This window comes from Anomaloglossus baeobatrachus, unplaced genomic scaffold (genome assembly GCF_048569485.1).
Source record: "Anomaloglossus baeobatrachus isolate aAnoBae1 unplaced genomic scaffold, aAnoBae1.hap1 Scaffold_67, whole genome shotgun sequence".
Taxonomy (NCBI): Eukaryota; Metazoa; Chordata; class Amphibia; order Anura; family Aromobatidae; genus Anomaloglossus; species Anomaloglossus baeobatrachus.
The window spans coordinates 236,923-309,011 of NW_027445041.1; the positions used below are offsets into that span (position 1 = coordinate 236,923).

The 72,089-nt window shown below is 42.5% G+C and overlaps 2 pseudogenes; both read right to left on the reverse strand.

Moving 5' to 3' along the window:
• Positions 1–37,997: 37,997 nt before the first annotated feature.
• On the reverse strand, positions 37,998–38,204 carry LOC142286627 (U2 spliceosomal RNA; annotated as a pseudogene).
• Positions 38,205–71,908: 33,704 nt separating this feature from the next.
• The window catches only part of LOC142286616 (U2 spliceosomal RNA), a 206-nt pseudogene continuing 25 nt past the window's right edge, over positions 71,909–72,089 (reverse strand).

The following is a 72,089-nucleotide window of genomic DNA, read 5'->3' on the forward strand; positions in this document are numbered from 1 at the left end:
TTTTAATATTGCATTTGGCACATGGTGACGATTATCTCGAGAGTGCAAAGTAGCCAAATGAAACTTTTACTGGATTTCCACTTACTTTATCAAATCTCATCTCCACCACACAGGACAAGTTTGCATCTGTTATAGTTTTGGAGAAAATTGTGGTCATTTCATTTTTGCGCGAATGTGTTCAGATTCCTTTTTTATTGCATTTGGCACATGGTGACGATTATCTCGAGAGTGCAAAGTAGCCAAATGAAACTTTTACTGGATTTCCACTTACTTTATCAAATCTCATCTCCACCACACAGGACAAGTTTGCATCTGTTATAGTTTTGGAGAAAATTGTGGTCATTTCATTTTTGCGCGAATGTGTTCAGATTCCTTTTTTATTGCATTTGGCACATGGTGACGATTATCTCGAGAGTGCAAAGTAGCCAAATGAAACTTTTACTGGATTTCCACTTACTTTATCAAATCTCATCTCCACCACACAGGACAAGTTTGCATCTGTTATAGTTTTGGAGAAAATTGTGGTCATTTCATTTTTGCGCGAATGTGTTCAGATTCCTGTTTTAATATTGCATTTGGCACATGGTGACGATTATCTCGAGAGTGCAAAGTAGCCAAATGAAACTTTTACTGGATTTCCACTTACTTTATCAAATCTCATCTCCACCACACAGGACAAGTTTGCATCTGTTATAGTTTTGGAGAAAATTGTGGTCATTTCATTTTTGCGCGAATGTGTTCAGATTCCTTTTTTATTGCATTTGGCACATGGTGACGATTATCTCGAGAGTGCAAAGTAGCCAAATGAAACTTTTACTGGATTTCCACTTACTTTATCAAATCTCATCTCCACCACACAGGACAAGTTTGCATCTGTTATAGTTTTGGAGAAAATTGTGGTCATTTCATTTTTGCGCGAATGTGTTCAGATTACTGTTTTAATATTGCATTTGGCACATGGTGACGATTATCTCGAGAGTGCAAAGTAGCCAAATGAAACTTTTACTGGATTTCCACTTACTTTATCAAATCTCATCTCCACCACACAGGACAAGTTTGCATCTGTTATAGTTTTGGAGAAAATTGTGGTCATTTCATTTTTGCGCGAATGTGTTCAGATTCCTTTTTTATTGCATTTGGCACATGGTGACGATTATCTCGAGAGTGCAAAGTAGCCAAATGAAACTTTTACTGGATTTCCACTTACTTTATCAAATCTCATCTCCACCACACAGGACAAGTTTGCATCTGTTATAGTTTTGGAGAAAATTGTGGTCATTTCATTTTTGCGCGAATGTGTTCAGATTACTGTTTTAATATTGCATTTGGCACATGGTGACGATTATCTCGAGAGTGCAAAGTAGCCAAATGAAACTTTTACTGGATTTCCACTTACTTTATCAAATCTCATCTCCACCACACAGGACAAGTTTGCATCTGTTATAGTTTTGGAGAAAATTGTGGTCATTTCATTTTTGCGCGAATGTGTTCAGATTCCTGTTTTAATATTGCATTTGGCACATGGTGACGATTATCTCGAGAGTGCAAAGTAGCCAAATGAAACTTTTACTGGATTTCCACTTACTTTATCAAATCTCATCTCCACCACACAGGACAAGTTTGCATCTGTTATAGTTTTGGAGAAAATTGTGGTCATTTCATTTTTGCGCGAATGTGTTCAGATTCCTTTTTTATTGCATTTGGCACATGGTGACGATTATCTCGAGAGTGCAAAGTAGCCAAATGAAACTTTTACTGGATTTCCACTTACTTTATCAAATCTCATCTCCACCACACAGGACAAGTTTGCATCTGTTATAGTTTTGGAGAAAATTGTGGTCATTTCATTTTTGCGCGAATGTGTTCAGATTCCTTTTTTATTGCATTTGGCACATGGTGACGATTATCTCGAGAGTGCAAAGTAGCCAAATGAAACTTTTACTGGATTTCCACTTACTTTATCAAATCTCATCTCCACCACACAGGACAAGTTTGCATCTGTTATAGTTTTGGAGAAAATTGTGGTCATTTCATTTTTGCGCGAATGTGTTCAGATTACTGTTTTAATATTGCATTTGGCACATGGTGACGATTATCTCGAGAGTGCAAAGTAGCCAAATGAAACTTTTACTGGATTTCCACTTACTTTATCAAATCTCATCTCCACCACACAGGACAAGTTTGCATCTGTTATAGTTTTGGAGAAAATTGTGGTCATTTCATTTTTGCGCGAATGTGTTCAGATTCCTTTTTTATTGCATTTGGCACATGGTGACGATTATCTCGAGAGTGCAAAGTAGCCAAATGAAACTTTTACTGGATTTCCACTTACTTTATCAAATCTCATCTCCACCACACAGGACAAGTTTGCATCTGTTATAGTTTTGGAGAAAATTGTGGTCATTTCATTTTTGCGCGAATGTGTTCAGATTACTGTTTTAATATTGCATTTGGCACATGGTGACGATTATCTCGAGAGTGCAAAGTAGCCAAATGAAACTTTTACTGGATTTCCACTTACTTTATCAAATCTCATCTCCACCACACAGGACAAGTTTGCATCTGTTATAGTTTTGGAGAAAATTGTGGTCATTTCATTTTTGCGCGAATGTGTTCAGATTCCTGTTTTAATATTGCATTTGGCACATGGTGACGATTATCTCGAGAGTGCAAAGTAGCCAAATGAAACTTTTACTGGATTTCCACTTACTTTATCAAATCTCATCTCCACCACACAGGACAAGTTTGCATCTGTTATAGTTTTGGAGAAAATTGTGGTCATTTCATTTTTGCGCGAATGTGTTCAGATTCCTTTTTTATTGCATTTGGCACATGGTGACGATTATCTCGAGAGTGCAAAGTAGCCAAATGAAACTTTTACTGGATTTCCACTTACTTTATCAAATCTCATCTCCACCACACAGGACAAGTTTGCATCTGTTATAGTTTTGGAGAAAATTGTGGTCATTTCATTTTTGCGCGAATGTGTTCAGATTACTGTTTTAATATTGCATTTGGCACATGGTGACGATTATCTCGAGAGTGCAAAGTAGCCAAATGAAACTTTTACTGGATTTCCACTTACTTTATCAAATCTCATCTCCACCACACAGGACAAGTTTGCATCTGTTATAGTTTTGGAGAAAATTGTGGTCATTTCATTTTTGCGCGAATGTGTTCAGATTCCTTTTTTATTGCATTTGGCACATGGTGACGATTATCTCGAGAGTGCAAAGTAGCCAAATGAAACTTTTACTGGATTTCCACTTACTTTATCAAATCTCATCTCCACCACACAGGACAAGTTTGCATCTGTTATAGTTTTGGAGAAAATTGTGGTCATTTCATTTTTGCGCGAATGTGTTCAGATTCCTGTTTTAATATTGCATTTGGCACATGGTGACGATTATCTCGAGAGTGCAAAGTAGCTAAATGAAACTTTTACTGGATTTCCACTTACTTTATCAAATCTCATCTCCACCACACAGGACAAGTTTGCATCTGTTATAGTTTTGGAGAAAATTGTGGTCATTTCATTTTTGCGCGAATGTGTTCAGATTCATTTTTTATTGCATTTGGCACATGGTGACGATTATCTCGAGAGTGCAAAGTAGCCAAATGAAACTTTTACTGGATTTCCACTTACTTTATCAAATCTCATCTCCACCACACAGGACAAGTTTGCATCTGTTATAGTTTTGGAGAAAATTGTGGTCATTTCATTTTTGCGCGAATGTGTTCAGATTACTGTTTTAATATTGCATTTGGCACATGGTGACGATTATCTCGAGAGTGCAAAGTAGCCAAATGAAACTTTTACTGGATTTCCACTTACTTTATCAAATCTCATCTCCACCACACAGGACAAGTTTGCATCTGTTATAGTTTTGGAGAAAATTGTGGTCATTTCATTTTTGCGCGAATGTGTTCAGATTCCTGTTTTAATATTGCATTTGGCACATGGTGACGATTATCTCGAGAGTGCAAAGTAGCCAAATGAAACTTTTACTGGATTTCCACTTACTTTATCAAATCTCATCTCCACCACACAGGACAAGTTTGCATCTGTTATAGTTTTGGAGAAAATTGTGGTCATTTCATTTTTGCGCGAATGTGTTCAGATTCCTTTTTTATTGCATTTGGCACATGGTGACGATTATCTCGAGAGTGCAAAGTAGCCAAATGAAACTTTTACTGGATTTCCTACTTTATCAAATCTCATCTCCACCACACAGGACAAGTTTGCATCTGTTATAGTTTTGGAGAAAATTGTGGTCATTTCATTTTTGCGCGAATGTGTTCAGATTACTGTTTTAATATTGCATTTGGCACATGGTGACGATTATCTCGAGAGTGCAAAGTAGCCAAATGAAACTTTTACTGGATTTCCACTTACTTTATCAAATCTCATCTCCACCACACAGGACAAGTTTGCATCTGTTATAGTTTTGGAGAAAATTGTGGTCATTTCATTTTTGCGCGAATGTGTTCAGATTCCTTTTTTATTGCATTTGGCACATGGTGACGATTATCTCGAGAGTGCAAAGTAGCCAAATGAAACTTTTACTGGATTTCCACTTACTTTATCAAATCTCATCTCCACCACACAGGACAAGTTTGCATCTGTTATAGTTTTGGAGAAAATTGTGGTCATTTCATTTTTGCGCGAATGTGTTCAGATTCCTGTTTTAATATTGCATTTGGCACATGGTGACGATTATCTCGAGAGTGCAAAGTAGCTAAATGAAACTTTTACTGGATTTCCACTTACTTTATCAAATCTCATCTCCACCACACAGGACAAGTTTGCATCTGTTATAGTTTTGGAGAAAATTGTGGTCATTTCATTTTTGCGCGAATGTGTTCAGATTCATTTTTTATTGCATTTGGCACATGGTGACGATTATCTCGAGAGTGCAAAGTAGCCAAATGAAACTTTTACTGGATTTCCACTTACTTTATCAAATCTCATCTCCACCACACAGGACAAGTTTGCATCTGTTATAGTTTTGGAAAAAAATTGTGGTCATTTCATTTTTGCGCGAATGTGTTCAGATTACTGTTTTAATATTGCATTTGGCACATGGTGACGATTATCTCGAGAGTGCAAAGTAGCCAAATGAAACTTTTACTGGATTTCCACTTACTTTATCAAATCTCATCTCCACCACACAGGACAAGTTTGCATCTGTTATAGTTTTGGAGAAAATTGTGGTCATTTCATTTTTGCGCGAATGTGTTCAGATTCCTTTTTTATTGCATTTGGCACATGGTGACGATTATCTCGAGAGTGCAAAGTAGCCAAATGAAACTTTTACTGGATTTCCACTTACTTTATCAAATCTCATCTCCACCACACAGGACAAGTTTGCATCTGTTATAGTTTTGGAGAAAATTGTGGTCATTTCATTTTTGCGCGAATGTGTTCAGATTCCTTTTTTATTGCATTTGGCACATGGTGACGATTATCTCGAGAGTGCAAAGTAGCCAAATGAAACTTTTACTGGATTTCCACTTACTTTATCAAATCTCATCTCCACCACACAGGACAAGTTTGCATCTGTTATAGTTTTGGAGAAAATTGTGGTCATTTCATTTTTGCGCGAATGTGTTCAGATTCCTGTTTTAATATTGCATTTGGCACATGGTGACGATTATCTCGAGAGTGCAAAGTAGCCAAATGAAACTTTTACTGGATTTCCACTTACTTTATCAAATCTCATCTCCACCACACAGGACAAGTTTGCATCTGTTATAGTTTTGGAGAAAATTGTGGTCATTTCATTTTTGCGCGAATGTGTTCAGATTCCTTTTTTATTGCATTTGGCACATGGTGACGATTATCTCGAGAGTGCAAAGTAGCCAAATGAAACTTTTACTGGATTTCCACTTACTTTATCAAATCTCATCTCCACCACACAGGACAAGTTTGCATCTGTTATAGTTTTGGAGAAAATTGTGGTCATTTCATTTTTGCGCGAATGTGTTCAGATTACTGTTTTAATATTGCATTTGGCACATGGTGACGATTATCTCGAGAGTGCAAAGTAGCCAAATGAAACTTTTACTGGATTTCCACTTACTTTATCAAATCTCATCTCCACCACACAGGACAAGTTTGCATCTGTTATAGTTTTGGAGAAAATTGTGGTCATTTCATTTTTGCGCGAATGTGTTCAGATTCCTTTTTTATTGCATTTGGCACATGGTGACGATTATCTCGAGAGTGCAAAGTAGCCAAATGAAACTTTTACTGGATTTCCACTTACTTTATCAAATCTCATCTCCACCACACAGGACAAGTTTGCATCTGTTATAGTTTTGGAGAAAATTGTGGTCATTTCATTTTGCGCGAATGTGTTCAGATTCCTTTTTTATTGCATTTGGCACATGGTGACGATTATCTCGAGAGTGCAAAGTAGCCAAATGAAACTTTTACTGGATTTCCACTTACTTTATCAAATCTCATCTCCACCACACAGGACAAGTTTGCATCTGTTATAGTTTTGGAGAAAATTGTGGTCATTTCATTTTTGCGCGAATGTGTTCAGATTCCTGTTTTAATATTGCATTTGGCACATGGTGAGGATTATCTCGAGAGTGCAAAGTAGCCAAATGAAACTTTTACTGGATTTCCACTTACTTTATCAAATCTCATCTCCACCACACAGGACAAGTTTGCATCTGTTATAGTTTTGGAGAAAATTGTGGTCATTTCATTTTTGCGCGAATGTGTTCAGATTCCTTTTTTATTGCATTTGGCACATGGTGACGATTATCTCGAGAGTGCAAAGTAGCCAAATGAAACTTTTACTGGATTTCCACTTACTTTATCAAATCTCATCTCCACCACACAGGACAAGTTTGCATCTGTTATAGTTTTGGAGAAAATTGTGGTCATTTCATTTTTGCGCGAATGTGTTCAGATTACTGTTTTAATATTGCATTTGGCACATGGTGACGATTATCTCGAGAGTGCAAAGTAGCCAAATGAAACTTTTACTGGATTTCCACTTACTTTATCAAATCTCATCTCCACCACACAGGACAAGTTTGCATCTGTTATAGTTTTGGAGAAAATTGTGGTCATTTCATTTTTGCGCGAATGTGTTCAGATTCCTTTTTTATTGCATTTGGCACATGGTGACGATTATCTCGAGAGTGCAAAGTAGCCAAATGAAACTTTTACTGGATTTCCACTTACTTTATCAAATCTCATCTCCACCACACAGGACAAGTTTGCATCTGTTATAGTTTTGGAGAAAATTGTGGTCATTTCATTTTTGCGCGAATGTGTTCAGATTCCTGTTTTAATATTGCATTTGGCACATGGTGACGATTATCTCGAGAGTGCAAAGTAGCCAAATGAAACTTTTACTGGATTTCCACTTACTTTATCAAATCTCATCTCCACCACACAGGACAAGTTTGCATCTGTTATAGTTTTGGAGAAAATTGTGGTCATTTCATTTTTGCGCGAATGTGTTCAGATTCCTTTTTTATTGCATTTGGCACATGGTGACGATTATCTCGAGAGTGCAAAGTAGCCAAATGAAACTTTTACTGGATTTCCACTTACTTTATCAAATCTCATCTCCACCACACAGGACAAGTTTGCATCTGTTATAGTTTTGGAGAAAATTGTGGTCATTTCATTTTTGCGCGAATGTGTTCAGATTACTGTTTTAATATTGCATTTGGCACATGGTGACGATTATCTCGAGAGTGCAAAGTAGCCAAATGAAACTTTTACTGGATTTCCACTTACTTTATCAAATCTCATCTCCACCACACAGGACAAGTTTGCATCTGTTATAGTTTTGGAGAAAATTGTGGTCATTTCATTTTTGCGCGAATGTGTTCAGATTCCTTTTTTATTGCATTTGGCACATGGTGACGATTATCTCGAGAGTGCAAAGTAGCCAAATGAAACTTTTACTGGATTTCCACTTACTTTATCAAATCTCATCTCCACCACACAGGACAAGTTTGCATCTGTTATAGTTTTGGAGAAAATTGTGGTCATTTCATTTTTGCGCGAATGTGTTCAGATTCCTTTTTTATTGCATTTGGCACATGGTGACGATTATCTCGAGAGTGCAAAGTAGCCAAATGAATCTTTTACTGGATTTCCACTTACTTTATCAAATCTCATCTCCACCACACAGGACAAGTTTGCATCTGTTATAGTTTTGGAGAAAATTGTGGTCATTTCATTTTTGCGCGAATGTGTTCAGATTCCTGTTTTAATATTGCATTTGGCACATGGTGACGATTATCTCGAGAGTGCAAAGTAGCCAAATGAAACTTTTACTGGATTTCCACTTACTTTATCAAATCTCATCTCCACCACACAGGACAAGTTTGCATCTGTTATAGTTTTGGAGAAAATTGTGGTCATTTCATTTTTGCGCGAATGTGTTCAGATTCCTTTTTTATTGCATTTGGCACATGGTGACGATTATCTCGAGAGTGCAAAGTAGCCAAATGAAACTTTTACTGGATTTTTACTTACTTTATCAAATCTCATCTCCACCACACAGGACAAGTTTGCATCTGTTATAGTTTTGGAGAAAATTGTGGTCATTTCATTTTTGCGCGAATGTGTTCAGATTACTGTTTTAATATTGCATTTGGCACATGGTGACGATTATCTCGAGAGTGCAAAGTAGCCAAATGAAACTTTTACTGGATTTCCACTTACTTTATCAAATCTCATCTCCACCACACAGGACAAGTTTGCATCTGTTATAGTTTTGGAGAAAATTGTGGTCATTTCATTTTTGCGCGAATGTGTTCAGATTCCTTTTTTATTGCATTTGGCACATGGTGACGATTATCTCGAGAGTGCAAAGTAGCCAAATGAAACTTTTACTGGATTTCCACTTACTTTATCAAATCTCATCTCCACCACACAGGACAAGTTTGCATCTGTTATAGTTTTGGAGAAAATTGTGGTCATTTCATTTTTGCGCGAATGTGTTCAGATTACTGTTTTAATATTGCATTTGGCACATGGTGACGATTATCTCGAGAGTGCAAAGTAGCCAAATGAAACTTTTACTGGATTTCCACTTACTTTATCAAATCTCATCTCCACCACACAGGACAAGTTTGCATCTGTTATAGTTTTGGAGAAAATTGTGGTCATTTCATTTTTGCGCGAATGTGTTCAGATTCCTTTTTTATTGCATTTGGCACATGGTGACGATTATCTCGAGAGTGCAAAGTAGCCAAATGAAACTTTTACTGGATTTCCACTTACTTTATCAAATCTCATCTCCACCGCACAGGACAAGTTTGCATCTGTTATAGTTTTGGAGAAAATTGTGGTCATTTCATTTTTGCGCGAATGTTTTCAGATTACTGTTTTAGTATTGCATTTGGCACATGGTGACGATTATCTCGAGAGTGCAAAGTAGCCAAATGAAACTTTTACTGGATTTCCACTTACTTTATCAAATCTCATCTCCACCACACAGGACAAGTTTGCATCTGTTATAGTTTTGGAGAAAATTGTGGTCATTTCATTTTTGCGCGAATGTGTTCAGATTACTGTTTTAATATTGCATTTGGCACATGGTGACGATTATCTCGAGAGTGCAAAGTAGCCAAATGAAACTTTTACTGGATTTCCACTTACTTTATCAAATCTCATCTCCACCACACAGGACAAGTTTGCATCTGTTATAGTTTTGGAGAAAATTGTGGTCATTTCATTTTTGCGCGAATGTGTTCAGATTCCTGTTTTAATATTGCATTTGGCACATGGTGACGATTATCTCGAGAGTGCAAAGTAGCCAAATGAAACTTTTACTGGATTTCCACTTACTTTATCAAATCTCATCTCCACGACACAGGACAAGTTTGCATCTGTTATAGTTTTGGAGAAAATTGTGGTCATTTCATTTTTGCGCGAATGTGTTCAGATTCCTTTTTTATTGCATTTGGCACATGGTGACGATTATCTCGAGAGTGCAAAGTAGCCAAATGAAACTTTTACTGGATTTCCACTTACTTTATCAAATCTCATCTCCACCACACAGGACAAGTTTGCATCTGTTATAGTTTTGGAGAAAATTGTGGTCATTTCATTTTTGCGCGAATGTGTTCAGATTACTGTTTTAATATTGCATTTGGCACATGGTGACGATTATCTCGAGAGTGCAAAGTAGCCAAATGAAACTTTTACTGGATTTCCACTTACTTTATCAAATCTCATCTCCACCACACAGGACAAGTTTGCATCTGTTATAGTTTTGGAGAAAATTGTCATTTCATTTTTGCGCGAATGTGTTCAGATTCCTTTTTTATTGCATTTGGCACATGGTGACGATTATCTCGAGAGTGCAAAGTAGCCAAATGAAACTTTTACTGGATTTCCACTTACTTTATCAAATCTCATCTCCACCACACAGGACAAGTTTGCATCTGTTATAGTTTTGGAGAAAATTGTGGTCATTTCATTTTTGCGCGAATGTGTTCAGATTCCTTTTTTATTGCATTTGGCACATGGTGACGATTATCTCGAGAGTGCAAAGTAGCCAAATGAAACTTTTACTGGATTTCCACTTACTTTATCAAATCTCATCTCCACCACACAGGACAAGTTTGCATCTGTTATAGTTTTGGAGAAAATTGTGGTCATTTCATTTTTGCGCGAATGTGTTCAGATTACTGTTTTAATATTGCATTTGGCACATGGTGACGATTATCTCGAGAGTGCAAAGTAGCCAAATGAAACTTTTACTGGATTTCCACTTACTTTATCAAATCTCATCTCCACCACACAGGACAAGTTTGCATCTGTTATAGTTTTGGAGAAAATTGTGGTCATTTCATTTTTGCGCGAATGTGTTCAGATTCCTTTTTTATTGCATTTGGCACATGGTGACGATTATCTCGAGAGTGCAAAGTAGCCAAATGAAACTTTTACTGGATTTCCACTTACTTTATCAAATCTCATCTCCACCACACAGGACAAGTTTGCATCTGTTATAGTTTTGGAGAAAATTGTGGTCATTTCATTTTTGCGCGAATGTGTTCAGATTCCTGTTTTAATATTGCATTTGGCACATGGTGACGATTATCTCGAGAGTGCAAAGTAGCCAAATGAAACTTTTACTGGATTTCCACTTACTTTATCAAATCTCATCTCCACCACACAGGACAAGTTTGCATCTGTTATAGTTTTGGAGAAAATTGTGGTCATTTCATTTTTGCGCGAATGTGTTCAGATTCCTTTTTTATTGCATTTGGCACATGGTGACGATTATCTCGAGAGTGCAAAGTAGCCAAATGAAACTTTTACTGGATTTCCACTTACTTTATCAAATCTCATCTCCACCACACAGGACAAGTTTGCATCTGTTATAGTTTTGGAGAAAATTGTGGTCATTTCATTTTTGCGCGAATGTGTTCAGATTCCTTTTTTATTGCATTTGGCACATGGTGACGATTATCTCGAGAGTGCAAAGTAGCCAAATGAAACTTTTACTGGATTTCCACTTACTTTATCAAATCTCATCTCCACCACACAGGACAAGTTTGCATCTGTTATAGTTTTGGAGAAAATTGTGGTCATTTCATTTTTGCGCGAATGTGTTCAGATTACTGTTTTAATATTGCATTTGGCACATGGTGACGATTATCTCGAGAGTGCAAAGTAGCCAAATGAAACTTTTACTGGATTCCCACTTACTTTATCAAATCTCATCTCCACCACACAGGACAAGTTTGCATCTGTTATAGTTTTGGAGAAAATTGTGGTCATTTCATTTTTGCGCGAATGTGTTCAGATTCCTGTTTTAATATTGCATTTGGCACATGGTGACGATTATCTCGAGAGTGCAAAGTAGCCAAATGAAACTTTTACTGGATTTCCACTTACTTTATCAAATCTCATCTCCACCACACAGGACAAGTTTGCATCTGTTATAGTTTTGGAGAAAATTGTGGTCATTTCATTTTTGCGCGAATGTGTTCAGATTCCTTTTTTATTGCATTTGGCACATGGTGACGATTATCTCGAGAGTGCAAAGTAGCCAAATGAAACTTTTACTGGATTTCCACTTACTTTATCAAATCTCATCTCCACCACACAGGACAAGTTTGCATCTGTTATAGTTTTGGAGAAAATTGTGGTCATTTCATTTTTGCGCGAATGTGTTCAGATTCCTTTTTTATTGCATTTGGCACATGGTGACGATTATCTCGAGAGTGCAAAGTAGCCAAATGAAACTTTTACTGGATTTCCACTTACTTTATCAAATCTCATCTCCACCACACAGGACAAGTTTGCATCTGTTATAGTTTTGGAGAAAATTGTGGTCATTTCATTTTTGCGCGAATGTGTTCAGATTACTGTTTTAATATTGCATTTGGCACATGGTGACGATTATCTCGAGAGTGCAAAGTAGCCAAATGAAACTTTTACTGGATTTCCACTTACTTTATCAAATCTCATCTCCACCACACAGGACAAGTTTGCATCTGTTATAGTTTTGGAGAAAATTGTGGTCATTTCATTTTTGCGCGAATGTGTTCAGATTCCTTTTTTATTGCATTTGGCACATGGTGACGATTATCTCGAGAGTGCAAAGTAGCCAAATGAAACTTTTACTGGATTTCCACTTACTTTATCAAATCTCATCTCCACCACACAGGACAAGTTTGCATCTGTTATAGTTTTGGAGAAAATTGTGGTCATTTCATTTTTGCGCGAATGTGTTCAGATTCCTGTTTTAATATTGCATTTGGCACATGGTGACGATTATCTCGAGAGTGCAAAGTAGCCAAATGAAACTTTTACTGGATTTCCACTTACTTTATCAAATCTCATCTCCACCACACAGGACAAGTTTGCATCTGTTATAGTTTTGGAGAAAATTGTGGTCATTTCATTTTTGCGCGAATGTGTTCAGATTCCTTTTTTATTGCATTTGGCACATGGTGACGATTATCTCGAGAGTGCAAAGTAGCCAAATGAAACTTTTACTGGATTTCCACTTACTTTATCAAATCTCATCTCCACCACACAGGACAAGTTTGCATCTGTTATAGTTTTGGAGAAAATTGTGGTCATTTCATTTTTGCGCGAATGTGTTCAGATTCCTTTTTTATTGCATTTGGCACATGGTGACGATTATCTCGAGAGTGCAAAGGAGCCAAATGAAACTTTTACTGGATTTCCACTTACTTTATCAAATCTCATCTCCACCACACAGGACAAGTTTGCATCTGTTATAGTTTTGGAGAAAATTGTGGTCATTTCATTTTTGCGCGAATGTGTTCAGATTACTGTTTTAATATTGCATTTGGCACATGGTGACGATTATCTCGAGAGTGCAAAGTAGCCAAATGAAACTTTTACTGGATTTCCACTTACTTTATCAAATCTCATCTCCACCACACAGGACAAGTTTGCATCTGTTATAGTTTTGGAGAAAATTGTGGTCATTTCATTTTTGCGCGAATGTGTTCAGATTCCTTTTTTATTGCATTTGGCACATGGTGACGATTATCTCGAGAGTGCAAAGTAGCCAAATGAAACTTTTACTGGATTTCCACTTACTTTATCAAATCTCATCTCCACCACACAGGACAAGTTTGCATCTGTTATAGTTTTGGAAAAAATTGTGGTCATTTCATTTTTTGCGCGAATGTGTTCAGATTACTGTTTTAATATTGCATTTGGCACATGGTGACGATTATCTCGAGAGTGCAAAGTAGCCAAATGAAACTTTTACTGGATTTCCACTTACTTTATCAAATCTCATCTCCACCACACAGGACAAGTTTGCATCTGTTATAGTTTTGGAGAAAATTGGGGTCATTTCATTTTTGCGCGAATGTGTTCAGATTCCTTTTTTATTGCATTTGGCACATGGTGACGATTATCTCGAGAGTGCAAAGTAGCCAAATGAAACTTTTACTGGATTTCCACTTACTTTATCAAATCTCATCTCCACCACACAGGACAAGTTTGCATCTGTTATAGTTTTGGAGAAAATTGTGGTCATTTCATTTTTGCGCGAATGTGTTCAGATTACTGTTTTAATATTGCATTTGGCACATGGTGACGATTATCTCGAGAGTGCAAAGTAGCCAAATGAAACTTTTACTGGATTTCCACTTACTTTATCAAATCTCATCTCCACCACACAGGACAAGTTTGCATCTGTTATAGTTTTGGAGAAAATTGTGGTCATTTCATTTTTGCGCGAATGTGTTCAGATTCCTTTTTTATTGCATTTGGCACATGGTGACGATTATCTCGAGAGTGCAAAGTAGCCAAATGAAACTTTTACTGGATTTCCACTTACTTTATCAAATCTCATCTCCACCACACAGGACAAGTTTGCATCTGTTATAGTTTTGGAGAAAATTGTGGTCATTTCATTTTTGCGCGAATGTGGTCAGATTCCTTTTTTATTGCATTTGGCACATCGTGACGATTATCTCGAGAGTGCAAAGTAGCCAAATGAAACTTTTACTGGATTTCCACTTACTTTATCAAATCTCATCTCCACCACACAGGACAAGTTTGCATCTGTTATAGTTTTGGAGAAAATTGTGGTCATTTCATTTTTGCGCGAATGTGTTCAGATTCCTGTTTTAATATTGCATTTGGCACATGGTGACGATTATCTCGAGAGTGCAAAGTAGCCAAATGAAACTTTTACTGGATTTCCACTTACTTTATCAAATCTCATCTCCACCACACAGGACAAGTTTGCATCTGTTATAGTTTTGGAGAAAATTGTGGTCATTTCATTTTTGCGCGAATGTGTTCAGATTCCTTTTTTATTGCATTTGGCACATGGTGACGATTATCTCGAGAGTGCAAAGTAGCCAAATGAAACTTTTACTGGATTTCCACTTACTTTATCAAATCTCATCTCCACCACACAGGACAAGTTTGCATCTGTTATAGTTTTGGAGAAAATTGTGGTCATTTCATTTTTGCGCGAATGTGTTCAGATTACTGTTTTAATATTGCATTTGGCACATGGTGACGATTATCTCGAGAGTGCAAAGTAGCCAAATGAAACTTTTACTGGATTTCCACTTACTTTATCAAATCTCATCTCCACCACACAGGACAAGTTTGCATCTGTTATAGTTTTGGAGAAAATTGTGGTCATTTCATTTTTGCGCGAATGTGTTCAGATTCCTTTTTTATTGCATTTGGCACATGGTGACGATTATCTCGAGAGTGCAAAGTAGCCAAATGAAACTTTTACTGGATTTCCACTTACTTTATCAAATCTCATCTCCACCACACAGGACAAGTTTGCATCTGTTATAGTTTTGGAGAAAATTGTGGTCATTTCATTTTTGCGCGAATGTGTTCAGATTACTGTTTTAATATTGCATTTGGCACATGGTGACGATTATCTCGAGAGTGCAAAGTAGCCAAATGAAACTTTTACTGGATTTCCACTTACTTTATCAAATCTCATCTCCACCACACAGGACAAGTTTGCATCTGTTATAGTTTTGGAGAAAATTATGGTCATTTCATTTTTGCGCGAATGTGTTCAGATTCCTTTTTTATTGCATTTGGCACATGGTGACGATTATCTCGAGAGTGCAAAGTAGCCAAATGAAACTTTTACTGGATTTCCACTTACTTTATCAAATCTCATCTCCACCACACAGGACAAGTTTGCATCTGTTATAGTTTTGGAGAAAACTGTGGTCATTTCATTTTTGCGCGAATGTGTTCAGATTACTGTTTTAATATTGCATTTGGCACATGGTGACGATTATCTCGAGAGTGCAAAGTAGCCAAATGAAACTTTTACTGGATTTCCACTTACTTTATCAAATCTCATCTCCACCACACAGGACAAGTTTGCATCTGTTATAGTTTTGGAGAAAATTGTGGTCATTTCATTTTTGCGCGAATGTGTTCAGATTCCTTTTTTATTGCATTTGGCACATGGTGACGATTATCTCAAGAGTGCAAAGTAGCCAAATGAAACTTTTACTGGATTTCCACTTACTTTATCAAATCTCATCTCCACCACACAGGACAAGTTTGCATCTGTTATAGTTTTGGAGAAAATTGTGGTCATTTCATTTTTGCGCGAATGTGTTCAGATTCCTTTTTTATTGCATTTGGCACATGGTGATGATTATCTCGAGAGTGCAAAGTAGCCAAATGAAACTTTTACTGGATTTCCACTTACTTTATCAAATCTCATCTCCACCACACAGGACAAGTTTGCATCTGTTATAGTTTTGGAGAAAATTGTGGTCATTTCATTTTTGCGCGAATGTGTTCAGATTCCTTTTTTATTGCATTTGGCACATGGTGACGATTATGAGATTTGATAAAGTAAGTGGAAATCCAGTAAAAGTTTCATTTGGCTACTTTGCACTCTCGAGATAATCGTCACCATGTGCCAAATGCAATAAAAAAGGAATCTGAACACATTCGCGCAAAAATGAAATGACCACAATTTTCTCCAAAACTATAACAGATGCAAACTTGTCCTGTGTGGTGGAGATGAGATTTGATAAAGGAAGTGGAAATCCAGTAAAAGTTTCATTTGGCTACTTTGCACTCTCGAGATAATCGTCACCATGTGCCAAATGCAATATTAAAACAGGAATCTGAACACATTCGCGCAAAAATGAAATGACCACAATTTTCTCCAAAACTATAACAGATGCAAACTTGTCCTGTGTGGTGGAGATGAGATTTGATAAAGTAAGTGGAAATCCAGTAAAAGTTTCATTTGGCTACTTTGCACTCTCGAGATAATCGTCACCATGTGCCAAATGCAATATTAAAACAGGAATCTGAACACATTCGCGCAAAAATGAAATGACCACAATTTTCTCCAAAACTATAACAGATGCAAACTTGTCCTGTGTGGTGGAGATGAGATTTGATAAAGTAAGTGGAAATCCAGTAAAAGTTTAATTTGGCTACTTTGCACTCTCGAGATAATCGTCACCATGTGCCAAATGCAATATCAAAACAGGAATCTGAACACATTCACGCAAAAATGAAATGACCACAATTTTCTCCAAAACTATAACAGATGCAAACTTGTCCTGTGTGGTGGAGATGAGATTTGATAAAGTAAGTGGAAATCCAGTAAAAGTTTCATTTGGCTACTTTGCACTCTCGAGATAATCGTCACCATGTGCCAAATGCAATAAAAAAGGAATCTGAACACATTCGCGCAAAAATGAAATGACCACAATTTTCTCCAAAACTATAACAGATGCAAACTTGTCCTGTGTGGTGGAGATGAGATTTGATAAAGTAAGTGGAAATCCAGTAAAAGTTTCATTTGGCTACTTTGCACTCTCGAGATAATCGTCACCATGTGCCAAATGCAATATTAAAACAGGAATCTGAACACATTCGCGCAAAAATGAAATGACCACAATTTTCTTCAAAACTATAACAGATGCAAACTTGTCCTGTGTGGTGGAGATGAGATTTGATAAAGTAAGTGGAAATCCAGTAAAAGTTTCATTTGGCTACTTTGCACTCTCGAGATAATCGTCACCATGTGCCAAATGCAATAAAAAAGGAATCTGAACACATTCGCGCAAAAATGAAATGACCACAATTTTCTCCAAAACTATAACAGATGCAAACTTGTCCTGTGTGGTGGAGATGAGATTTGATAAAGTAAGTGGAAATCCAGTAAAAGTTTCATTTGGCTACTTTGCACTCTCGAGATAATCGTCACCATGTGCCAAATGCAATAAAAAAGGAATCTGAACACATTCGCGCAAAAATGAAATGACCACAATTTTCTCCAAAACTATAACAGATGCAAACTTGTCCTGTGTGGTGGAGATGAGATTTGATAAAGTAAGTGGAAATCCAGTAAAAGTTTCATTTGGCTACTTTGCACTCTCGAGATAATCGTCACCATGTGCCAAATGCAATATTAAAACAGGAATCTGAACACATTCGCGCAAAAATGAAATGACCACAATTTTCTCCAAAACTATAACAGATGCAAACTTGTCCTGTGTGGTGGAGATGAGGTTTGATAAAGTAAGTGGAAATCCAGTAAAAGTTTCATTTGGCTACTTTGCACTCTCGAGATAATCGTCACCATGTGCCAAATGCAATATTAAAACAGGAATCTGAACACATTCGCGCAAAAATGAAATGACCACAATTTTCTCCAAAACTATAACAGATGCAAACTTGTCCTGTGTGGTGGAGATGAGATTTGATAAAGTAAGTGGAAATCCAGTAAAAGTTTCATTTGGCTACTTTGCACTCTCGAGATAATCGTCACCATGTGCCAAATGCAATAAAAAAGGAATCTGAACACATTCGCGCAAAAATGAAATGACCACAATTTTCTCCAAAACTATAACAGATGCAAACTTGTCCTGTGTGGTGGAGATGAGGTTTGATAAAGTAAGTGGAAATCCAGTAAAAGTTTCATTTGGCTACTTTGCACTCTCGAGATAATCGTCACCATGTGCCAAATGCAATATTAAAACAGTAATCTGAACACATTCGCGCAAAAATGAAATGACCACAATTTTCTCCAAAACTATAACAGATGCAAACTTGTCCTGTGTGGTGGAGATGAGATTTGATAAAGTAAGTGGAAATCCAGTAAAAGTTTCATTTGGCTACTTTGCACTCTCGAGATAATCGTCACCATGTGCCAAATGCAATAAAAAAGGAATCTGAACACATTCGCGCAAAAATGAAATGACCACAATTTTCTCCAAAACTATAACAGATGCAAACTTGTCCTGTGTGGTGGAGATGAGATTTGATAAAGTAAGTGGAAATCCAGTAAAAGTTTAATTTGGCTACTTTGCACTCTCGAGATAATCGTCACCATGTGCCAAATGCAATAAAAAAGGAATCTGAACACATTCGCGCAAAAATTAAATGACCACAATTTTCTCCAAAACTATAACAGATGCAAACTTGTCCTGTGTGGAGGAGATGAGATTTGATAAAGTAAGTGGAAATCCAGTAAAAGTTTCATTTGGCTACTTTGCACTCTCGAGATAATCGTCACCATGTGCCAAATGCAATAAAAAAGGAATCTGAACACATTCGCGCAAAAATGAAATGACCACAATTTTCTCCAAAACTATAACAGATGCAAACTTGTCCTGTGTGGTGGAGATGAGATTTGATAAAGTAAGTGGAAATCCAGTAAAAGTTTCATTTGGCTACTTTGCACTCTCGAGATAATCGTCACCATGTGCCAAATGCAATATTAAAACAGGAATCTGAACACATTCGCGCAAAAATGAAATGACCACAATTTTCTCCAAAACTATAACAGATGCAAACTTGTCCTGTGTGGTGGAGATGAGATTTGATAAAGTAAGTGGAAATCCAGTAAAAGTTTCATTTGGCTACTTTGCACTCTCGAGATAATCGTCACCATGTGCCAAATGCAATATTAAAACAGGAATCTGAACACATTCGCGCAAAAATGAAATGACCACAATTTTCTCCAAAACTATAACAGATGCAAACTTGTCCTGTGTGGTGGAGATGAGATTTGATAAAGTAAGTGGAAATCCAGTAAAAGTTTCATTTGGCTACTTTGCACTCTCGAGATAATTGTCACCATGTGCCAAATGCAATAAAAAAGGAATCTGAACACATTCGCGCAAAAATGAAATGACCACAATTTTCTCCAAAACTATAACAGATGCAAACTTGTCCTGTGTGGTGGAGATGAGATTTGATAAAGTAAGTGGAAATCCAGTAAAAGTTTCATTTGGCTACTTTGCACTCTCGAGATAATCGTCACCATGTGCCAAATGCAATAAAAAAGGAATCTGAACACATTCGCGCAAAAATGAAATGACCACAATTTTCTCCAAAACTATAACAGATGCAAACTTGTCCTGTGTGGTGGAGATGAGGTTTGATAAAGTAAGTGGAAATCCAGTAAAAGTTTCATTTGGCTACTTTGCACTCTCGAGATAATCGTCACCATGTGCCAAATGCAATATTAAAACAGTAATCTGAACACATTCGCGCAAAAATGAAATGACCACAATTTTCTCCAAAACTATAACAGATGCAAACTTGTCCTGTGTGGTGGAGATGAGATTTGATAAAGTAAGTGGAAATCCAGTAAAAGTTTCATTTGGCTACTTTGCACTCTCGAGATAATCGTCACCATGTGCCAAATGCAATAAAAAAGGAATCTGAACACATTCGCGCAAAAATGAAATGACCACAATTTTCTCCAAAACTATAACAGATGCAAACTTGTCCTGTGTGGTGGAGATGAGATTTGATAAAGTAAGTGGAAATCCAGTAAAAGTTTAATTTGGCTACTTGGCACTCTCGAGATAATCGTCACCATGTGCCAAATGCAATAAAAAAGGAATCTGAACACATTCGCGCAAAAATTAAATGACCACAATTTTCTCCAAAACTATAACAGATGCAAACTTGTCCTGTGTGGTGGAGATGAGATTTGATAAAGTAAGTGGAAATCCAGTAAAAGTTTCATTTGGCTACTTTGCACTCTCGAGATAATCGTCACCATGTGCCAAATGCAATAAAAAAGGAATCTGAACACATTCGCGCAAAAATGAAATGACCACAATTTTCTCCAAAACTATAACAGATGCAAACTTGTCCTGTGTGGTGGAGATGAGATTTGATAAAGTAAGTGGAAATCCAGTAAAAGTTTCATTTGGCTACTTTGCACTCTCGAGATAATCGTCACCATGTGCCAAATGCAATATTAAAACAGGAATCTGAACACATTCGCGCAAAAATGAAATGACCACAATTTTCTCCAAAACTATAACAGATGCAAACTTGTCCTGTGTGGTGGAGATGAGATTTGATAAAGTAAGTGGAAATCCAGTAAAAGTTTCATTTGGCTACTTTGCACTCTCGAGATAATCGTCACCATGTGCCAAATGCAACAAAACAGTAATCTGAACACATTCGCGCAAAAATGAAATGACCACAATTTTCTCCAAAACTATAACAGATGCAAACTTGTCCTGTGTGGTGGAGATGAGATTTGATAAAGTAAGTGGAAATCCAGTAAAAGTTTCATGTGGCTACTTTGCACTCTCGAGATAATCGTCACCATGTGCCAAATGCAAGAAAACAGTAATCTGAACACATTCGCGCAAAAATAAAATGACCACAATTTTCTCCAAAACTATAACAGATGCAAACTTGTCCTGTGTGGTGGAGATGAGATTTGATAAAGTAAGTGGAAATCCAGTAAAAGTTTCATTTGGCTACTTTGCACTCTCGAGATAATCGTCACCATGTGCCAAATGCAATAAAAAAGGAATCTGAACACATTCGCGCAAAAATGAAATGACCACAATTTTCTCCAAAACTATAACAGATGCAAACTTGTCCTGTGTGGTGGAGATGAGATTTGATAAAGTAAGTGGAAATCCAGTAAAAGTTTCATTTGGCTACTTTGCACTCTCGAGATAATCGTCACCATGTGCCAAATGCAATAAAAAAGGAATCTGAACACATTCGCGCAAAAATGAAATGACCACAATTTTCTCCAAAACTATAACAGATGCAAACTTGTCCTGTGTGGTGGAGATGAGATTTGATAAAGTAAGTGGAAATCCAGTAAAAGTTTCATTTGGCTACTTTGCACTCTCGAGATAATCGTCACCATGTGCCAAATGCAATATTAAAACAGGAATCTGAACACATTCGCGCAAAAATGAAATGACCACAATTTTCTCCAAAACTATAACAGATGCAAACTTGTCCTGTGTGGTGGAGATGAGATTTGATAAAGTAAGTGGAAATCCAGTAAAAGTTTCATTTGGCTACTTTGCACTCTCGAGATAATCGTCACCATGTGCCAAATGCAATATTAAAACAGGAATCTAAACACATTCGCGCAAAAATGAAATGACCACAATTTTCTCCAAAACTATAACAGATGCAAACTTGTCCTGTGTGGTGGAGATGAGATTTGATAAAGTAAGTGGAAATCCAGTAAAAGTTTCATTTGGCTACTTTGCACTCTCGAGATAATCGTCACCATGTGCCAAATGCAATAAAAAAGGAATCTGAACACATTTGCGCAAAAATGAAATGACCACAATTTTCTCCAAAACTATAACAGATGCAAACTTGTCCTGTGTGGTGGAGATGAGATTTGATAAAGTAAGTGGAAATCCAGTAAAAGTTTCATTTGGCTACTTTGCACTCTCGAGATAATCGTCACCATGTGCCAAATGCAATATTAAAACAGTAATCTGAACACATTCGCGCAAAAATGAAATGACCACAATTTTCTCCAAAACTATAACAGATGCAAACTTGTCCTGTGTGGTGGAGATGAGATTTGATAAAGTAAGTGGAAATCCAGTAAAAGTTTCATTAGGCTACTTTGCACTCTCGAGATAATCGTCACCATGTGCCAAATGCAATAAAAAAGGAATCTGAACACATTCGCGCAAAAATGAAATGACCACAATTTTCTCCAAAACTATAACAGATGCAAACTTGTCCTGTGTGGTGGAGATGAGATTTGATAAAGTAAGTGGAAATCCAGTAAAAGTTTCATTTGGCTACTTTGCACTCTCGAGATAATCGTCACCATGTGCCAAATGCAATAAAAAAGGAATCTGAACACATTCGCGCAAAAATGAAATGACCACAATTTTCTCCAAAACTATAACAGATGCAAACTTGTCCTGTGTGGTGGAGATGAGATTTGATAAAGTAAGTGGAAATCCAGTAAAAGTTTCATTTGGCTACTTTGCACTCTCGAGATAATCGTCACCATGTGCCAAATGCAATAAAAAAGGAATCTGAACACATTCGCGCAAAAATGAAATGACCACAATTTTCTCCAAAACTATAACAGATGCAAACTTGTCCTGTGTGGTGGAGATGAGATTTGATAAAGTAAGTGGAAATCCAGTAAAAGTTTCATTTGGCTACTTTGCACTCTCGAGATAATCGTCACCATGTGCCAAATGCAATATTAAAACAGGAATCTGAACACATTCGCGCAAAAATGAAATGACCACAATTTTCTCCAAAACTATAACAGATGCAAACTTGTCCTGTGTGGTGGAGATGAGATTTGATAAAGTAAGTGGAAATCCAGTAAAAGTTTCATTTGGCTACTTTGCACTCTCGAGATAATCATCACCATGTGCCTAATGCAATAAAAAAGGAATCTGAACACATTTGCGCAAAAATGAAATGACCACAATTTTCTCCAAAACTATAACAGATGCAAACTTGTCCAGTGTGGTGGAGATGAGATTTGATAAAGTAAGTGGAAATCCAGTAAAAGTTTCATTTGGCTACTTTGCACTCTCGAGATAATCGTCACCATGTGCCAAATGCAATATTAAAACAGTAATCTGAACACATTCGCGCAAAAATGAAATGACCACAATTTTCTCCAAAACTATAACAGATGCAAACTTGTCCTGTGTGGTGGAGATGAGATTTGATAAAGTAAGTGGAAATCCAGTAAAAGTTTCATTAGGCTACTTTGCACTCTCGAGATAATCGTCACCATGTGCCAAATGCAATAAAAAAGGAATCTGAACACATTCGCGCAAAAATGAAATGACCACAATTTTCTCCAAAACTATAACAGATGCAAACTTGTCCTGTGTGGTGGAGATGAGATTTGATAAAGTAAGTGGAAATCCAGTAAAAGTTTCATTTGGCTACTTTGCACTCTCGAGATAATCGTCACCATGTGCCAAATGCAATAAAAAAGGAATCTGAACACATTCGCGCAAAAATGAAATGACCACAATTTTCTCCAAAACTATAACAGATGCAAACTTGTCCTGTGTGGTGGAGATGAGATTTGATAAAGTAAGTGGAAATCCAGTAAAAGTTTCATTTGGCTACTTTGCACTCTCGAGATAATCGTCACCATGTGCCAAATGCAATAAAAAAGGAATCTGAACACATTCGCGCAAAAATGAAATGACCACAATTTTCTCCAAAACTATAACAGATGCAAACTTGTCCTGTGTGGTGGAGATGAGATTTGATAAAGTAAGTGGAAATCCAGTAAAAGTTTCATTTCATTTTTGCGCGAATGTGTTCAGATTACTGTTTTAATATTGCATTTGGCACATGGTGACGATTATCTCGAGAGTGCAAAGTAGCCAAATGAAACTTTTACTGGATTTCCACTTAAATGATAAACTGGCTATGTCCTGGATAGCAAACATGTGTTGAATATTATTTCTCAGATGAAATGGCAAGATAATTTTAGTTGGTTAACTTGTGATGTGCAATCACTGTATACATCCATTCCACATTCTCTTGCCATTTTAGCGTTGAAAGATTTGCTCAAAAAATATTCTGACTACTCACTTGAATTACAGGACTATTTGATTGACGTAACTGAGTTTTTACTCAAAAACAACTATTTTACCTTTTTAAATAAAGGATATATTCAGTTACAGGGATGTTCAATGGGCGCACGGTTTTCCCCCTCTCTAGCAGGCATATTTATGTTTTGGTGGGAAGAACAATATATTTTTAATCAGTGCAATCCTTTTTTCTCGGATATAGTATTATATCTGAGATTTATAGATGATGTACTTATTGTATGGCAAAATCCAAACAAAAAAATTGAGGATTTCATATCATATATTAATAATAATGCCCATAATCTCTTTTTCACTTTTTTTCATGATGTATCAAAAATTAATTTTTTGGATATACAATTCCATGGGAAGAGTGACAATGGAGAAATTAATTGCAGTCTTTATAGAAAACCCATATCAGGCAACTCATTATTACATGCGGGAAGTTGCCATCCAAAGCATGTTATAAATAACATCCCTACAGGTGAATATGTCCGTGCTAGGAGATGTTGCAACACCCAAAATGGTTTTGAGGCAGAATGCAGCACTATTGAAAAAAGGTTTTTGGCAAGAGGGTATAAAATGACAAATCTCCAGAAAGCCAAAACCAAGGCAATCAAAGTGAGTAGGTCACAATATTTGGACATGAATAAAACCAGAGATAATCCCCAGAAAGAATTGTCAGTTGTTTTTTCAACAACATACAGTAAAAATTATTATGATGTAATTAAAATTATTAAAAAATATTTACCCATTTTATCTACAGATGACACATTACACAAAATCTTAAAAAATGGAGTTAAATTTGTTTCAAAAAGGAACATTACATTGGGATCCATGTTATCACCTAGTGATCATATGAATAGGTGCGGTTCCACTAAAAAAAAAACACTGGCAATTGGTTACCCAGCACAGGCTCTTTCAAATGTGGCCACAGATCGTGTGGACTATGCGGTTATATGTCAAATGTGAAAGAATTTTCTTCATTTACAGATAAAAAAACGTATAAAATAATGTCACTCATAAACTGCAGTTCAGACCATGTGGTTTATTTAATATCGTGTACTATTTGCCAGTTACAATATATAGGCAGCACTTGTCATTCTCTCAGAAATAGGATATCTGAACACATTTATGATGTTAATAATGCCACCACCAGAAAATTATCAGGAGCGTCTCAACATTTTTGCGACGCACATGCAGGTAATTTAACAGGCATGAAAGTTAATGCCATTGAAAAAATTCAACTACCTAGAAGGGGTGGAAATTTGAAAGATATCCTCTTTCAGAGAGAAATAAAATGGATGTTTTTAATGGGCACTAGATTTCCGAAAGGTTTAAATAAAAGAAATGAATTGATGTTTGCATATTAATCTGGCTAAAAAACTAAAAAAACTTTGTATATATATATAAGTGTTATAAGCATTATATGGAGTGATATAACTCAAGGGGTTAATGTTTTTGTAATTGTCTTGCTCTCTCCTTGCATTTGATCACATGTTTGGGTTCAGCCCTTTTTAAACAGTTCTGTGACTAGATGGTTTAGAGACTGAATAAGAACTGGATGTTCGAAACGCGTCCTCTCTGACATGGGCTTGACCACCATAGCATGGACTTTTTAATGATAAGAAAATAAAGGAAGTTTTATTTTAAAGAACAAAATGCCTGGAGTTTTGTGCTGGTGAAATCCTTCAACCAATTTCAATGCACATGGACTGGCTCTCCAAACCTCTTCTCCGTGCACAGCCCAGGATTACTGGCTTCCATCACACAGGTGAGCTGGGCAAAAAACCTCTTTCTACCTTCACCTTGAGCTGCTATACCCGTGCTCCCTGTGATTCATGAATAGGAACTGTCAGTAAGTCAATTATCATTGTTTTGGATCTTTTCAATAAGAGACATTGTATACTTTATATGATGAAATTGCATGACTTATAGTTCCTTATAAAAAATTCTGTCATAAAATGGAAGACCAGATGAATGAAGCTAATAGCAATCAGATTTTTGTTACTTCAGACAGACTACGTATGGAGAGAGCAGCAAAAATGTTTTCATTGAATAAACAAGGTACCCCCTTGGAAACGCACACAGAAATGAATCAAATTATGTGGGAATTAGAAAAAGTGATGTCAGCGAGAATTCGTACCTGGTGGGACAGCGAAACCTTGCAAGCATATCTTGACAAAAATATGGTTCCCAGGGGACTTCGGCTGAACAAAAGACCCACAGTTGAATTTAATCAAGAATTTGTTGCAAAATGGGACACTATCTTATCTGAATGCTCCAAAAGACTTATTCAATTAATTATAGAACAAGAACGAAATAAAATAGGTGTGTTGGAGAATAAAATTAAAGAAATTGAAGTTTCCCTTGCACAATATTCAGGTCTGGATGCTTATAAGACCACGAAAGACCAGATAAACACTAAAATCATTGCCCTTGAGGATACAATCACTGCATTCAAAGAAAAAAAGTTTGTTCGTGATTTAAGGGACTATGAGGATAATAAAATCTACAATTGGCATAATTCCAGGAGATTTTTCCAAGCTGGTCCCAGATCCATATTGAAAAATCATAAAAGACGTAACAATTCTACTCGTGTCAATTTTTCTTCTACGGACTTTGAAACGACTGATGTGGACTCTACAGACTATAATACTGACACGTCCGATAATAATTTTGACACCCCATCCACTTCTTCAAGTGTGTCAAAAAACTTGAAAAATCAGCCGTTTTTTCAAAAAAATCGAAAAAAACAAGGAGGAGCGGCCGCAAACATAGAAAGTCATGTGTACCAACACAATCATTTCACGAGGGGGAAAAGGAAATGAATATTGATAATAATAATTTTTCTGTTATAAATATGTCGGCATGCATTTTAAACAGCAGTGAAATTAGTGTTTTGAAAAGGGGTTTAAATTTTGTTCCCAACAAGAGGTTTGATCTTTTTAAAACAATACTAGATGTTAATAAGTTTATCCGAAAATTAACAGTAAAAAAACACTTCTTTCACGATGAAAATGAGGTTAATGTTCCTAATGTTTCAAATGCATCAGCTGACATTTTTTTCTCTCCTATGTCATTTAAAGAACAAATGGCTTTACAAGATTTGCATGATTTGTCAAGTGATAGTGGTGCCGGACCCAATCCACATTGTGTGGTTTCCCACTTTAATGTTCCTAATCCCAGTTTTTATCCCATACCTTCGAGGTGTGATCAGATGACTGATTTCCAGAACATAGTAGAAAAGGAATTAACTGCTCTTTCTCATTTACAAGAACCAATGGTTCAAAATTTGTCTAAGACTGAGAAGGATGCGATTATTTCCTTGCAAAAAAACTCTAACATCATAATAAAAAATTCTGACAAGGGGGGGGCAGTCGTAGTTTTGGATACTGGACTTTATGAAAGGGAGGTATTGACTATGTTACAGGATTGTGATACCTACAGGAGAGTCGATCATGACCCCTCTGCAGATATAAAAAAATCCTTGGAAAAAATTCTAGAAGAAGGCTTACATTTGGGTTTAATTGATGAAAAATTGAGAGATTATCTTAATCCATCTTATTGTTTAATACCATTATTACATGCCTTACCCAAGTCACATAAAAACCAATTTCCCCCAAAAATGAGACCGATTGTCTCAGGTATAGATTCTTATACTGAACATCTAGCAGAGTGGTTGGATAACCACCTTCAATTTCTTCCTAAAATGTCTCCTGGCTATGTCCTGGATAGCAAACATGTGTTGAATATTATTTCTCAGATGAAATGGCAAGATAATTTTAGTTGGTTAACTTGTGATGTGCAATCACTGTATACATCCATTCCACATTCTCTTGCCATTTTAGCGTTGAAAGATTTGCTCAAAAAATATTCTGACTACTCACTTGAATTACAGGACTATTTGATTGACGTAACTGAGTTTTTACTCAAAAACAACTATTTTACCTTTTTAAATAAAGGATATATTCAGTTACAGGGATGTTCAATGGGCGCACGGTTTTCCCCCTCTCTAGCAGGCATATTTATGTTTTGGTGGGAAGAACAATATATTTTTAATCAGTGCAATCCTTTTTTCTCGGATATAGTATTATATCTGAGATTTATAGATGATGTACTTATTGTATGGCAAAATCCAAACAAAAAAATTGAGGATTTCATATCATATATTAATAATAATGCCCATAATCTCTTTTTCACTTTTTTTCATGATGTATCAAAAATTAATTTTTTGGATATACAATTCCATGGGAAGAGTGACAATGGAGAAATTAATTGCAGTCTTTATAGAAAACCCATATCAGGCAACTCATTATTACATGCGGGAAGTTGCCATCCAAAGCATGTTATAAATAACATCCCTACAGGTGAATATGTCCGTGCTAGGAGATGTTGCAACACCCAAAATGGTTTTGAGGCAGAATGCAGCACTATTGAAAAAAGGTTTTTGGCAAGAGGGTATAAAATGACAAATCTCCAGAAAGCCAAAACCAAGGCAATCAAAGTGAGTAGGTCACAATATTTGGACATGAATAAAACCAGAGATAATCCCCAGAAAGAATTGTCAGTTGTTTTTTCAACAACATACAGTAAAAATTATTATGATGTAATTAAAATTATTAAAAAATATTTACCCATTTTATCTACAGATGACACATTACACAAAATCTTAAAAAATGGAGTTAAATTTGTTTCAAAAAGGAACATTACATTGGGATCCATGTTATCACCTAGTGATCATATGAATAGGTGCGGTTCCACTAAAAAAAACACTGGCAATTGGTTACCCAGCACAGGCTCTTTCAAATGTGGCCACAGATCGTGTGGACTATGCGGTTATATGTCAAATGTGAAAGAATTTTCTTCATTTACAGATAAAAAAACGTATAAAATAATGTCACTCATAAACTGCAGCTCAGACCATGTGGTTTATTTAATATCGTGTACTATTTGCCAGTTACAATATATAGGCAGCACTTGTCGTTCTCTCAGAAAGAGGATATCTGAACACATTTATGATGTTAATAATGCCACCACCAGAAAATTATCAGGAGCGTCTCAACATTTTCGCGACGCACATGCAGGTAATTTAACAGGCATGAAAGTTAATGCCATTGAAAAAATTCAACTACCTAGAAGGGGTGGAAATTTGAAAGATATCCTCTTTCAGAGAGAAATAAAATGGATGTTTTTAATGGGCACTAGATTTCCGAAAGGTTTAAATAAAAGAAATGAATTGATGTTTGCATATTAATCTGGCTAAAAAACTAAAAAAACTTTGTATATATATATAAGTGTTATAAGCATTATATGGAGTGATATAACTCAAGGGGTTAATGTTTTTGTAATTGTCTTGCTCTCTCCTTGCATTTGATCACATGTTTGGGTTCAGCCCTTTTTAAACAGTTCTGTGACTAGATGGTTTAGAGACTGAATAAGAACTGGATGTTCGAAACGCGTCCTCTCTGACATGGGCTTGACCACCATAGCATGGACTTTTTAATGATAAGAAAATAAAGGAAGTTTTATTTTAAAGAACAAAATGCCTGGAGTTTTGTGCTGGTGAAATCCTTCAACCAATTTCAAACCACAAGGAAGGGGTATACCGGGTGGTACAGGAGTATGAGCGGGTTTTTAGCAAGCACCCTCTAGATTTTGGGCAGATTAAAGGGGTTCAACACCACATCCCTACCGGTACACACTCCCCTATTAAAGAGAGATACAGGCCTATTCCCCCTGCGCACTACCAATGCGCCAAAGACATGTTGAGGAACATGAAGGAGGCAGGGGTTATTAGGGACAGCTGTAGTCCCTGGGCCGCTCCGTTGGTGCTGGTTAAGAAGAAGGATGGCACCATGCGGATGTGTGTGGATTACCGGAAGATTAACCAGATAACGCATAAGGATGCTTACCCTCTGCCCCGCATCAAAGAGTCCCTGGCCTCGCTGAGAACCGCTAACTACTTCTCCACCCTTGACCTCACCAGCGGGTACTGGCAGGTGGCCGTGGCACCGGAAGACCGAGAGAAGACTGCCTATGGGACCATTTTGCTGTACTTGGATGATGTGATTGTGTACTCACAGACGTATGAAGCCCACCTGGAGCACCTAGCCGAGGTGTTCGCGTCCCTTGCCAAGTATGGGATGAAGTTGAAGCCCTCAAAGTGTCATCTGCTGAAACCCAGAGTGCAGTACCTAGGACATGTGGTTGGTGCGGAAGGTGTCGCCCCCAACCCCGAGAAGATCACCGCCATCCAAGACTGGCCGAGACCGACCACAGTGAGGGAAGTGAGGCAGTTTCTGGGCCTGGTGGGATATTACCGTCGCTTCATTAAGGGGTACACAAAGATGGCTGCCCCCATGCAAGACCTCCTCGCAGGACAGACCAAGGGTGGTAGATCCCTAGTAGCCCCATTGGTGTGGGAAGAAAAGCATGAGGAATCCTTCCGCCAGCTGAGAACAGCCCTGACAGGAGAGGAAATCCTAGCGTACCCTGACTACAGCCGCCCATTCATCCTCTACACCGACGCCAGCAATGTGGGCTTGGGGGCTGTTCTATCCCAGGTCCAAGACAGAAGGGAAAAGGTAATAGCTTATGCTAGCCGAAAACTCCGACCGACTGAGAGGAACCCTGAGAACTACATCTCCTTCAAGCTTGAGCTCTTGGCACTGGTGTGGGCTATCACCGAGCGGTTCCGTCATTACCTGGCAGCAGCCAAGTTCACCGCGTACACAGACAATAACCTGCTGACCCATCTAGATACGGCCAAGCTGGGCGCGTTGGAGCAGCGGTGGGTGACCAGGTTAGCCAACTACGATTTCACCATCAAGTACCGGGCCGGCCGTACCAACGTCAATGCCAATGCACTCTCCCGGATGCCCCACCTGTCGGAAGAGGGGCCAGAGGATGATGACCTCGAAGAGATCGAGTTGCCTGCATTTCACCGGCCATTCACTGAGAAGGTGCACGTCTACCAACAACGGGTGAACCTGGATCCGCTGCCCCGACAGGACTGGCAGGAAGCTCAGGACCAGGCACCTGCTGTCCGCCTGGTCAAGACTCTAGTGGAACAGGGTTCTGCTGGGATAGACCCTGCTGCCCCTGCCGAAGCCCAACGTCTGTGGCAAGAACGGAACCGGCTATACCTACACCAGGGGAAGTTGTATCGCGAGCTGATTAATCCAAAGACTCACGAGAAGATCCGCCAGCTGGTGATTCCCCAGGCTAACGTACCCACCGTCCTGCAAGCATACCATGATGGTGCAGTGCACTTCGGGTGGAAGAAGCTAGAGATGTTGTTAAGAGAGCGGTTCTATTGGAGTGGAATGCGGGAATCTGTGGAGGCCTGGTGCCGAGAATGTGGCCCTTGCGCATTGAGAAGGAAGGACGAGGCCAGCCAGAAGGCACCCCTACACCCGATCATTACACACCAACCGCTGGAGCTGGTTGCCCTTGACCATGTAAAGCTCACCCCCAGCCGAAGTGGGTACACCTACGCTCTGACCATCGTAGACCACTACTCGAGGTTCCTGGTGGTTGTCCCAGTTAAGGACTTAACCGGCCGCACCGCTGCTAAGGCTTTCCAGGCTTATTTCTGTTGACCGCATTGGTACCCGGAGAGGGTGCTTACCGACCAGGGTCCGGCCTTTGAAGCAGAGGTATTCCAGGAATTCTGCCAGTTGTACGGCTGCAAGAAAATCCGGACCACGCCTTACCACGCCCAAACCAATGGCATTTGTGAAAAGATGAACCACTTGGTCCTGGGCCTCCTCAAGACGTTACCACTGGAAGAGCGGAACCTGTGGCTGGAGAAGCTACCTGACCTGGTCGATATGTACAACAACATCCCTTCCAGCTCTACGAAATGCACTCCAGCATACCTGATGAGAGCTCGTCCCGGCCGGCTACCAGTGGATCTGGAAATGGGCTTGGAAGCTTCAGAAGCACTCCTGTCGACAGCTGAATGGGACACTCGGCGGAGGACACAGTACCGACAGGTCCAGGAGTATGTTGAAAAGAACTTGTGCCGGAGTCGGGGACAACAGGAGCAGTGCTTCAACAAGAAGGCGCCTGCCGGTTCCTTCCAACCTGGGGATGTAGTGCTGAAGCGGGAGGGCCCACAAGCTGGATGATCAATGGGAAAAAACCCCGTATGTAGTCCAGCCCACAGGATGGGAGAATGGGAAGGCCTACCAGATCAGCCGTGACCAGGGGGGGACTTTGGCCACGGTTTCCCGAGACCACCTGAAGAAGTGCCCACCAGCATTGAGAGTAGCGGATGAGGCTCCAGTTCCCAGTCCAGTGGAGAAGGAAAAAGAGGTAATCCACACCATGATGGGTGATTTTCCAGCAGACTGGCCTACACAGAACGGTGCGGTGATCCTTCCAGTGATACTGTTCCCACAACCCGTGGATGAAGAAATGATGGAAACGGTTAACCGCGAGCCAGTGCCCAGGGATGTACCTGTACCCAGCTCCCCTACGCCTCCGCCTGCCCCACATGATAGCAGGGAGGAGGAACTGACTGTTCCCTCTGCCCCACTGCCTGTCACCACTGACACCGGACCCCGAAGGTCCACTCGCCCCAACCTAGGTAGACCCCCACTTAGGTACAGGGAAACTACTCTTTAAAAGGGGGGGGCTTTATGTGTTGAGTGTACCAGTTTGAAAGTTTTAAATGATAAGTAAAGATGATCAACCAAAGAAGTTTACCTGATTGAACCGTGATTAAACCGGCCGTTGCCGGCAACTGTTGTCCCCGTAGGGACTGTGCAACCATTGCGTAAGGAACTGCTTACGGACAAGCCCGAGAACTTGCAGGGCAACCACAAACTTAGTGCAATGTAAATAAAAATGTTTGTTGGCTTGACACCGTTACCGCCTCCGGAGAGGCTGATTTGGGAGGATGGGCCTGGAGGAAAGGGATGGCCTAGGCCCGCCACTACCGTAACCAGTGGCGATCCTCCGGGGGTTCAGGGGTCCCCTTGGACGTGGGCCCCCTGAAAGAGACAGAACCCGCTCGGGCAACTTGGTGCTGGACTGGGGTCAAGGGGTGCTGCCCGCTTCTTAGGGGCAGCATCAGGGCCAGGTTGTTTGGGTGGGAGAAGAGCGGAAGCTGTACCGTTGTAAAATGTTTATGATGCTTTTACATGTTTTACCGTTTTATTCTTTTTCAGTTGTGAAAATAAAACCGGTGATGGACGGGCAGCCCGCGGACGGTCTGCATTTTACTATAGGGGAATGTGGCGCCCTGGACAAGCCAGGTCGTCACAGGTACTACACCAACACACTCTACACTCCGGCTAGGCACACCGAAGCTAAACACAAATCCTAGTTGCCTTCCTCCAGGGGCTGATGTCCACACCAGGGGGTGGGCCAGGCGGTTGATCCCACCCACCGAGGAGTTCACAGTCCTGGAGGCGGGAAAAGGAGTCAGATTAGAGATCAGTTTTGGAGTTAGAGAAGTGAAGAGGAGAGGAGACTGACCGTGTCCGGGTGTGTGGCCCGGGCACTCAGCAAGGTTGGCAGACGGTGGTGACCTTCTGCAGGAGAGGCTGATTGGAGTGAACCGTACGGACCGGGGATGGGCGGTGGCCCGCCGGTACCAGATCGGGGAGTGAAGAGAAGCCAGCACCATCCGGCAGGGCCTACGGACCCCGACCAGTCTAGGAGTCGCCGTAAAACCGGTCAAATCCGTTAGCGACAGGAACCTCAAGGGTTTCCCAGCAGTCAAGACCCGATTGAAGGCAACAGCTCACACCGTAGAGGGAAGCACAGTCACCGCCAAGGCTACAGTTCCCAGGGCCAGAGCCTGCGGGCAAAAGGGGCTGCCTCAGCATCCATCCAAGCTGGGGAGCGGGTTACCGGTGGGAAGCCCGCTAGATTTTGGGGGAATAAAAGGGGTCCAACACCACATCCCCACAGGTGCACACCCACCCATCAAAGAGAGCTATAAGCCAATACCACCTTCACATTGCCAGTGTACCAAGGACATGTTGAGCAACATGAAGGCGGCTGGGGTTATCCGTGACAGTTGTAGCCTTTGGGCAGCTCTGTTGATCCTGTTAAAAAAGAAGGACGGCACCACTCCCCGTATTGAGGAATCGCTAGCTGCATTGAGAACTGCAAATTATTTTTCTACCCTTGATCTCACTAGTCACTATTGGCAAGTGTCCGTTGCTGAGGCAGACCGGGAGAAGACCGCCTTCGCCACCCCTATGGGTCTCTGCGAGTTCAAAAGCATGCCCTTCGAGCTGTGCAATGCGCCAGGAATCTTCCAGAGGCTGATGGAATGCTGCTTGGGACAAGATTTTAGGGTGTATAAAAAGGGAGATTAGATCCCGTGATCCCAACGTATTGTTACACCTCTATAAATCACTTGTAAGGCTACATCTGGAATATGGGAACCAGTTTTGGGCTCCACATTTTAAAAAGGACATTCAGAAGTTAGAGTCAGTTCAAAGGTGGGCAACTAGACTACTACAAGGAATGGAAGGCCTCCCATATGATGACAAGTTGAAAAAGTTATTAAGTGATTATTGGCTGCAATGGGGCTTTCTGGCTGGTGCCAGCCTCTCTTCTTAGCACACAGGAACCACAATCCCTACACCATGCTTCAATGGATTCTCTCATCCCAGCCCAGTAAAACTACATATTTTACACAGTCATAAGCAGCCCATGGGCATTCACCTGCATTCAAACCAATAACAGCTCATAGACCAGACAATCCATCTACCACTGGACCAAAGACAGGAAGTTAAATCCACTGCCTGCGGTAACCAACTTAATCCTATAGGCTACTCACACAACAAACCCAACAGAAAGGAAAAAAACATGGCTTCGATTATCCATCCAATGAAAACGCATAACCATTGTGAGCCATTGGACAATGCAATTGGACACATGGTGACTTGGTGCACGGCCCAATGAATCAAGTCTTTACTTCATATTCACGGTTTAAGCCCTTGGGTTCTAATGTGCCCAGAGTACATATCCAGAAAGATTCTCTTTCTTTGAGCTAAACACAAGTCAACAATACATTGTAAGCAGATTCTATTACCAGTCCCACACCATTTTGTGACGCATAATCACACAGTGATCCAATTAAGATTCCAAGTCATCGAACATGTCCAAGCCATACGCAGAGGAGGCAATAGAATTAGGAAGCTCAAAGAAAGGGAATCTTTCTGGATATATACTCTGAGCACATTGGAACCCAAAGGCTTAAACCATGAATATGAAGTACAGACTTGATTCATTGGGCCATGCATGGACATAATGGACATAATTCTTATAGGCAGGACAGGTAATAAGGAGCACAAGGGATATGCTAAAATGTGTTGTGTGACAAGACAGACACAGGAAAGGAGATGATAACAGGTGTAGGGACCAACAAGGTGAGACAAGGGGTATCAGGATAGGGTCAAGTAGGTATGAATGTAGTAATGGGGCAGGCATAGAGAATTGTATGCGAATGTGAATTACAATAAGTCACTAAGGAAAGGAATATGTGAGTGTGTGCCTAATGTAAACTAATATTGTACTGGCAAAATTATAGATGGAAAGGGAGAAGGGGAGAGGGGAGAGAGGAGGCTGTAATTGACTACAAGGGTATGAGTTATGAGTGATCATAGGGATAGTGCTACATAAGTGGAAATACCTATGGAGGACCGGATGTGTAAGCGCATACCTTATACAAACCTATAGAGTGCTGATGGGTGAGAGTGTGATGTTAGATATAAGACATCCTATAGTGAATAGTGAGCCGTAATCAAGTGCAACAGGGATATTTCACGTGACTATGGGAACCTGGAAGGTAAAGAAAGGTGAGAAAAAACTGTTAGACAAGGTAATCAGACAAACATGACAAATAAAAAACAAGGAAGAATGGAACTCCATACATAGTGGAACCATATATAGTGTGAACACGAAAAAGAACCGGGCGTTAGAAAAAATGTGCACGGCCCAATGAATCAAGTCGGTTCTTCATATTCATGGTTTAAGCCCTTGGGTTCCAACGTGCCCAGAGTATATATCCAGAAAGATTCCCTTTCTTTGAGCTTCCTAATTCTATCGCCTCCTCTGCGTATGGCTGGGACATGTTCGATGACTTGGAATCTTAATTGGGCCACTGTGCGATTATGCGTCACAAAATGGTGTGGGACTGGTAATAGAATCTGCTTACAACATATTGTTGATTTGTGCTTAGCACAAAGAAAGGGAATCTTTCTGGATATGTACTCTGGACACATTAGAACCCAAGGGCTTAAACCGTGAATATGAAGTACAGACTTGATTCATTGGGCCGTGCACCATGTCACCATGTGTGCAATTGCATTGTCCAATGGCTCACAATGGTTATGCGTTTTCATTGGATGGATAATCGAAGCCATGTTTTTTTCCTTTCTCTTGGGTTTGTTGTGTGAGTAGACTATAGGATTAAGTTAGTTACCGCAGGCAGTGGATTTAGCTTCCTGTCTTTGGTCCAGTGGTAGATTGATTGTTTGGTCTATGAGCTGTTATGGGTTTTAATCCAGGTGAATGCCCATGGGCTGCTTATAACTGTGTGAAATATGTAGTTTTACTGGGCTGGGATGAGAGAATCCATCGAAGCATGGTGTAGGGATTGTGGTTCCTGTGTGCTAAGAAGAAAGGCTGGCACCAGCCAGAAAGCCCCATTACAGCCAATAATCAACCGCTAGCCGCTGGAACTCGTTGCTCTAGATCATGTCAAACTCACACCAAGCAGGAATAGATACATTAGCCCACCATCCCACCCAAAGAGCAACTTCTGCTGCGCAGCTGGCTTTCTAGGCAGCAGCGCTATTGTGATGTCAGCGGGGGACATTGTGACAAGCCAGTGTTCCGTCACTTCATGTTGTGCACTGTTCAAACGGAAAATACATCAACAGGCAGACTACAGAAAAGCTTACTAACAAAGGTTAGAGAGGGGCTTTCTCAGAGGGCTTTTTACAGTTTGTCTATTCCCAATTAGCCGTTTAAGTATGCTTAATGAAAGTACTAATTCTTTCATAGGCCGCCCATTCTTAGTATTTGACGTTCCTTATATTGCGGTATCAGGCTTCGCAGCAGGTTGCAAAACATTCATCACCCATGACTGTCCCCAATTGGGCTCAGAAGCTAAATGTCTATCATGACCTCTCTTTTTGAAAGTCCAAGAGCAAGCAAACTCTTCCTCCAGGAGAGGGAGCCAACAGATCACTAAAGACATCATCATTGCTCAAAGAAAACACCGAAAAACAATGGAAGCTTTAATTGGAGTGGAATCTGATAGACAGCACCTGATGCCAAGTCTGCATCTTCTAACACCTGCAGTCACTGCAGCAGCTGAATCCAATGTGTCCAAAAGGGATCTATTCTATTCAATTGCAAATGATCTAGATAAGACTGAGAATAAGATACTGCACGGGACATAGCAGAGTTGGTCAAGTTGAGTGGAGATGAGTTTGCTATTTGGCACAGCTTTTGCATCAATAAAGCAAGTAAAAGGTGTGAAAGATAAAAAAAAGGGTGAAAGTGTGAAAAGTGAATTGGCCAAATTGAGGTGCATATAAAGTTTTTGCTTTCTTTCAATTCACTAATGGGGCTCATTTGAATCAGGTGAATTGAGTTCTGCTTTTGGAAACTGGGTTAAGAAGGGGTGCACCGGTCCTGGAGGTACTGCAATACCAGGTCAATGCGTGGAGTGGACAGAGCAAGATTTTTTCCATCTCCTTGTTCTAAAAATCCATTTAATATATGGTCCCCAGAGAGGGGACGTATCAGATATTAAACTGATAAGAACAGATTTAATTTTTTTTTTTTTCTGTTTATCAGTAGGACTTCAAAATAACAAAGGTGATCGCCTCCCGTTGCCTGGGAACCGTCCAGGCACAAGAGGGCTATGTGTCACCAGAAGGCGCACACACTTCCTCAAGGCCGGCAGACGTGCAATCCCAGGCACCTTCCAGTACCGACCAAGGTAGCGTCCTCCGAAACTACACTTGATCTTAGCCAAAAGGCCGAGAAGCTATAACCCGAATTGGTTACGGCCTTGAGTGGCACCCTGGCCTATACCGGACACATCTTAGGGAGAGGGAGACAAACCCACGCCTACAGAAGACATTTTGTCACCCAAGCCAACCCTTGAAAAGGCTGTTTTGCAGAGCAAAAACAAGAAGAATGATGCTTTTTGCAGCCGCCGCCCACTGCAATTAATCTGAATAACTCCTCCTCCTCCAAGCACCTCCCCTCCCCCTTGCAGTCTTTCCAATTCATGATACAAAAAGACGGACGGACAGGACAGGACAGGACAGGCTGCCTGACTTTCCGTCACTGCCACCTTTTGCCATCCTTGCCCGTAGAAAGCCCTTTCATCATCCCCAAACCCTAATCTTTTCCCTTCCCTTCCCAGCTGCGTCTCACTCCCTTTCATTAGGAAGTGAGCGCAGCCTTTTCTCCGTTCTGCACATGCGCGACGTTAAACACAAATGCGCAGGCGTGCGTTCCATTAGCCTCACTGCATTCCACTCCCATACAGGAAGTGGGCGCAGCTATTACTACGGTCGCACATAAAAGAACCCACGGCCACCACTGCACACAGCTGACTCCACCACAGGACACCCACTTCTACACCAACGCAGGTAAGACAGGATCGGCACCTCTATGCTCCCGTTACAATCAGGCTCAGTCACCATGTGATAACGCTCTCAACTCTTTAGTTGCAGGCTCCCCTTGCTTCACCTCCACTGGCTGTGCTGCCATTTCCTCTCCCACCTGGAAGGTATACTTTATTCCACTATTTTCCTGTTTCTCTCTTCCCCCTTTTCCCATAACCTACTTTTATCTGCATTTGTGGGGTATCTATATGCTATTTACATCATAGTTTTATTCATTAATATGGAAGGGAAGAGTGCCCATGAGAGTGTTGAACTGCGGAGAGCAAGAGATTAAGCTGCTCCGATTTGCCACCATTGATAAGCTGTTCTCAGTAGATACACATGCTATCCAAACAGCAGCATCCACCATTGCTTCAGCCCACCCATTCAGTGACAGCTCACCAAGTCAGCCAGAGGAGTGGTGTAAGGAATTACACGTAGGCACTGACTCCACACCTTCACATCACAAGAAGGGGGTCTACAGGCTAGTGCAAGAATACGAGCAAGTCTTCAGCAAACATCCGCTAGACTTTTGAAGAATAAAAGGGGTCAAACACTACATCCCCACAAGTGCACACCCACCCATCAAAGAGAGATATAAGCCAAAACTACCTGCACATTACCAGTGTACCAAGGACATGTTGAGCAACATGAAGGAGGCTGGGGTTATCCGTGACAGTTGTAGCCTCTGGGCAGCTCCGTTGGTCCTGTTAAAGAAGAAGGACAGCACCACTCCCCTGTATTGAGGAATAGCTAGCTGCATTGAGAACTGCAAATTATTTTTCTACCCTTGATCTCACTAGTCGCTATTGGCAAGTGTCCGTTGCTGAGGCAGACCGGGAGAAGACCGCCTTTGCCACCCCGATGGGTCTCTGCGAGTTCAAAAGCATGCCCTTCGAGCTGTGCAATTTGCCAGGAACCTTCCAGAGGCTGATGGAATGCTGCTTGGGACACCGAAACTTTGAAACGGTACTGCTATACCTTTATGATGTTATTGTTTATTCTAAAGCAAACAAGATTTTAGGGTGTATAAAAAGGGAGATTAGATCCGGTGATCCCAACGTATTGTTAACCCTCTATAAATCACTTGTAAGGCCACATCTGGAATATGGGGTAAAGTCCTGAGCAGGTTGATAACCATTGGTTTGAGCATGGTAGGGTGTAGTGCGCATCTTCCTGCATCGGTAAAAGCTGCAGAAGTCCTTGAAGATTTCCGCTTCAAAGGCAGTGCCTTGATCTGTGAGGACTCTCTCTGAGTAGCCATGAGGTCTGCATAAGTGTGCTTGGAAGACCTTCGCTGCAGTATGGGCCATTAGATCTTTGACTTGTACCACAACCATAAATCTCGAGTAGTTGTCTACCATCGTAAGTGCATACGTGAGCTCGCCTCGATATTCTGCAACAAAACTCCCTTTTTCGATTTCAGTTTCAGCAAACACTCCTCTTCCTGTAGAAAATATTTATCATTACCTAAGACAGTCATTCTAATGCATGACAATATTAAGGCAATTTAGTTAAAACTTGTTTTAACTCACCTTTAAGGGGATTGATGTATTTCATGGTCAATCCAGGTTTGTCAGTGATGGCACTGACATAATGTATGGCGTCTTTTTCGGGCGTTATCCTTTGCCTTTTCATTGTGAAAATCCAGTTGCCTATATCAAAGCAAATTCTACTACTTGTAAAGTATGCAGAAAATGAAATGTAGAACATATAACATCAACTGCTTAGGAACGCATCATAGGTTAGTACTTAAAAGGATATTGTCATGTTCTAGTCATAATGCAAGCTGGACATTTTTCATGTTACCCTGTAATCGCCGGCCTGTTCTAATGCTCACAAGCCAAGATATAGGCTCAGCTGCTAAGGCTTCCCTCTGCCTTCTGAATGAAACTTGAATATGTCTGGCTCACTGTGTATATAGCAGGTGCTCAGAAAAAATAAGAGTCAATTCAATAGAAATAGCTCTGGCACACTATAGTGATCAATAACGTAAGAAAAGAACTCTTGGAATGCTGAAAATTCTTTATTTGTGCAAAAGGATAATTCATCCAACGTTTCGACCTTGTTTTTAGGTCTTTATCAAGGATAAAGTTATCTAAGATCATAAAGGGTTACAAAACCATATAAACACGTAATTAGTACATAGTACAACATAACAGTACAATATATTGCTACTTGAGAGTACAATGGGTCAAATGACCATGATGCACATACAAAAAATTTTTCCAAAGCCATAGTGAAAACATTTGTACTGAGGAAAGAAAATTTCCACATGACCTATCTGGAGAAACATTCTGGATCAAACAACCAAAAATAGTCAAGCAGGTAAATACACACCTATATGGATAACAGGATGATATGTGTTCAATTGTATAGCGTCATTGCCATTAAGGTACAAATGGAAAACTTGCAATCCTATATAGTGAAGGAAATGAACACATATCATATCAAAGAACACAGGAACATGGGTGTGAGAAAAACCTCAATGTTTATACTTTGTTCTTTATAATGGTGTGAACATGTATATGTCTCAGTACCTTATGCACTTGAGAATTCTAGTGAGTAGATCATGAAAGCCTATTTCAGAACTGGAATCGGTAAATAATTGTAGGTGGAATCTAAATGAAAAGATGGTACAAGTGTTATCATGACACGTGGGCTATAACACAATGGACCGTGTGACAAAGAAGAAAGGAGAGAAAGAAGAGGAAGAAAATGCAACTACCTGTAACATTACGTGATAGTCACTGGTAAGTATCACTTGACAATTCAAGTGAAAAAGGATTCCTTTATTAAAGGGTTCTCAGTCGCCTCAGGATCATGAAATACTAGGGTAAATGATATGAGAATGGGTAAGAAGCACCACTAAAGGAAATATGAGATGCAGGACATATATCTATAAACCCCTGAACTACATGATAGAAATAAAAAGAAGAAAAAAGAAAAAAAGAAGAAAGAAGAAGAACACATAGAATGCGGAAAGAGAATGGGTACAACTACCTGAGTTACTGCAGGGAGGCCCCTGGTTGGTATTGTGAGGGTTAGTGGAATTCCTTCACTGAAGGGTTCTCAGTTGCCTCAGGTTCGTGAAAAATGCTATAGACAAATAATGCCCGGAGAAAAGGGGTTCATATACAGCGAATAATGGTAATACAAGGTACATGTGTCACATGTAATAGTATATATATATATATTGTACTAAGCTCTACACCAGAAATAGAAAGTAGTCCCTCTGCCTTCTGTCTAGGTGCCCTGAGTTATGTCCTGTAAACTGTCACAGCGACCCAGACACACATGTGTAGTAGGGGAATATCCCTGCTGAGATGCCAGTGCTAGAGCACTCGTTTGCTGTGGATTTGAACGCTATGTGAGCAGTTCTTACCTTCAATGAGCAGAAGTCTCTTTTTTCAGATTTCAATATCTCTGTGGGTATCTGGCAGAAATATGGAATACTCTTTACTGCTAAGACCCTGTACACCACTCCCACTAAAGGGGGCTTTACACGCTGCGACATCGCTAATGCGGAGTCGTTGGGGTCACGGAATTTGTGACGCACATCCGGCCGCATTAGCGATGTTGCTGCGTGTGACACCGTTGCAAAAACGTGCAAAATCGCTCATCGGTGACATGGGTCTCCATTCTCGATTATCGTTACTGCAGCAGTAACGATGTAGTTCGTCGCTCCTGCGGCAGCACACATTGCTCCGTGTGACACTGCAGAAACGAGGAACCTCTCCTTACCTGCCTCCCAGCCGCTATGAGGAAGGAAGGAGATGGGCGGGATGTTCCGGCCACTCATCTCCGCCCCTCCACTGCTATTGGGCGGTTGCTCAGTGACGTTGCTGTGACGCCGCACGGACCGCCCCCTTAGAAAGGAGGCGGTTCGCCGGTCACAGCGACGTCGCCGGGCAGGTAAGTATGTGTGACTGGTTCTGTTCGGTGTTGTGCAGCATGGGCAGCGATTTGCCCGTGTCGCGCAACAGATGGGGGCGGGTACCCACACTAGCCATATCAGGACCGATATCGCAGTGTGTAAAGTAGCCTTTAGTCACATGACCAAGACTGTATCTGTGTCCCTACAACACACTTGAGACAAATGTGTGTGTGAGCCTGCATTGTGGGGTATATATAATATATTATAGAGCTGGGAAGGATCATTCTAAGCAGTGAGCTGTTCCAGTATTTGTAGGAAAATACCCAGTAGAAGCATCAAACACAGCACCAATACCTCCCATCAGTATCCCACCACAGTGCCATGTAACCCATGCCCTACACTCCCATCTACACCAATACTATACAGGCACAAACTAGTATATCTGACTAAAAACCCCCAAAATATGAAGAACGGCCTATAGTTGAGTGTGGATATAAAATCTATGGGAGCAGAGCTAGAATAGAAATCACTGATCGCATTGAAGTCATTCTGACCATAAATCACCATGATATCAAGGTGAGGAGTTGTGTGTTACTGCTGGGAGGAAAGGGTTAACAGTGGAATATTAAGGTGCATTTCTGTGTGCAGTGTTACTAGTCAATGTAACAATTCAGTATGAGCTGCTCTTGGTGCCGGGGGAGGGAGATGCTCTCCTGAGCAAGATAGATGGGGAATGAACATGATATCTATATAGTGTAAGGCAGGGGGTCTCAAACTCGGCTGGGTGTATGGGCCGCACAGAGGAAAAAAATAATGTGGGGGGCTGCATTCTTTGCAGGACAAAGTGACATTTTTATTGGTACCATATATATATTTTTTTTTCACACACCTTTGGATGACTGATTTTCAACATTTTTCACTTGTTTATTATAACAAATGTGCACATTCTTTGGTTAAATCTAAAAAAAAAAAATTGATGTTAAAAAAAAGTTATGCCTTATTTTGTTTTTTTTACATTTTATCCCTTTCTTTTAACTAATAGTGTTACAATTATGACGCTAGCGTTTTGTGAAGGGAATGCTTTGCCTACTTCCGTGACTATGGCCTTCCAGAACTGCTGCATTTTGGCTGACCTCTCCGCCTCGGGAATAAGAGACATAAAGTTCTCCTTGTAGCGTGGGTCTAACAGTGTTACCAACCAGTAATGATTGTCGGCCAAGATGTTCTTAACGCGAGGGTCACGAGACAGGCAGCTTACCATAAAGTCATCCATGTGCGCCAGACTCTTAACAGCCATCACTTCAATATCCAGACCAACACGATGACTGAACATGCTGTCCTCCTCCTTCTCCTCCTCCTCCTCCTCATCTACCCTGTCCTCTGGCCAGCCACGCTGAACTGAGCATATGACTGGTATGCATGTCATATCCTCAATTTGGTCGGAGAGTTGCTCCATGTCTTCATCTTCCTCCTCGTCATAGTCCTCCACTGCACGTTGTGATGAGACGAGGCTGGGCTGTGTGTTATCACCCACACCCACTACTGTTTCTTGCTCCAACTCATCGTGTTCCGCCTGCAATGCATCATGTTTGGTTTTGAGCAGAGACCGTTTTAGAAGGCAGAGAAGCGGTATGGTGACGCTAATAATGGCGTCATCGCCGCTCACCATCTTGGTGGAGTCCTCAAAGTTTTGGAGGATGGTACATAGGTCGGACATCCATCTCCACTCCTCAGGTGTTATGTGTGGAGTTTGACCCATTTCCCGATGGCTTAGGTGATGCAGGTACTCAACAACTGCCCTCTTCTGCTCACATATCCTGATCAACATGTGCAGAGTTGAATTCCAATGCGTGGGGACATCACACACCAGTCTGTGAGCCGGAAGATGCAAATGACGCTGAAAGCCGGCAAGGCCGGCTGAAGCAGTAGGTGACTTTCGAAAATGTGCAGACAGGCGGTGAACTTTTACCAGCAGATCAGACAGCTCTGGGTATGAGTTTAGAAACCGCTGAACCACGAGGTTGAGCACATGGGCCACGCATGGAACATGTGTCAGCTGGCCTCGCCTCAAAGCCGCCACCAGGTTACGGCCATTGTCACACACAACCTTTCCTGGCTTTAGGTTCAGAGGTGTGAGCCAGTGATCTGCATGCTGTTTTAGAGCTGTCCACACCTCTTCTGCATTGTGGGGTTTGTCACCTATGCAGATTAGCTGCAGCACAGCCTGTTGCCGCTTCGCCGAGGCAGTGCTGCAGTGCTTCCAGCTTGGGACTGGTGTGGAGGGTAAAGTGGATGAGGATGCGCAGGAGGAGGAGGAGGCTGAAGAGCATGACATTCCGGAGCTGTAGAGTGTGGGTGAAACCCTGGCTGAGGTAGGGCCTGCAAACCTTGGTGTGGGAAGGACTTGTTCCGTTCCTCGCTCAAACTGGGTCCCAGCTGGGCTGGGCTGGGTCCCTACCCGGCTGGGTAGGGCGTTGTGGGGGGTTTGTCTATCTCCGTTTGAGGTGAGTTTGTTTAAGTTAGCCTTTTCTTTGGCGTTTTTTGGAGCCCTGCGGGTTGGGGAGTTGGTATCGCCCAGTAAGGCGTTCCCCGGGGGCTTGGATTGGGGTGACATTATGTCAGTGGAAAACGGAGTTGAATTTTGGATTAGGAAATCGAAAACTGATCAGAGAGGTGTGGGTAGACTAGTCCGTTTGGGGATGGTTGTGGCATCTGATATGTGCCCGTTCAAGTGTCTCGGGAATTTTCAACAGATCCGTCCGAAGGTGGATGGCCCCTTATTACATATATCTTTTTATCGAGATACCAATTTGTGAGTGTTTTTAGGGCATGTTTGAAGTCGTTGGGGTTAGATCCGAAGTCTTTCGGATTGGGGCAGCGACGAAGGCCTCTATATGCGGCCTACCGGAGGAGACAGTTAAGCAGATTGGTAGGTGGAAGTCGCAGCGCTTTAAGTCGTATGTACGTCCCCAGGTGGTTGTTGGCAATTGAGGGGAAAAGGGGGGGGGGTATTAGGGTATTAGGGTAGCAATGGGGGAGGTGAGAGTGTGTGTTTTTTGTCAATTTGGTTTGGTGAGGCAATAAAATGGTGTCGTCTGTACATTTTGTATTGCAGAAGCACCCCCCCTTCCTTCCCTGGTCTGGATCCTTGGCCACTCTTATGTGTATTGGGGAGCCCGACGAGCGGACGCGAGATGGAACTGGAGACAGCTAGGTTTTGAGAAAGACCTGGCTCTCGTGCGATGGCTCGGTGTTCGGGGGTTAGGGTGCAGGAGGTGCATAGATACGCCCGGTTGGACAGACCTCCTGACATCTTAGTGTTGCATGCCGGGGGGAATGATTTGGGTGGGCGTCCTTTTCGAATCTTGATAAAGGACATCAAACATGATTTGTTACGGTTATGGGTGTCGTTTCCAGGTCTAACGATAGTCTGGTCGGAGATAGTAGCGAGAAAGAGTTGGCAGAAAGCGCGGTCAGTTGACAGGTTGAACAAGGCGCGGGCGAAGGTTAATAGGGCGATCTCGAAGTTTGTTAGTCGGAACGGGGGTATAGCAATACGGCATGTTGAGTTGGAAAGGACGGAAGAGGAATTTTGGTTGGCTAACGGGGTACACCTTAATGCGGTGGGAACTGACTTATGGGCTCTTGGCTTGCAGGGAAGTATTAAGAGGGCCCTTTGGTTGCGGGGGGTCTCAGGCACTTGAAGGGTTTCAAGGTGCCTTCGTTGTGGTGTTGTTTATTGGTGGGTCCTTGAAGTTGGTTTAAAATTGGTTCGGGGATTCATCCGGGTATGGATCCCCTCATTGGCAGAATTGATGGTCCCCTGGTGATTTTGGGGGGGAACCCCGACGGGGTATGTCGGGGCCCCTGGGGGTGTGGTTGGGGTTGACGGAGGATTAACCCTTATAATTTGGTGCTCCTGAGCCAGTGTGGGTAACGGCTGGGAGCAAGTTGAGGTTTTTTATTGCTCGGTTATGGGAATCACCAGGGTTTTGGTAGCTTCAAGGACCTTACCACATTGCAAATTTAATTGGTTATGTATTCTTGTTAATAAAATGGCTGCTATGGCCAAAATTATCCAAAGATAAATTTGTGTCTGTGTAATTACTTTTAAATAAGAAATGGGAATGGAGGTGTGGGGTATGAAAGGAAGACCGGAGTCAACAATTCCAGGGTCAAGCATGTTTATTTGCGTAAGCTTCGTTCCAGAGTAGAAAGGGTAAGAGTGCCTTTCAGAATTCGAAGTGGTCAGACTGTACGGACCACCAATAACTGCAGGAGAGCTTGAACATCTTCCCATGGATTTGCGACATCCTCCCTCATCAGTTACGTAGGTAAGCAGGTTCTCAGCATTGCAGCCCATTTGTTGTCTTAAGTTAGTTAAGCGGGGTTAACTAACCTGTCAGTTCAGCCTCAGGTCTAAAGCAGAGGCCTGGACTCCACTCCTTACTCCTCACTCCACAACTCTCCTTAAAAACAACTGACTCCTTTTTCCTGCCCCGGGGTCTCCAGACCCCTAGGTGGGCGTTTCCTTCCGTCTGGTCCTGCCCACTGGTGTGCCTGTCTTTCCCTAGGGGAGGTGACTAGGGTTTTCTGGTTGGCTTTGTGTGACTTAGGTGAGGGAAGTTGTTATGCGGGGGCCTATGTGTGACTATCTGCAGTGTCAGGGCGTCACATATGTATGTGTGTATGTCTGCTAAAGGAATCCGCACCGTCATATTTACAAACACAAAATTTTGCAGACACCTCATGTGACTCAGGGAACGTTGTAGACTATGTTTTAACAGGAATATTTAACCTTTACAGTTACTCTCCAAAAAACCTGCCTCCATTAAACTGAATGGAGCTGGGAGCTGCAAGTTATTAATAGCAGCTGTGATTGGTTGCTATAGGAACAAAGGACATTCATAGTATAAGAAGCTTATGTGTGAGATAATATGATGTCAGTGGGGAGACAGATAGAGAGAGACAGACACAGACTGAGAGACAAACAGACAGAGACAGATAGGCATAGACAGACAGGGAAAGAGACAGAGACAAACAGACAGAGGCAGACAGGGAAAGAGACAGACAGAGATAGACAGGGAAAAAAGGCAGACAGACAGAGACAGAGAAAGAGACAGAGGCAGATAGGGAAACAGACAAAGACAAACATACAGAGACAGGCAGGAGAAAAGGCAGACCGACAGGGAAACAGACAGACAGGGGAAGAGACAGACAGAGAGAGACAGACAGATAGAGACAGACAAAGAAATACAGAGATAGACAGGGAAAGAGACAAACGGGGAATGAGTCAGACAGAGAGAGACAAAGAGAGACAGGCAGAGAGAGACAGGGAAAGAGACAGACAGGGGAAGAGACAGACAAAGAAATACAGAGACAGACAGGGGAAAAGACAGACAGGGGAAGAGACAGACAGGGGAAGAGACAGACAGACAGGGAAAGAGACAGACCTGGAAAAGAGACAGACCTGGAAAAGAGACAGACAGACATAGAAACAGACAGCCACAAAGAGAGAAAGACAGACAGACACAGAGAGACAGACAGAGATAGAGAGACAGACAGACATGGATAGAGATAGAGACACACAGAGACAGACAGATGACAGAGACTGGGAGAGAGACAGACAGAAGCATAAATCCCTAACTAAAACTTAACATTTAATGATAGTTTTAAAAGGTAAAAAAACACAAATCATGTAAATAGAATGACTCTCTTCTGTGCATAGAGTCAAAATTTTGTGTTTGTAAATATGACGGTGCGGATTCCTTTAGCAGACATACACACATACATATGTGACGCCCTGACACTGCAGGTAGTCACACATAGGCCCCCGCATAACAACTTCCCTCACCTAAGTCACACAAAGCCAACCAGAAAACCCTAGTCACCTCCCCCAGGGAAAGACAGGCACACCAGTGGGCAGGACCAGACGGAAGGAAACGCCCACCTAAGGGTCTGGAGACCCCGGGGCAGGAAAAAGGAGTCAGTTGTTTTTAAGGAGAGTTGTGGAGTGAGGAGTAAGGAGTGGAGTCCAGGCCTCTGCTTTAGACCTGAGGCTGAACTGACAGGTTAGTTAACCCCGCTTAACTAACTTAAGACAACAAATGGGCTGCAATGCTGAGAACCTGCTTACCTACGTAACTGATGAGGGAGGATGTCGCAAATCCATGGGAAGATGTTCAAGCTCTCCTGCAGTTCTTGGTGGTCCGTACAGTCCGACCACTTCGAATTCTGAAAGGCACTCTTACCCTTTCTACCCTGGAACGAAGCTTACGCAAATAAACATGCTTGACCCTGGAATTGTTGACTCCGGTCTTCCTTTCATACCCCACACCTCCATTCCCATTTCTTATTTAAAAGTAATTACACAGACACAAATTTATCTTTGGATAATTTTGGCCATAGCAGCCATTTTATTAACAAGAATACATAACCAATAAAATTTGCAATGTGGTAAGGTCCTTGAAGCTACCAAAACCCTGGTGATTCCCATAACCGAGCAATAAAAAACCTCAACTTGCTCCCAGCCGTTACCCACACTGACTCAGGAGCACCAAATGGTAAGGGTTAATCCTCCGTCAACCCCAACCACACCCCCAGGGGCCCCGACATACCCCGTCGGGGTTCCCCCCCAAAATCACTAGGGGACCATCAATTCTGCCAATGAGGGGATCCATACCCGGATGAATCCCCGAACCAATTTTAAACCAACTTCAAGGACCCACCAATAAACAACACCACAACGAAGGCACCTTGAAACCCTTCAAGTGCCTGAGACCCCCCGCAAGCAAAGGGCCCTCTCAAAACCTCCCTGCAAGCCAAGAGCCCATAAGTCAGTTCCCACCGCATTAAGGTGTACCCCGTCAGCCAACCAAAATTCCTCTTCCGTCCTTTCCAACTCAACATGCCGTATTGCTATACCCCCGTTCCGACTAACAAACTTCGAGATCGCCCTATTAACCTTCGCCCGCGCCTTGTTCAACCTGTCAACTGACCGCGCTTTCTGCCAACTCTTTCTCGCTACTATCTCCGACCAGACTATCGTTAGACCTGGAAACGACACCCATAACCGTAACAAATCATGTTTGATGTCCGTTATCAAGATTCGAAAAGGACGCCCACCCAAATCATTCCCCCCGGCATGCAACACTAAGATGTCAGGAGGTCTGTCCAACCGGGCGTATCTATGCACCTCCTGCAACACCCTGTTCCACCCTAACCCCCGAACACCGAGCCATCGCACGAGAGCCAGGTCCTTCTCAAAACCTAGCTGTCTCCCGTTCCATCTCGCGTCCGCTCGTCGGGCTCCCCAATACACATAAGAGTGGCCAAGGATCCAGACCAGGGAAGGAAGGGGGGGTGCTTCTGCAATACAAAATGTACAGACGACACCATTTTATTGCCTCACCAAACCAAATTGACAAAAAACACACACTCTCACCCCCCCCCATTGCTACCCTAATACCCCCCCCTTTTCCCCTCAATTGCCAACAACCACCTGGGGACGTACATACGACTTAAAGCGCTGCGACTTCCACCTACCAATCTGCTTAACTGTCTCCTCCGGTAGGCCGCATATAGAGGCCTCCTTCGCTGCCCCAATCCGAAAGACTTCGGATCTAACCCCAACGACTTCAAACATGCCCTAAAAACACTCACAAATTGGTATCTCGATAAAAAGGACCCATCCTCGTGACATAATAAGGGGCCATCCACCTTCGGACGGATCTGTTGAAAATTCCCGAGACACTTGAACGGGCACATATCAGATGCCACAACCATCCCCAAACGGACTAGTTTACCCACACCTCTCTGATCAGTTTTCGATTTCCTAATCCAAAATTCAACTCCGTTTTCCACTGACATAATGTCACCCCAATCCAAGCCCCCGGGGAACGCCTTACTGGGCGATACCAACTCCCCAACCCGCAGGGCTCCAAAAATCGCCAAAGAAAAGGCTAACTTAAACAAACTCACCTCAAACGGAGATAGACAAACCCCCCACAACGCCCTACCCAACCGGGTAGGGACCCAGCCCAGCCCAGCTGGGACCCAGTTTGAGCGAGGAACGGAACAAGTCCTTCCCACACCAAGGTTTGCAGGCCCTACCTCAGTCAGGGTTTCACCCACACTCTACAGCTCCGGAATGTCATGCTTTTCAGCCTCCTCTTCCTCCTGCGCATCCACATCCACTTTACCCTCCACACCAGTCCCAAGCTGGAAGCACTGCAGCACTGCCTCGGCGAAGCGGCAACAGGCTGTGCTGCAGCTAATCTGCATAGGTGACAAACCCCACAATGCAGAAGAGGTGTGGACAGCTCTAAAACAGCATGCAGATCACTGGCTCACACCTCTGAACCTAAAGCCAGGAAAGGTTGTGTGTGACAATGGCCGGAACCTGGTGGCGGCGCCAGCTGACACATGTTCCATGCATGGCCCATGTGCTCAACCTCGTGGTTCAGCGGTTTCTAAAGTCATACCCAGAGCTGTCTGATCTGCTGGTAAAAGTTCGCCGCCTGTCTGCACAGTTTCGAAAGTCACCTACTGCTTCAGCCGGCCTTGCCGGCTTTCAGCGTCGTTTGCATCTTCCGGCTCACAGACTGGTGTGTGATGTCCCCACGCGTTGGAATTCAACTCTGCACATGTTGATCAGGATATGTGAGCAGAAGAGGGCAGTTGTTGAGTACCTGCATCACCTAAGTCGTCGGGAAATGGGTCAAACTCCACACATAACACCTGAGGAGTGGAGATGGATGTCCGACCTATGTACCATCCTCCAAAACTTTGAGGACTCCACCAAGATGGTGAGCGGCGATGACGCCATTATTAGCGTCACCATACTAAAATGGTGTCGTCTGTACATTTTGTATTGCAGAAGCACCCCCCCTTCCTTCCCTGGTCTGGATCCTTGGCCACTCTTATGTGTATTGGGGAGCCCGGCGAGCGGACGCGAGATGGAACGGGAGACAGCTAGGTTTTGAGAAGGACCTGGCTCTTGTGCGATGGCTCGGTGTTCGGGGGTTAGGGTGGAACAGGGTGTTGCAGGAGGTGCATAGATACGCCCGGTTGGACAGACCTCCTGACATCTTAGTGTTGCATGCCGGGGGGAATGATTTGGGTGGGCGTCCTTTTCGAATCTTGATAAAGGACATCAAACATGATTTGTTACGGTTATGGGTGTCGTTTCCAGGTCTAACGATAGTCTGGTCGGAGATAGTAGCGAGAAAGAGTTGGCAGAAAGCGCGGTCAGTTGACAGGTTGAACAAGGCGCGGGCGAAGGTTAATAGGGCGATCTCGAAGTTTGTTAGTCGGAACGGGGGTATAGCAATACGGCATGTTGAGTTGGAAAGGACGGAAGAGGAATTTTGGTTGGCTGACGGGGTACACCTTAATGCGGGGGGAACTGACTTATGGGCTCTTGGCTTGCAGGGAGGTATGGAGAGGGCCCTTTGGTTGCGGGGGGTCTCAGGCACTTGAAGGGTTTCAAGGTGCCTTCGTTGTGGTGTTGTTTATTGGTGGGTCCTTGAAGTTGGTTTAAAATTGGTTCGGGGATTCATCCGGGTATGGATCCCCTCATTGGCAGAATTGATGGTCCCCTGGTGATTTTGGGGGGGAACCCCGACGGGGTATGTCGGGGCCCCTGGGGGTGTGGTTGGGGTTGACGGAGGATTAACCCTTACCATTTGGTGCTCCTGAGCCAGTGTGGGTAACGGCTGGGAGCAAGTTGAGGTTTTTTATTGCTCAGTTATGGGAATCACCAGGGTTTTGGTAGCTTCAAGGACCTTATTACATTGCAAATTTTATTGGTTATGTATTCTTGTTAATAAAATGGCTGCTATGGCCAAAATTATCCAAAGATAAATTTGTGTCTGTGTAATTACTTTTAAATAAGAAATGGGAATGGAGGTGTGGGGTATGAAAGGAAGACCGGAGTCAACAATTCCAGGGTCAAGCATGTTTATTTGCGTAAGCTTCGTTCCAGGGTAGAAAGGGTAAGAGTGCCTTTCAGAATTCGAAGTGGTCGGACTGTACGGACCACCAAGAACTGCAGGAGAGCTTGAACATCTTCCCATGGATTTGCGACATCCTCCCTCATCAGTTACGTAGGTAAGCAGGTTCTCAGCATTGCAGCCAATTTGTTGTCTTAAGTTAGTTAAGCGGGGTTAACTAACCTGTCAGTTCAGCCTCAGGTCTAAAGCAGAGGCCTGGACTCCACTCCTTACTCCTCACTCCACAACTCTCCTTAAAAACAACTGACTCCTTTTTCCTGCCACCGGGGTCTCCAGACCCCTAGGTGGGCGTTTCCTTCCGTCTGGTCCTGCCCACTGGTGTGCCTGTCTTTCCCTGGGGGAGGTGACTAGGGTTTTCTGGTTGGCTTTGAGAGACAAAGAGAGACAGGCAGAGAGAGACAGGGAAAGAGACAGACAGGGGAAGAGACAGACAGAGACAGACAAAGAAATACAGAGACAGACAGGGGAAGAGACAGACAGGGGAAGAGACAGACAGGGGAAGAGACAGACAGACAGGGAAAGAGACAGACCTGGAAAAGAGACAGACCTGGAAAAGAGACAGACCTGGAAAAGAGACAGACAGACATAGAAACAGACAGCCACAAAGAGAGAGAGACAGACAGACACAGAGAGACCGACAGAGATAGAGAGACAGACAGACATGGATAGAGATAGAGACACACAGAGACAGACAGATGACAGAGACTGGGAGAGAGACAGACAGAAGCATAAATCCCTAACTAAAACTTAACATTTAACGATAGTTTTAAAAAGTAAAAAAACACAAATCATGTAAATAGAATGACTCTCTTCTGTGCATAGAGTCAAAATTTTGTGTTTGTAAATATGACGGTGCGGATTCCTTTAGCAGACATACACACATACATATGTGACGCCCTGACACTGCAGGTAGTCACACATAGGCCCCCGCATAACAACTTCCCTCACCTAAGTCACACAAAGCCAACCAGAAAACCCTAGTCACCTCCCCCAGGGAAAGACAAGCACACCAGTGGGCAGGAACAGACGGAAGGAAACGCCCACCTAGGTGTCTGGAGACCCCGGGGCAGGAAAAAGGAGTCAGTTGTTTTTAAGGAGAGTTGTGGAGTGAGGAGTAAGGAGTGGAGTCCAGGCCTCTGCTTTAGACCTGAGGCTGAACTGACAGGTTAGTTAACCCCGCTTAACTAACTTAAGACAACAAATGGGCTGCAATGCTGAGAACCTGCTTACCTACGTAACTGATGAGGGAGGATGTCGCAAATCCATGGGAAGATGTTCAAGCTCTCCTGCAGTTCTTGGTGGTCCGTACAGTCCGACTACTTCGAATTCTGAAAGGCACTCTTACCCTTTCTACCCTGGAACGAAGCTTACGCAAATAAACATGCTTGACCCTGGAATTGTTGACTCCGGTCTTCCTTTCATACCCCACACCTCCATTCCCATTTCTTATTTAAAAGTAATTACACAGACACAAATTTATCTTTGGATAATTTTGGCCATAGCAGCCATTTTATTAACAAGAATACATAACCAATAAAATTTGCAATGTGGTAAGGTCCTTGAAGCTACCAAAACCCTGGTGATTCCCATAACCGAGCAATAAAAAACCTCAACTTGCTCCCAGCCGTTACCCACACTGGCTCAGGAGCACCAAATGGTAAGGGTTAATCCTCCGTCAACCCCAACCACACCCCCAGGGGCCCCGACATACCCCGTCGGGGTTCCCCCCCAAAATCACCAGGGGACCATCAATTCTGCCAATGAGGGGATCCATACCCGGATGAATCCCCGAACCAATTTTAAACCAACTTCAAGGACCCACCAATAAACAACACCACAACGAAGGCACCTTGAAACCCTTCAAGTGCCTGAGACCCCCCGCAACCAAAGGGCCCTCTTAATACTTCCCTGCAAGCCAAGAGCCCATAAGTCAGTTCCCACCGCATTAAGGTGTACCCCGTTAGCCAACCAAAATTCCTCTTCCGTCCTTTCCAACTCAACATGCCGTATTGCTATACCCCCGTTCCGACTAACAAACTTCGAGATCGCCCTATTAACCTTCGCCCGCGCCTTGTTCAACCTGTCAACTGACCGCGCTTTCTGCTAACTCTTTCTCGCTACTATCTCCGACCAGACTATCGTTAGACCTGGAAACGACACCCATAACCGTAACAAATCATGTTTGATGTCCTTTATCAAGATTCGAAAAGGACGCCCACCCAAATCATTCCCCCCGGCATGCAACACTAAGATGTCAGGAGGTCTGTCCAACCGGGCGTATCTATGCACCTCCTGCAACACCCTGTTCCACCCTAACCCCCGAACACCGAGCCATCGCACGAGAGCCAGGTCCTTCTCAAAACCTAGCTGTCTCCCGTTCCATCTCACGTCCGCTCGTCGGGCTCCCCAATACACATAAGAGTGGCCAAGGATCCAGACCAGGGAAGGAAGGGGGGGTGCTTCTGCAATACAAAATGTACAGACGACACCATTTTATTGCCTCACCAAACCAAATTGACAAAAAACACACACTCTCACCCCCCCCCCCATTGCTACCCTAATACCCCCCCCCCTTTTCCCCTCAATTGCCAACAACCACCTGGGGACGTACATACGACTTAAAGCGCTGCGACTTCCACCTACCAATCTGCTTAACTGTCTCCTCCGGTAGGCCGCATATAGAGGCCTCCGTCGCTGCCCCAATCCGAAAGACTTCGGATCTAACCCCAACGACTTCAAACATGCCCTAAAAACACTCACAAATTGGTATCTCGATAAAAAGGACCCATCCTCGTGACATAATAAGGGGCCATACACCTTCGGACGGATCTGTTGAAAATTCCCGAGACACTTGAACGGGCACATATCAGATGCCACAACCATCCCCAAACGGACTAGTCTACCCACACCTCTCTGATCAGTTTTCGATTTCCTAATCCAAAATTCAACTCCGTTTTCCACTGACATAATGTCACCCCAATCCAAGCCCCCGGGGAATGCCTTACTGGGCGATACCAACTCCCCAACCCGCAGGGCTCCAAAAAACGCCAAAGAAAAGGCTAACTTAAACAAACTCACCTCAAACGGAGATAGACAAACCCCCCACAACGCCCTACCCAGCCGGGTAGGGACCCAGCCCAGCCCAGCTGGGACCCAGTTTGAGCGAGGATCGGAACAAGTCCTTCCCACACCAAGGTTTGCAGGCCCTACCTCAGTCAGGGTTTCACCCACACTCTACAGCTACGGAATGTCATGCTCTTCAGCCTCCTCCTCCTCCTGCGCATCCTCATCCACTTTACCCTCCACACCAGTCCCAAGCTGGAAGCACTGCAGCACTGCCTTGGCGAAGCGGCAACAGGCTGTGCTGAAGCTAATCTGCATAGGTGACAAACCCCACAATGCAGAAGAGGTGTGGACAGCTCTAAAACAGCATGCAGATCACTGGCTCACACCTCTGAACCTAAAGCCAGGAAAGGTTGTGTGTGACAATGGCCGGAACCTGGTGGCGGCTTTGAGGCGAGGCCAGCTGACACATGTTCCATGCTTGGCCCATGTGCTCAACCTCGTGGTTCAGCGGTTTCTAAAGTCATACCCAGAGCTGTCTGATCTGCTGGTAAAAGTTCGCCGCCTTTCTGCACATTTTCGAAAGTCACCTACTGCTTCAGCCGGCCTTGCCGGCTTTCAGCGTCGTTTGCATCTTCCGGCTCACAGACTGGTGTGTGATGTCCCAACGAGTTGGAATTCAACTCTGCACATGTTGATCAGGATATGTGAGCAGAAGAGGGCAGTTGTTGAGTACCTGCATCACCTAAGCCGTCGGGAAATGGGTCAAACTCCACACATAACACCTGAGGAGTGGAGATGGATGTCCGACCTATGTACCATCCTCCAAAACTTTGAGGACTCCACCAAGATGGTGAGCGGCGATGACGCCATTATTAGCGTCACCATACCGCTTCTCTGCCTTCTAAAACGGTCTCTGCTCAAAACCAAACATGATGCATTGCAGGCGGAACACGATGAGTTGGAGCAAGAAACAGTAGTGGGTGTGGGTGATAACACACAGCCCAGCCTCGTCTCATCACAACGTGCAGTGGAGGACTATGACGAGGAGGAGGATGAAGACATGGAGCAACTCTCCGGCCAAATTGAGGATATGACATGCATACCAGTCATATGCTCAGTTCAGCGTGGCTGGCCAGAGGACAGGGTAGATGAGGAGGAGGAGGAGGAGGAGAAGGAGGAGGACAGCATGTTCAGTCATCGTGTTGGTCTGGATACTGAAGTGATGGCTGTTAAGAGTCTGGCACACATGGATGACTTTATGGTAAGCTGCCTGTCTCGTGACCCTCGCGTTAAGAACATCTTGGCCGACAATCATTACTGGTTGGTAACACTGTTAGACCCACGCTACAAGGAGAACTTTATGTCTCTTATTCCCGAGGCGGAGAGGTCAGCCAAAATGCAGCAGTTCCGGAAGGCCATAGTCACGGAAGTAGGCAAAGCATTCCCTTCACAAAACGCTAGCGTCATAATTGTAACACTATTAGTTAAAAGAAAGGGATAAAATGTAAAAAAAAAACAAAATAAGGCATGACTTTTTTTTAACATCAAATTTTTTTTTTTTAGATTTAACCAAAGAATGTGCACATTTGAAAAATGTTGAAAATCAGTCATCCAAAGGTGTGTGAAAAAAATATATATATATGGTACCAATAAAAATGTCACTTTGTCCTGCAAAGAATGCAGCCCCCCAAATTATTTTTTTCCTCTGTGCGGCCCATACACCCAGCCGAGTTTGAGACCCCCTGCCTTACACTATATAGATATCATGTTCATTCCCCATCTATCTTGCTCAGGAGAGCATCTCCCTCCCCCGGCACCAAGAGCAGCTCATACTGAATTGTTACATTGACTAGTAACACTGCACACAGAAATGCACCTTAATATTCCACTGTTAACCCTTTCCTCCCAGCAGTAACACACAACTCCTCACCTTGATATCATGGTGATTTATGGTCAGAATGACTTCAATGCGATCAGTGATTTCTATTCTAGCTCTGCTCACATAGATTTTATATCCACACTCAACTATAGGCCGTTCTTCATATTTTGGGGGCTTTTAGTCAGATATACTAGTTTGTGCCTGTATAGTATTGGTGTAGATGGGAGTGTAGGGCATGGGTTACATGGCACTGTGGTGGGATACTGATGGGAGGTATTGGTGCTGTGTTTGAGGCTTCTACTGGGTATTTTCCTACAAATACTGGAACAGCTCACTGCTTAGAATGATCCTTCCCAGCTCTATAATATATTATATATACCCCACAATGCAGGCTCACACACACATTTGTCTCAAGTGTGTTGTAGGGACACAGATACAGTCTTGGTCATGTGACTAAAGGCTACTTTACACACTGCGATATCGGTCCCGATATCGCTAGTGTGGGTACCCGCCCCCATCTGTTGCGCGACACGGGCAAATCGCTGCCCATGCCGCACAACACCGACCAGACCCGTCACACATACTTACCTGCCCGGCGACGTCGCTGTGACCGGCGAACCGCCTCCTTTCTAAGGGGGCAGTCCGTGCGGCGTCACAGCGACGTCACTGAGCGACCGCCCAATAGCAGCGGAGGGGCGGAGATGAGTGGCCGGAACATCCCGCCCACCTCCTTCCTTCCTCATAGCGGCTGGGAGGCAGGTAAGGAGAGGTTCCTCGTTTCTGCGGTGTCACACGGAGCGATGTGTGCTGCCGCAGGAGCGACGAACTACATCGTTACTGCTACAGTAACGATAATCGAGAATGGAGACCCATGTCACCGATGAGCGATTTTGCACGTTTTTGCAACGATGCAAAATCGCTCATCGGTGTCACACGCAGCAACATCGCTAATGCGGCCGGATGTGCGTCACAAATTCCGTGACCCCAACGACTCCGCATTAGCGATGTCGCAGCGTGTAAAGCCCCCTTTAGTGGGAGTGGTGTACAGGGTCTTAGCAGTAAAGAGTATTCCATATTTCTGCCAGATACCCACAGAGATATTGAAATCTGAAAAAAGAGACTTCTGCTTATTGAAGGTAAGAACTGCTCACATAGCGTTCAACTCCACAGCAAACGAGTGCTCTAGCACTGGCATCTCAGCAGGGATATTCCCCTACTACACATGTGTGTCTGGTTCGCTGTGACAGTTTACAGGACATAACTCAGGGCACCTAGACAGAAGGCAGAGGGACTACTTTCTATTTCTGGTGTAGAGCTTAGTACAATATATATATATATACTATTACATGTGACACATGTACCTTGTATTACCATTATTCGCTGTATATGAACCCCTTTTCTCCGGGCATTATTTGTCTATAGCATTTTTCACGAACCTGAGGCAACTGAGAACCCTTCAGTGAAGGAATTCCACTAACCCTCACAATACCAACCAGGGGCCTCCCTGCAGTAACTCAGGTAGTTGTACCCATTCTCTTTCCGCATTCTATGTGTTCTTCTTCTTTCTTCTTTTTTTTCTTTTTTCTTCTTTTTATTTCTATCATGTAGTTCAGGGGTTTATAGATATATGTCCTGCATCTCATATTTCCTTTAGTGGTGCTTCTTACCCATTCTCATATCATTTACCCTAGTATTTCATGATCCTGAGGCGACTGAGAACCCTTTAATAAAGGAATCCTTTTTCACCTGAATTGTCAAGTGATACTTACCAGTGACTATCATGTAATGTTACAGGTAGTTCCATTTTCTTCCTCTTCTTTCTCTCCTTTCTTCTTTGTCACACGGTCCATTGTGTTATAGCCCACGTGTCATGATAACACTTGTACCATCTTTTCATTTAGATTCCACCTACAATTATTTACCGATTCCAGTTCTGGAATAGGCTTTCATCATCTACTCACTAGAATTCTCAAGTACATAAGGTACTGAGACATATACATGTTCACACCATTATAAAGAACAAAGTATAAACATTGAGGTTTTTCTCACACCCATGTTCCTGTGTTCTTTGATATGATATGTGTTCATTTCCTTCACTATATAGGATTGCAAGTTTTCCATTTGTACCTTAATGGCAATGACGCTATACAATTGAACACATATCATCCTGTTATCCATATAGGTGTGTATTTACCTGCTTGACTATTTTTGGTTGTTTGATCCAGAATGTTTCTCCAGATAGGTCATGTGGAAATTTTCTTTCCTCAGTACAAATGTTTTCACTATGGCTTTGGAAAAAATTTTTGTATGTGCATCATGGTCATTTGACCCATTGTACTCTCAAGTAGCAATATATTGTACTGTTATGTTGTACTATGTACTAATTACGTGTTTATATGGTTTTGTAACCCTTTATGATCTTAGATAACTTTATCCTTGATAAAGACCTAAAAACAAGGTCGAAACGTTGGATGAATTATCCTTTTGCACAAATAAAGAATTTTCAGCATTCCAAGAGTTCTTTTCTTACGTTATTGATCACTATAGTGTGCCAGAGCTATTTCTATTGAATTGACTCTTATTTTTTCTGAGCACCTGCTATATACACAGTGAGCCAGACATATTCAATTTTCATTCAGAAGGCAGAGGGAAGCCTTAGCAGCTGAGCCTATATCTTGGCTTGTGAGCATTAGAACAGGCCGGCGATTACAGGGTAACATGAAAAATGTCCAGCTTGCATTATGACTAGAACATGAGAATATCCTTTTAAGTACTAACCTATGATGCGTTCCTAAGCAGTTGATGTTATATGTTCTACATTTCATTTTCTGCATACTTTACAAGTAAAATTAACACACAAAAGGTCTTCAAGTTATCGGACACTCCCATGATACTTTATAGCAACATCATGAAAAAACATATATCATATTTCTTCAAAAAAGGAGCATAGAGATCCAAAATCATAAATAGTAATCTTTATTACACAAAAGAACACAACAATTAAAAAGATGTGTACAGTAAACAGACGAGCTGTAGCAGCATAATATTGCACATCACGAAATCAATCCAAGGAAAAGATGACATATTTTGGTGCAGTCCAAAAAAAGTTGGAAAATACTGTTATCATCAACAAAGTTATATTCTGACTGGCAAAAAAATGGCTATAACAAGATAGGGAGCTTGAATATCCAAATTACATTCCACCATGGGATATCTACTTTCAAGTCCCACTGCTACCACTCACGTAAACTTCATCCTATTGCCAATGCATTATCACCTGTACAGTAGCGATAAATTATACAGGACTACAACCACTTCATATTAACAAGGATAAGTAAGTAATGAGTGACGGATCAGCTTTATAGTCCGAACATACCAGTTGCTAAAGGCTCGGGGTAATCACACTACGGGGATATCTCCGCTATGCCATCTGTATACGCTATACTGGTCAATAATCAATTATTGACCAGTATAGCGTATACAGATGGCATAGCGGAGATATCCCCGTAGTGTGATTACCCCGAGCCTTTAGCAACTGGTATGTTCGGACTATAAAGCTGATCCGTCACTCATTACTTACTTATCCTTGTTAATATGAAGTGGTTGTAGTCCTGTATAATTTATCGCTACTGTACAGGTGATAATGCATTGGCAATAGGATGAAGTTTACGTGAGTGGTAGCAGTGGGACTTGAAAGTAGATATCCCATGGTGGAATGTAATTTGGATATTCAAGCTCCCTATCTTGTTATAGCCATTTTTTTGCCAGTCAGAATATAACTTTGTTGATGATAACAGTATTTTCCAACTTTTTTTGGACTGCACCAAAATATGTCATCTTTTCCTTGGATTGATTTCGTGATGTGCAATATTATGCTGCTACAGCTCGTCTGTTTACTGTACACATCTTTTTAATTGTTGTGTTCTTTTGTGTAATAAAGATTACTATTTATGATTTTGGATCTCTATGCTCCTTTTTTGAAGAAATATGATATATGTTTTTTCATGATGTTGCTATACTTTACAAGTAGTAGAATTTGCTTTGATATAGGCAACTGGATTTTCACAATGAAAAGGCAAAGGATAACGCCCGAAAAAGACGCCATACATTATGTCAGTGCCATCACTGACGAACCTGGATTGACCATGAAATACATCAATCCCCTTAAAGGTGAGTTAAAACAAGTTTTAACTAAATTGCCTTAATATTGTCATGCATTAGAATGACTGTCTTAGGTAATGATAAATATTTTCTACAGGAAGAGGAGTGTTTGCTGAAACTGAAATCGAAAAAGGGAGTTTTGTTGCAGAATATCGAGGCGAGCTCACGTATGCACTTACGATGGTAGACAACTACTCGAGATTTATGGTTGTGGTACAAGTCAAAGATCTAATGGCCCATACTGCAGCGAAGGTCTTCCAAGCACACTTATGCAGACCTCATGGCTACTCAGAGAGAGTCCTCACAGATCAAGGCACTGCCTTTGAAGCGGAAATCTTCAAGGACTTCTGCAGCTTTTACCGATGCAGGAAGATGCGCACTACACCCTACCATGCTCAAACCAATGGTTATCAACCTGCTCAGGACTTTACCCCATATTCCAGATGTGGCCTTACAAGTGATTTATAGAGGGGTAACAATACGTTGGGATCACCGGATCTAATCTCCCTTTTTATACACCCTAAAATCTTGTTTGCTTTAGAATAAACAATAACATCATAAAGGTATAGCAGTACCGTTTCAAAGTTTCGGTGATCCAAGCAGCATTCCATCAGCCTCTGGAAGGTTCCTGGCAAATTGCACAGCTCGAAGGGCATGCTTTTGAACTCGCAGAGACCCATCGGGGTGGCAAAGGCGGTCTTCTCCCGGTCTGCCTCAGCAACGGACACTTGCCAATAGTTGCTTCTTCTGCTCATACCCCCTCCACCATCCGGGCCGTACCGACTGGCCAGTTCCTCAGGATGAAGCGAATTTGTTCGTCAGACACTGCTTTTGAACAACAGTCTGTCGACCTCCAGCGCCATAGGGGTGGTGAAGGCGGTCTTCTCCCGGTCTGCCTCAGCAACGGACACTAGCCAATAGTGACTAGTGAGATCAAGGGTAGAAAAATAATTTGCAGTTCTCAATGCAGCTAGCGATTCCTCAATACGGGGGAGTTGTGCCGTCCTTCTTCTTTAACAGGACCAACGGAGCTGCCCAAAGGCTACAACTGTCACGGATAACCCCAGCCGCCTTCATGTTGCTCAACATGTCCTTGGTACACTGGTAATGTGAAGGTGGTATTGGCTTATAGCTCTCTTTGATGGGTGGGTGTGCACCTGTGGGGATGTAGTAATGGACCCCTTTTATTCCCCCAAAATCTAGCGGATGTTTGCTGAAGACTTGCTTGCTCGTATTCTTGCACTACCCTGTGGACCCGCTTCTTGTGATGTGAAGGTGTGGAGTCAGTGCCTACGTGTAATTCCTGACACCACTCCTCTGGCTGACTTGGTGAGCAGTCACTGACTGGGTGGGGTGCAGTAATAGTGGATGCTGCTACTTGGATAGCATGTGTATCTACTGTGAACAGCTTATCAATGGTGGCAAGTCGGGGCAGCTTAACCTCCTGCTCTCCGCAGTTTAACACTCTCACGGGCACTCTTCCCTTCCGCATTAATGAATAAAACTATGATGTAAATATCATATAGATACCCCACAATTGTAAATAAAGGTAGGTTATGGGAAAAGGGGGAACAGGGAAAGAGGAAAATAGTGTAATAAAGTATACCTTCTGGGGGTGAGAGGAAATGGCAGCACAGCCAGTGGAGGTGAAGCAAAAGGAAGCCTGCAACTAAAGAGTTGAGAGCGTTATCACATGGTGACTGAGCCTGATTGTAAAGGGAGCATAGAGTGGAGCATACTCTGGGCACGTTAGAACCCAAGTTCTTAAACCATGAATATGGACCCCTTTTATTCTCCCAAAGTCTAGCGGATGTTTGCTGAAGACTTGCTCGTATTCTTGCACTACCCTGTGGACCCGCTTCTTGTGATGTGAAGGTGTGGAGTCAGTGCCTACGTGTAATTCCTTACACCACTCCTCTGGTTGACTTGGTGAGCTGTCACTGAATGGGTGTGGTGAAGTAACGGTGGATGCTGTGGCTTGGATATCATATTAAATATAGGGACCCCCATACAGTAGTATGAGAAATTTTTTTGTATTCAATGATCGGTATTACCTTCAGGGGCGCGGCACGTGGACGTGCGTTCCATTAGCCTCACTGCATTCCACTCCCATACAGGAAGTGGGCGCAGCTATTACTACGGTCGCACATAAAAGAACCCACAGCCACCACTGCACACACGGTAGGTTTTTTAACTGCATGAGAGGACACACACAAGCTAGGGACCCCAACGTAGAGAAATACTTTGGCGTAGTGTTGGGGCTCTATTGCATTGATCAATTCAGTAGCTAAATTTCTCTTGATTCATATGTTCATGGCAGTAATGCAGATTCCATTTTTCACATATTCACTCTTGCATATAGCTATTGGATTTTTCAAGTCAGTATTCACACAGCAGTTTCTGCTATTTCATGTATTCCCCTTACATAGTCACTGGTGTGCATACCTTATCTCCCCATAGTGATGTTTTTTTAGGTTTTTGCACCCAGTTCGGACTTAGAATGGTGTTCCAAACGTTATTCCTATTTGTTAGTATTTTTTCGTTTGGGAACCCTCCCCAACCACACCTATTGCCAATCCATAGCATACGCATAAATAGCCTGGGTCTCAGCTTCCCATACACGGTAGGTTTTTTAACTGCATGAGAGGACACACACAAGCTAGGGACCCCAACGTAGAGAAATACTTTGGCGTAGTGTTGGGGCTCTATTGCATTGATCAATTCAGTAGCTAAATTTCTCTTGATTCATATGTTCATGGCAGTAATGCAGATTCCATTTTTCACATATTCACTCTTGCATATAGCTATTGGATTTTTCAAGTCAGTATTCACACAGCAGTTTCTGCTATTTCATGTATTCCCCTTACATAGTCACTGGTGTGCATACCTTATCTCCCCATAGTGATGTTTTTTTAGGTTTTTGCACCCAGTTCGGACTTAGAATGGTGTTCCAAACGTTATTCCTATTTGTTAGTATTTTTTCGTTTGTGAACCCTCCCCAACCACACCTATTGCCAATCCATATCATACGCATAAATAGCCTGGGTCTCAGCTTCCCATACACGGTAGGTTTCTTAACTGCATGAGAGGACACACACAAGCTAGGGACCCCAACGTAGAGAAATACTTTGGCGTAGTGTTGGGGCTCTATTGCATTGATCAATTCAGTAGCTAAATTTCTCTTGATTCATATGTTCATGGCAGTAATGCAGATTCCATTTTTCACATATTCACTCTTGCATATAGCTATTGGATTTTTCAACTCAGTATTCACACAGCAGTTTCTGCTATTTCATGTATTCCCCTTACATAGTCACTGGTGTGCATACCTTATCTCCCCATAGTGCCTGGGAGCTGACCCAGACACTAGCAGTTTTGCACTCCTACCCAAAACTGGGCTCCTCACTGAACTCACTACCTCCACGGTTCAACTCTAAACTGAACTTCAACTAACTGACTGGTTTATCCACCTCCAGGCCTGTGAACTCCTTGGTGGGTGGGGCCAACCACCTGGCTCCGCCCCACCTGGTGTGGACATCAGCCCCTGGAGGGAGGCAACAACGGTTTTGTGTCTGACTAGTGTAACTATCCGGGAAAGGGGGTGTGTGTGTGTTATGTCTGTGACTAACTGGCTAGTCCAGGGCGTCACACTTGCACTACCCTGTAGACCCCCTTCTTGTGATGTGAAGGTGTGGAGTCAGTGCCTACGTGTAATTCCTGACACCACTCCTCTGGCTGACTTGGTGAGCTGTCACTGAATGGGTGTGGTGAAGTAACGGTGGATGCTGTGGCTTGGATATCATATTAAATATAGGGACCCCCATACAGTAGTATGAGAAATTTTTTTGTATTCAATGATCGGTATTACCTTCAGGGGCGCGGCACGTGGACGTGCGTTCCATTAGCCTCACTGCATTCCACTCCCATACAGGAAGTGGGCGCAGCTATTACTACGGTCGCACATAAAAGAACCCACAGCCACCACTGCACACACGGTAGGTTTTTTAACTGCATGAGAGGACACACACAAGCTAGGGACCCCAACGTAGAGAAATACTTTGGCGTAGTGTTGGGGCTCTATTGCATTGATCAATTCAGTAGCTAAATTTCTCTTGATTCATATGTTCATGGCAGTAATGCAGATTCCATTTTTCACATATTCACTCTTGCATATAGCTATTGGATTTTTCAACTCAGTATTCACACAGCAGTTTCTGCTATTTCATGTATTCCCCTTACATAGTCACTGGTGTGCATACCTTATCTCCCCATAGTGCCTGGGATCTGACCCAGACACTAGCAGTTTTGCACTCCTACCCAAAACTGGGCTCCTCACTGAACTCACTACCTCCACGGTTCAACTCTAAACTGAACTTCAACTAACTGACTGGTTTATCCACCTCCAGGCCTGTGAACTCCTTGGTGGGTGGGGCCAACCACCTGGCTCCGCCCCACCTGGTGTGGACATCAGCCCCTGGAGGGAGGCAACAACGGTTTTGTGTCTGACTAGTGTAACTATCCGGGAAAGGGTGTGTGTGTGTGTTATGTCTGTGACTAACTGGCTAGTCCAGGGCGTCACACTTGCACTACCCTGTAGACCCCCTTCTTGTGATGTGAAGGTGTGGAGTCAGTGCCTACGTGTAATTCCTGACACCACTCCTCTGGCTGACTTGGTGAGCTGTCACTGACTGGGTGGGGTGCAGTAATGGTGGATGCTGCTGCTGCTTGGATAGCATGTGTATTTACTGTGAACAGCTTATCAATGGTGGCAAGTCGGGGCAGCTTAACCTCTTGCTTTCCGCAGTTCAACACTCTCACGCGCACTCTTCCCTTCCGTATTAATGAATAAAACTGTGATATAAATAGTATATAGATACCCCACAAATGCAGATAAAGGTAGGTTATGGGAAAAGGGAGAAGAGGGAAACAGGAAAATAGTGTAATAAAGTACACCTTCCAGGGGGGAGAGGAAATGGCAGCACAGCCAGTGGAGGTGAAGCAAGGGGAAGCCTGCAACTAAATTGTTGAGAGCATTATCACATGGTGACTGAGCCTGATTGTAACGGGAGCATAGAGGTGCCGATCCTGTCTTACCTGCGTTGGTGTAGAAGTGGGTTTCCAGTGGTGGAGTCAGCTGTGTGCAGTGGTGGCTGTGGGTTCTTTTATGTGCGACCGTAGTAATAGCTGCGCCCACTTCCTGTATGGGAGTGGAACGCAGTGAGGCTAATGGAACGCACGTCCACGTGCCGCGCCCCTGAAGGTAATACCGATCATTGAATACAAAAAAATTTCTCATACTACTGTATGGGGGTCCCTATATTTAATATGATATCCAAGCCACAGCATCCACCGTTACTTCACCACACCCATTCAGTGACAGCTCACCAAGTCAGCCAGAGGAGTGGTGTAAGGAATTACACGTAGGCACTGACTCCACACCTTCACATCACAAGAAGCGGGTCCACAGGGTAGTGCAAGAATATGAACAAGTCTTCAGCAAACATCCGCTAGGCTTTGGGAGAATAAAAGGGTCCATATTCATGGTTTAAGAACTTGGGATCTAACGTGCCCAGAGTATGCTCCACTCTATGCTCCCTTTACAATCAGGCTCAGTCACCATGTGATAACGCTCTCAACTCTTTAGTTGCAGGCTTCCTTTTGCTTCACCTCCACTGGCTGTACTGCCATTTCCTCTCACCCCCAGAAGGTATACTTTATTACACTATTTTCCTCTTTCCCTGTTCCCCCTTTTCCCATAACCTACCTTTATTTACATTTGTGGGGTATCTATATGATATTTACATCATAGTTTTACTCATTAATGCGGAAGGGAAGAGTGCCCGTGAGAGTGTTGAACTGCGGAGAGCAGGAGGTTAAGCTGCCCTGACTTGCCACCATTGATAAGCTGTTCACAGTAGATACACATGCTATCCAAGTAGCAGCATCCACCATTACTGCACCCCACCCAGTCAGTGACTGCTCACCAAGTCAGCCAGAGGAGTGGTGTCAGGAATTACACGTAGGCACTGACTCGACACCTTCACATCACAAGAAGGGGGTCTACAGGGTAGTGCAAGAAGACGAGCAAGTCTTCAGCAAACCTCCGCTAGATTTTAGGGGAATAAAAGGGGTCCAACACCACATCCCCACAGGTGCACACCCACCCATCAAAGAGAGCTATAAGCCAATACCACCTTCACATTGCCAGTGTACCAAGGACATGTTGAGCAACATGAAGGCGGCTGGGGTTATCCGTGACAGTTGTAGCCTTTGGGCAGCTCTGTTGATCCTGTTAAAGAAGAAGGACGGCACCACTCCCCGTATTGAGGAATCGCTAGCTGCATTGAGAACTGCAAATTATTTTTCTACCCTTGATCTCACTAGTCACTATTGGCAAGTGTCCGTTGCTGAGGCAGACCGGGAGAAGACCGCCTTCGCCACCCCTATGGGTCTCTGCGAGTTCAAAAGCATGCCCTTCGAGCTGTGCAATGCACCAGGAACCTTCCAGAGGCTGATGGAATGCTGCTTGGGACAAGATTTTAGGGTGTATAAAAAGGGAGATTTGATCCCGTGATCCCAACGTATTGTTACACCTCTATAAATCACTTGTAAGGCCACATCTGGAATATGGGAACCAGTTTTGGGCTCCACATTTTAAAAAGGACATTCAGAAGTTAGAGTCAGTTCAAAGGTGGGCAACTAGACTACTACAAGGAATGGAAGGCCTCCCATATGATGACAAGTTGAAAAAGTTATTAAGTGATTATTGGCTGCAATGGGGCTTTCTGGCTGGTGCCAGCCTCTCTTCTTAGCACACAGGAACCACAATCCCTACACCATGCTTCAATGGATTCTCTCATCCCAGCCCAGTAAAACTACATATTTTACACAGTCATAAGCAGCCCATGGGCATTCACCTGCATTCAAACCAATAACAGCTCATAGACCAGACAATCCATCTACCACTGGACCAAAGACAGGAAGTTAAATCCACTGCCTGCGGTAACCAACTTAATCCTATAGGCTACTCACACAACAAACCCAACAGAAAGGAAAAAAACATGGATTCGATTATCCATCCAATGAAAATGCATAACCATTGTGAGCCATTGGACAATGCAATTGGACACTTGGTGACATGGTGCACGGCCCAATGAATCAAGTCTTTACTTCATATTCACGGTTTAAGCCCTTGGGTTCTAATGTGCCCAGAGTACATATCCAGAAAGATTCTCTTTCTTTGAGCTAAACACAAGTCAACAATACATTGTAAGCAGATTCTATTACCAGTCCCACACCATTTTGTGACGCATAATCACACAGTGATCGAATTAAGATTCCAAGTCATCGAACATGTCCAAGCCATACGCAGAGGAGGCAATAGAATTAGGAAGCTCAAAGAAAGGGAATCTTTCTGGATATATACTCTGGGCACATTGGAACCCAAAGGCTTAAACCATGAATATGAAGTACAGACTTGATTCATTGGGCCATGCATGGACATAATGGACATAATTCTAATAGGCAGGACAGGTAATAAGGAGCACAAGGGATATGCTAAAATGTGTTGTGTGACAAGACAGACACAGGAAAGGACATGATAACAGGTGTAGGGACCAACAAGGTGAGACAAGGGGTATCAGGATATTGTCAAGTAGGTATGAATGTAGTAATGGGGCAGGCATAGAGAATTGTATGTGAATGTGAATTACAATAAATCACTAAGGAAAGGAATATGTGAGTGTGTGCCTAATGTAAACTAATATTGTACTGGCAAAATTATAGATGGAAAGGGAGAAGGGGAGGGGGGGAGAGAGGAGGCTGTAATTGACTACAAGGGTATGAGTTATGAGTGATCATAGGGATAGTGTTACATAAGTGGAAATACCTATGGAGGACCGGATGTGTAAGCGCATACCTTATACAAACCTATAGAGTGCTGATGGGTGAGAGTGTGATGTTAGATATACGACATCCTATAGTGAATAGTGAGCCGTAATCAAGTGCAACAGGGATATTTCACGTGACTATGGGAACATGGAAGGTAAAGAAAGGGGAGAAAAAACTGTTAGACAAGGTAATCAGACATAATGTAACCAGTTGATCAGACATGACAAACATGACAAATAAAAAACAAGGAAGAATGGAACTCCATACATAGTGGAACCATATATAGTGTGAACACGAAAAAGAACCGGGCGTTAGAAAAAATGTGCACGGCCCAATGAATCAAGTCGGTTCTTCATATTCATGGTTTAAGCCCTTGGGTTCCAACGTGCCCAGAGTATATATCCAGAAAGATTCCCTTTCTTTGAGCTTCCTAATTCTATTGCCTCCTCTGCGTATGGCTGGGACATGTTCGATGACTTGGAATCTTAATTGGGCCACTGTGTGATTATGCGTCACAAAATGGTGTGGGACTGGTAATAGAATCTGCTTACAATGTATTGTTGACTTGTGCTTAGCACAAAAAAAGGGAATCTTTCTGGATATGTACTCTGGACACATTAAAACCCAAGGGCTTAAACCGTGAATATGAAGTACAGACTTGATTCATTGGGCCGTGCACCATGTCACCATGTGTGCAATTGCATTGTCCAATGGCTCACAATGGTTATGCGTTTTCATTGGATGGATAATCGAAGCCATGTTTTTTTCCTTTCTCTTGGGTTTGTTGTGTGAGTAGCCTATAGGATTAAGTTAGTTACCGCAGGCAGTGGATTTAGCTTCCTGTCTTTGGTCCAGTGGTAGATTGATTGTTTGGTCTATGAGCTGTTATGGGTTTTAATCCAGGTGAATGCCCATGGGCTGCCTATAACTGTGTGAAATATGTAGTTTTACTGGGCTGGGATGAGAGAATCCATCGAAGCATGGTGTAGGGATTGTGGTTCCTGTGTGCTAAGAAGAAAGGCTAGCACCAGCCAGAAAGCCCCATTACAGCCAATAATCAACCGCTAGCCGCTGGAACTCGTTGCTCTAGATCATGTCAAACTCTCACCAAGCAGGAATAGATACATTAGCCCACCATCCCACCCAAAGAGCAACTTCTGCTGCGCAGCTGGCTTTCTAGGCAGCAGCGCTATTGTGATGTCAGCGGGGGACATTGTGACAAGCCAGTGTTCCGTCACTTCATGTTGTGCACTGTTCAAACGGAAAATACATCAACAGGCAGACTACAGAAAAGCTTACTGACAAAGGATAGAGAGGGGCTTTCTCAGAGGGCTTTTTACAGTTTGTCTATTCCCAATTAGCCGTTTAAGTATGCTTAATGAAAGTACTAATTCTTTCATAGGCCGCCCATTCTTAGTATTTGACGTTCCTTATATTGCGGTATCAGGCTTCGCAGCAGGTTGCAAAACATTCATCACCCATGACTGTCCCCAATTGGGCTCAGAAGCTAAATGTCTATCATGACCTCTCTTTTTGAAAGTCCAAGAGCAAGCAAACTCTTCCTCCAGGAGAGGGAGCCAACAGATCACTAAAGACATCATCATTGCTCAAAGAAAACACCGAAAAACAATGGAAGCTTTAATTGGAGTGGAATCTGATAGACAGCACCTGATGCCAAGTCTGCATCTTCTAACACCTGCAGTCACTGCAGCAGCTGAATCCAATGTGTCCAAAAGGGATCTATTCTATTCAATTGCAAATGATCTAGATAAGACTGAGAATAAGATACTGCACGGGACATAGCAGAGTTGGTCAAGTTGAGTGGAGATGAGTTTGCTATTTGGCACAGCTTTTGCATCAATAAAGCAAGTAAAAGGTGTGAAAGATAAAAAAAAAGGGTGAAAGTGTGAAAAGTGAATTGGCCAAATTGAGGTGCATATAAAGTTTTTGCTTTCTTTCAATTAACTAATGAGGCTCATTTGAATCAGGTGAATTGAGTTCTGCTTTTGGAAACTCGGTTAAGAAGGGGTGCACCGGTCCTGGAGGTACTGCAATACCAGGTCAATGCGTGGAGTGGACAGAGCAAGATTTTTTCCATCTCCTTGTTCTAAAAATCCATTTAATATATGGTCCCTAGAGAGGGGACGTATCAGATATTAAACTGATAAGAACAGATTTAATTTTTTTTTTTTCTGTTTATCAGT